Source organism: Lytechinus variegatus, chromosome 4, assembly GCF_018143015.1.
Source record: "Lytechinus variegatus isolate NC3 chromosome 4, Lvar_3.0, whole genome shotgun sequence".
Classification (NCBI taxonomy): Eukaryota; Metazoa; Echinodermata; class Echinoidea; order Temnopleuroida; family Toxopneustidae; genus Lytechinus; species Lytechinus variegatus.
In genome coordinates, this window is record NC_054743.1 from 23,904,821 (window position 1) to 23,976,909 (window position 72,089).

The 72,089-nt window shown below is 34.6% G+C and overlaps 1 protein-coding gene across 1 annotated transcript; it reads right to left on the bottom strand.

The window, feature by feature from the left end:
• Positions 1-4,629: 4,629 nt before the first annotated feature.
• LOC121413662 (beta-chimaerin-like) lies at positions 4,630-38,148 on the bottom strand. Its single transcript, XM_041606575.1, has 11 exons — positions 36,880-38,148; positions 31,169-31,256; positions 26,129-26,245; positions 15,595-15,880; positions 15,138-15,203; positions 14,024-14,108; positions 12,892-13,065; positions 12,330-12,407; positions 11,050-11,187; positions 10,034-10,148; positions 4,630-9,271 (listed from the first exon to the last, which is right to left on the bottom strand). Exons 1-11 carry the CDS (start codon positions 37,949-37,951, stop codon positions 9,091-9,093), a joined length of 2,400 nt encoding a protein of 799 aa, XP_041462509.1. The 5' UTR covers positions 37,952-38,148; the 3' UTR covers positions 4,630-9,090.
• Between the last annotated feature and the right edge of the window lie 33,941 nt (positions 38,149-72,089).

The following is a 72,089-nucleotide window of genomic DNA, read 5'->3' on the forward strand; positions in this document are numbered from 1 at the left end:
AAACTTTTTTTTTATACGCACTGTACAGATCCAGCTGGCACGAAAAACATGAAAAAGGGTAAAGGTTGTACTTATCGGGTGTTGATATTTCAATTTGGGTGGCAAAATTGTTACAAAATGCTTGAATGTATTCGTTTTATTTCAGTTGACTAAAAGGGCAAGGGAAATATATAAGAAATGTTTCGCAGGGTAAGTTTGATTTCGCCCTTTCCCCTTGACACAGCATGATAACGAGCATTTCTGCGCAAACAGATTTCTGCGAGCTTTACAAAAATGGACAGTGCTCCTCAAGTGTAACATTCTGTCAAAACTTTTACATCCATTGGATAGATGAGACCCAAACCCAAGAATATATGTGTAAAAAATTACCCACAAATATATTCTTAAAATCCAAGGTCTTTTTTAAAGTGTAAACTGTTTCGATACGCACTGTATATTTAATTTTTTAAGAAAAAATATATATAACATACATAAAGAAGCTCACAGCTTATTTTCAATAAAACCTAGCCCCAAAACTTAAATAGAAAAATATTTCCATCTTTAAGAGAAAATTCGATTTTTATGACTGATTCTGACATGATATCCAGAAACAATTATTTTCTATTGTACACTCTTCCATGTAACAGTGTAATGTTTTCTCTTTCTTCTTCTTCTTGAAGGGATGGGGTAGTTCCCAAAGCCCCCGTCATAAAAAATATATATAATGAGAGCAAATTGAATAAACTTTACTTGTGCAATTTAAATCATTATCTTTTCTCATCATGATAACAACTATTAAGTTCACAAACCTATGGCCTTATAATCCTTTCATATCTAAATGATTTCTCAAAATACTTTTATTAATTTATTGAAGAAACCTTGAGTGTGCGTGACTATTACTCAAATTATTCATTTTGTTTGCCAAGAAAATCAACTTCTTGATTATGGATGTCAACAGAAATAGTTCAGGGTACATGTATAATCATCTTGATGTATGTTGTTTAAAGACATGAAAAGTCATTTGCCCCCGTGCCCCTCCCTCCAAAAGTTTGAAAACTGAAAAAAAACGAGTCACTAAAATCAATTTTTCAGATCATTATATAAAATTCAAAATTTCGCTCGCGCTTCGCACTTGGAGTGGCTTTTGATTGAGATAAATAAATGACACGTTCAAATGGGGCTTGTGTTCAATATGCACAAATTTTTCTTCTCGTAAATGGATTTCTTTTAATTATTGTTTTAGCGAAACTGCGCATTCCACATTTCCACACAGTAATTACAAAAATGTGCTGAACATGGAAAAGAAAAATCAGCTCACGCTAGGCGCTTGAATCATTTGTTTATTAACCATCCTGTTTATGGTAACAAAAGGTGCTTACGTGCAGTTATCATATTTTCGGCTCGTGCTTCGCACTCGCATTATTTGGCAAGATATCATCTTTCCTAGTCACTACAAACAGCCCGTGTATCAGGTCCCTTTTCAAGTCAGTAAGGCAAATTATATTCAGATTTTGCTCGTACTTTTGTGAAACAGGCAAACAATTTGGGCCCGCCCCCATGTTCTTGTATTACTCACTTACCCCCAGGCTTAGTTTAAAATCTTGGTGAAGCCACTGGAAACTGTCTGTCTTCTTGCCTGTTTCGTTGAGCAAGGTAATTTTCATCTCAAATCAAGTTCACACCCTCGATTGAAAAGGTATCCAATTTTCCTCCATATAAGCCATCAGTCTAGTGTCTTGTTCTGCATTCCCATTTGCAATTTCATTGAAATATTTTGTCGACTTAGAATTGTAAATTATACCATTAATAATTAAGTAATCCTATCATTGTTAAACTATACAATAGTATTTTTAATTCTAATTCGTTCTGTTCTAAAGCAAATTTACCTTATTCATGGTCTCTCCAAGGGGGGGGGTTGAGATAGAAGAAGGGGGGGTCCTGATTGGAGGTTAAAATTTATATTATTATGGATTCATCGCTGAATGAATTTTTAATATGATGGCGCTCTTCAATCTTTCCAGATTAAAGTAGGACTTCGGCAAGTAACGTCAAATCATTTTTGGTGACGATTTTGTGAATACGGAAATACTGATAAGACACCCATCCACCTATTAGTAGTTAGGTCCTATACAGAATTTCATATCTTTGCCAAATAACAATTCAAAATACAGAACTGATTAAGTAAATAACGCGCGTGATACATCATTGTTCGTCGAAAGGGTAAGGTTGGTTCAATGGTTGGATGGTTCGTGTTTATCATACAAACTTTTTCATGTATATGATTATAATGTATATTTATAATTATGATCATTATTATTTTCATTATCATTATCAGTATTATTATTGTTACTATTATTATTATTATCATCATTATTATTTATTTCATTATTATTATAATTATTATTATTGTTGTTATTATTTATTCATTTATTTTCATCTTCCCTCTCTCTTTACTTTTTTCTCGTTCTTATTATTGCGTTTATTTTTTTTTCTTTATGATAAGAATTTTAACTCCTTTCATGTCCTGTGTTCTGATATTTTCCACGAAGGCCTACTGAGCTTAGCATGGTGAGGTTATTTTTGAGACAAAAACTCAATTGTTCCTCACTACTCTGGAATAGCTGGGTAACTGATGAAAGGTGCTTTCATTGGCCGTTTTTCTCAAGTCACCCACGACTAATCATCAGCCGAGGAGACTTTTTTCCAATCGTTCACAGAGCTGCCAACCTAAACAACTACATTTCAGTAATTTCAAAGCTGAAAATTGTATTGTATTTATTTAATCACGGTAAAACTTACATTCAGTCATAACAGACTGCTTTTCAGCAAGTCCATGAACATTAAAAAACATGTGAGACAGTACGAAAATATTACAGTAACACATAAAATAAAACATACATAACTGAAATGAAAAACAAAAAGTAAAACACCATAAAACCGCAGTGCGATGAGAAATCATAGAAATTCTCTAGCCCCTCCCCCCCCCGGCAGATGAGTTAGAAGTCGATGGAATTAACTGATTTCATAAATCATAAAGAGAACTGATCCGTATTTTGGCAAGGAAATCAGTATTTTCAAAGATATGCCATAGGACAAAACATAAAACTGAACTTCAGAAATCAGTATTTTGTATGAAACCATAAGTATTCTTCTAATTTTTTAGTACTAAATACTGAAAATCAGTACTACTTGGCAGCTATGCGTTGACCAATATTAAAATACTGGCCCCATTATCCAATTTAGTTATCTTGACCAATCGGGCAAATCTAGAGGGCGTCATTCATTAACCATGTTACTGTATATAAACTGTATAGATTTGTATAGAAACTAAAAATGTTTTGAGTGGAAAAGTACTTGTTTTCCTACTTGGTAGCATAATTATTGCAGTAGAAATGTAATGAATAGTGAATGAGTGTGATTATCATCCAAGTGGGCTTATATTGTAAAACTACTCAGCTTTGAATGTTGCATTATGGGTAGAAACCTGGCCTGATTTTAGTAGTTGAGGACTTTACGTTGTATCATTGATGTTGATGGTTTGTATCCATCTACTTTATCTGAAAGTAGACAAATACTCTTTTCATAGTAGTTCATAAATATGAAAGTCAATTGAATTATTTGGAAAGGCCACCTCAAAAAAAGTTGAAATCGAACGAAAGGAAAAAAGGGAATTTCATTTAAATCATAAAAAGAAAAAAAGTTATGACATCCTTAAATTTTGATTGATTTCACAAAAAAGTTATATGCTAATCCTGGTCGGTAAGTAATGAGGGGTCGATGACATCACCCACTGTTAATTTCTTTTGTATTTTATTATATGAAATATTCTAAGCTTCTCTTAATTTTCATGTGAAATGAACTTTTATTCCAAAAGGGTCCTTGTTGTGAAATCTGGAAATCAAAATGTTACCATTTAAGTTTATTTATTCATGTTTTATTCGACACAATCTGTAAACAGTGGAAACATTTTCAATAGCTGTCTCAGTATTGCAGGTGTAAAGTTTGTTGGCTGTTGCATGGCTTGTCTGACTAGAACTGGGCAAAATAGATTATAAAATGGAAAAAAATCTTATTCTGTAATTCCTCCAAAAGATTCAACTGTTTGGAAAATACAATATCTTTTTACACAATCAAGAATACAGGTAATTTTCCTTGTAAGACCATACTATATTGATTATGAGGTAATCACCTAATTTTCCTTAATGTCAAGAATAAATTTGAATCTTATACACAATCTAAGTACCTGATGATTGACCCAAATTACAATTTACCTAGCACATTTCAGGTACAGAGTGAATGCAAGTTTACTATGAGGGGAATTCACTCTTACTCATCTCACATACCATCCCACTTAGAACACATAAGAAAGAAACACATTTCAATCAAATACATTTTTTACATCACATTTATTTCATGCCATTTGACATGAGAATATTAATCATTTTTTTGTTGTCAAAGCCTACTCTTGATTTTCCCTAATATCACTCTAAATGTACAAACATACATACATCATCTTGTGTATGCCATGCGTGCATTGCAGTCATAAGAAAGCCATATAAAAAATGTGTGAAAACCGAAAATGCCACTGACAGTTAACATTAGATCTACAGATGTGCATATTCTGTATGGACGGTGTGCATAGTCATTCTGTTTAGAGAGATAGAGACAGAATAACTCAGTCCAATGCTTTTGTAAATTTACACCAATCATATACAGAAAAAAAGATAATACATCTTAAGATTGTTTATTTAAAGAATAATTCGTTGATTGTAATAGGGAAAAGAGCACTTTTTATCATTTCTTTGGAAGAAATTTCAGGATTAAATGTGAATGATTAGATAAAACAAGATTTTGGATGCAAGGTGTTAGGACAAACACAAAAAACCAACACCTGTGTAATAATGGTTAAGATTTACTGTTGATGCCATATTAGCGTGCAGCTAAACACATCTTAAAATTACCTGAAATCAATATGTATACACAGGAACAATTAGGTGGTACCCATGCCTAAAATGTTACATATATATTTTTTGCACTGTCTTGGAAAATGTTAAGAAATAGCACTTATCTGGTACATATATGTATGTACACAAAGAACACAACTTGTTCTGAAATCTAAAAATGAAAAAGAAAAATGAGGTAAAATCTTACATGCTTCAATTCATAATAAGAAATCCTAATCAAACACAGCCAAAAATACAAGTAATTGTTGTAGGAGGAAGGCAATAACACATTAACACTTAACACATAATCACATAATAGGAAAGACATGAAAATTAAGTAGTTAATAGGATAAGTCTAATTATCTTTTTTTTTAATCAATGGTCTTCAGTCCATTTCTTACTTCAGAGGGTTTTTTTTCATGGATGATACTGAGAGAAATTTCACATGTGAAATCTACCCTGTCATTTCCAAAATAGCTAAATGGAAATATTTGTCAACTTTACCAGAAACCAGAGAAAAATGATTGATCAGTTTGTGAAATTATCACCGTTCTACATCGAGTTCTAAAACATGTATATAGTGGTCAAAGCGAACAACAATTCCCAAGTTACTCACATGTAGATTTTATGAACTCTTGTTCTTTCAACAAAACAAAGAAATCTCCAAAACATACTAGCTGACATGGAAACTTGCTATAAATACAGTGGCAAGACAATAAAGTGAAAAACAGAAAGGAAAAAACAACGTGTTAACATGACATTAGTCTAAAACATTATAATACATACATAGGTTGATAAATTCGTTCTGGCCATATTCTCAGAGTGCTGAGAAAAAATTATGCATATGCAGACAGATCAGTATATTACATAACAGCATACGAACGCGTTCTTCTCTTCGAAGACAAATCTTTGTAGCATTGCATTGAAGAACACCAATGTAAAAAAATTACCTTGCTCTTTTCATTATAATATACTGCAACATGATGTGCAGTCTTTTTCTAAATATATATATATTTCATTTTTATATTTATATATTATATACCAAAAATAACAATTATACATACACATTTATATATCATCAAGATTCTATCAACATTTGGCTCCATTTCTTTTATACAGAATGGATATTCAACACATCTTCAACTTTTGGAAGATTTTCTTTAGTGTCCATCGAAAGAAGAAATAAAGGAAAGGTATTGTGTGATCATAAAGCATAAATGGGTGCATCCCAAATAGAATTTTGAAATACAATCTAATGCATTGCATGGATTTAGGGGCAAAAGTGAGTAGTTCACAAGTCCTTCTGCAGAAATAATTATGTTATATCACAACTAAAAAATCAAGCAAAATTCCTGAACATGCTCTTTGATTGATGGAAAAACAAGTAAAGTTTGATTGCAATTCTTTCTGCAACGGCCTCCTGAACTCTCTGTTTATCCACCAAAATTCATAAAATGCTCAAGGCTAAGCATCTTAAACTTTTGTAGACAGGTACAGGTAGGCATGAGAAGGTATATTGTGGTGATGAGAAGACAGAGCGTTAAACACCAGTGTTACACAACATGAATCTTTGGTTGACACCTTCAACACTGTACAGTGTTAACCAACTTTGGTGTTCATACACTCGCTCGCATCTTCAACACCGATACCTCACACAATATCTATCACAGTAAGGTGTTATTAACTAAAAATGCTTGAACACTGAGTTATTACACCTTTAACATAGCAGGGTGTCAACAACGCACCTTCAACCAAAAGACACAAACTGTTCCTGGTTCAAAATGGACAGATGATTAATCTTATTTGATACTTATGTAGATAAAGACTTAGGAAACATTGACACATGACATCACACCAGACAGACAAGTTTAAAGATTGTATGCATGCTATTCCTGACTACGGTGAAGACATAAATCTATGATTGCATTGATTCTGAACCGAGATTATTTTTAATCTTGATTAAGAATCGATGTCTTTTGCACGATTTCCCGTAGGCATCACATTTACATGCAGGTAAATGAAGATTGCTAAGAAACACCAAAATAGATGCAATAACATCGGAGCAGAGATTTGTCAAAAATGTATAAATAAATAGAGGTACAAAGATGAATTGTCCAAATAAGCACCTAGGGAACAGTAAAAAAAAAGAAACACACTTGGTAAAAATTGCTGGAAAGGTAAAAACTACATTTGGAATGAGAATCTAAAAGCTCAAGAGCTATGAATTTAGTTCAGAAAACTGAGATCAACTAAATGGAAATCACTCAAATTTGTGCAACAAACATCTTTCCAAAATAAATAATGTCTGTAATTAGCTACAATGCCTTTATCATCTCACTATAACCTATGAGAAATCTGATGATATTCCTTTAAAATATATCACAGAAGTCAAATTCAATCAAAGAAGTAGAAATTGTCTGATGAAATAAAAATTGATTACATTTCTTTAGCATACCACATGGTACATAATCATATCTATTGGCTCATACCAAAAGAACTTTTTCTTTCAAATATTTTTTTTTCAAAGATGAATATGCATCGATGAAGGAAGCACAAGTTTCTGAGTTATGAGGCTGCAGCGTTTGCATAGGATAGACTTTTAAGATTAAACCTCAAAACCATTCACAAGTATCAACACCCTCTGCAGGCTTCAACTGTTCATTGGAGTTGATCTTACATGAGATGAAATATTAAAGGGATCAATTAACTTTGTCAAAAGTAGACAAATTTGTTTCTGACCAAATGAGATGCATAACCATATCTCTTCCTAATGTATAATCAACAATGGTTGATTTTTACAGTGCAGTGGCATGTGACACACAGAGACTATGTCTGCCAGAAGAGGTCATGATGGTTTCCTTGAAAAAAAATAAATGTCTTGGCTTATAAAGATATGGACATTCCTGTGTGACCTAAAGGACTGTAGATATGACTGGAATGGCAGTTTTTTCATAATGCCTATAATCAAAAAAAAATTGATGCATACCAGGAATATTTATTAGCATAAATGTAGGGTTTTGTTCAAAAATGTCTCAACACTCTCATCAAAATGTTGCTATTTTCCATCATACCATGCCAATTCCTAAAGTTTATCCATTGACTAATAATAGGATTAAAGGCTATATACTAGCCACAAGCAAGTATGTGGCATTCATGACGACACATCATTAAGTTTAAATTATTCAAAAGGTAAACGATTATCCCAAATCTATCAGTATAATAATCTTCCCCTTTTTCCATGAAAACTTGTTCTGTAAGAGCTGCAATATCTAATCAACTTTGAAGACATGATAACTATACATGTACTAGCACTAGGGCGTGCATTTCAGTGCGTCTAGTGTGACCTTAAATTTGTGACTAACATTTGTGACCTAAAGAAACTAAGTAGAGGGTTAAAAGCAGCATACAATTTTATTTCTCTAAAAGATTTGTATCAACCTTCATAATGGATGCACCATCGTGTGTGATATGGCATCTCTCCAAGAAGTATTTCAATATCCTAAAACATATAGGATGGTTTGGGAGAAGCCACCTTGCATCACCAGCAGAGACCACTTAGAGTTAATCTTCTGTTATATCAACATCTGGAGGCTGAGGACTGTATTCTGAACTCTGCTTAAAAAAACTAGAGGGAGGTATTAACCCCCCCCCCCTTGCATTGAATTTGGAAGTGCACTGCAACTGCCAGACAATGGCACCTGCCAAAATATTTAAACCATTTGGAAGTTTTCAATCTTCAGATTAGATTGCAAAATAAGACAGATTGATCAAAAAATTTTGATGTGATAGGTTTGTCAAATTTGACTAGCAATCTCTGAACATAACCAGACTTGAAGTTAACCAGAGTTCAAGACAACCAGAGCTCAGAAAACAGGCCTTGAACAGTTTTCTAGAACAGAAAGTAGAATCCCAGTCAGGATATAACAAATTAAGATCACTCTTTTCATGTATTTGCACTAAGTTGTCATCAGATTCATTGTTGTCAGTCATGACATCGAATAGATTTTTAACTTGAGCTGTAATTCTCTAATGACAAGGAACTTTGTGATTGTCCGATGAGAAGGAACATCTGCACCCTTCAGCATCAATATTGATATCTACTTCTGGAAGATGGTGTAAAACTCCTAAACCAATGTCTCAATGCACTTCTCGGCATCAAGATGGACATCTACTTTTGGAATAGGGTGTCGAACTCTTCAATCATGATCTCTACACTCTTCTTCTGGAAGTGAAGCATGTAGAGGTCATCGATGACGGGTTGGTTAGAGGGCGGTCTCATAAGGGTGGGTCCAAAGACGATACCAAGGTTCTCTATATTCATCTTATTCACTTCGTGTAACTGGGTCACTCTGAGAAAAAAATGAAAGAATAATGGATCCAAACATAATATTTTACATTCTAATTGTTATTTTCAGATTCTTTTCAGGAATATAAAAAAAATATGTGAAGAAATACCAAGGACAATTTTAAGTGAGATGTTTCCTTGCAACATATTCATGCACTGGGAATTCACAGTGCTTTTGCAGACTAGACATCAAATGCAACATTCCATCATATCTCATCTTCTAGATTAGGTGGAAGGGGGTCATAAAGAGATTTGTCAGTGATTTTCACCCAACAGGGGCCCATTTCATAAAGAGCTACAACTTTTGTAGCTTTGCCATTATGGCAACTACCATGGCAACAGGGCTTAGCAGCCAATCAGAATCAAGATTACCATGGTAGTTGACATAATGGCAAAGTTACAACAGTTGTTACTCTTTATGAAACTGGCACCAGATGTCATTTTAAGCAACTGCAAGTCCTTGTATCTGATTGGCTAAGAGAAGATCAGTCGGTGATAATCAGACAAAATTCTTCATGAAATGCTAGAGAAAATTACGGAGATGGGAAGGAAATTAATTCAATTCAATTTCAATTCACATTTATTTCATTTTTGGTTAGAAATATACATGTACATAATACAAAATATACAAAATTATTAACAAGCAAGAGTAAAAATGAAATGGAGAACTGAAAAAAAAAAGCCAATAGGTCTCGTACAATGTATGTGCAGTTCCCAAAACATTATGTACACTAAATTATACAGAAAGGAAAATTGAAATAGTTACCTGACTAAGTGAGCCATAAGAAGCTTTAGTGTGTGGTAGTGAGCAGGGAATGTTTGGTAGAGCTCATCTAAGGCATTACAGAATGAATCAACTTTATCATGGACATTTTGTTTTTCTGTGAAGAGAGAAGTGTAAAAAAAAATGTACATGTATTACACACAATCAAATAATTAGGAGGCAACACAAAGACATACATTGTAAATATCCAAGCGCTTGCAGATTTATTATGACATGGGTCATCATAAGAAAAAAACCATAGTTTAAACATGTCCAAAGTCTTCTGGTATTCATACCAATTAAATGTCACCCCAAATTTCTAGTTTATCCTTTAATTGTTTTGTTTTGAAATGGATCGAATTCCATATTTTTCTATCTTGCATATTATAAAGAAAAAAGCTCCAACGGAAAGAGTAATTCCTTAAAGTAGAGCTCATTATCCATTCCCTCTGGAGTTTTTTTTTAGTTGTGCTCAAATGAATACCAAAAAAAGGTTACTGATTGCTTTTATGAATACACAGTACATCATGAATAAAACCAATAAAACAAATACTGCTTTGAATTCTTTTGTGATATTTTGTATCAAAGAATAGAATAAGTTACCACAAAGCTTTAGATCCAGTCCAACACTGCCCATATTTAAAAATTCATGTCAAAAATATTTATTTGAAAGATTACAAAATATCTCAAATTGAATCTTGATAAACCATATGTGTGTTATGTATGTGTGTGTTTGTGTGTATTTTTGTAAGTATTTTTCTTATTTACTCTCTAGATTATCATTGTATATAATTTTCATCTCATTCTTGCTGTAATGTTCTGTATAACGGCCCCTCTCACAAGCTCTGCTTCTATGGGGTCCCAAACCTATCATGTATTCTCTTTCTTTTTGTTAAACTGTGCAATATGTCTCTTGTTTTGATTGGTTCAAATAAACTTGAACTTGAAAAAGAAAATAAATAAGTACATGACCTACTCCCTGAGGTAAAGCACATTATCCACTCCTTTGAACTACTTACTGGTTGCTTCCATGAATGCATGGTACATCTTGAACGGCACCAATGGAATAGGTAACTCCCTGAGGTAAAGCTTCATGGCCCCTGAGATAGCGTTGATATCAGGAAACTCTTTGGATCCGATGCGTGCCACCATACCATCTAAGAAAAATAAAGCAGAATCCTTTTTACCTGTTGATTACTGATTACTTCTGCAATTTTTTATAGGCGATATATACATATAAGGTTCAGTTCCGGACGCAAGATCTTCTGTTCCTCTATATCCAGCTCCTGGTGATAAACAGTGACGTCTGAAGAATTAGCGCAGTCCGGGGGAGGAACCTTACAATCAAATTTAAATTTTGCATTACGCCACCAAAAAATCAATTTTTTTTTTTAATTGTAAATTAGACTCTACTAAAAACTCAGAAAGACTATTCCATAAGTTGCAGATTCTCAATGTAAAAAGTTCTTACGTGTATTCTTATAGCTCTAACCTTGAAAAGCTTGTGTGCATGACCCATTGTACTAGTGACAGAACTAAGTTGCAGACTTGGGGTAACATCAGGGATCCCCCACTTCCAGTAAGCAGTGGGTTAATTTAACCCATTGAGGTTTGCAATGTCCTAATGTCTTATTGTCTAGTTTATATTCAAATGCCTAAAAATCATACACATCCGAGGTAAAATTGATTAATGCTTGTACCCAGATTAACAGGAGAAATCAAAGTAATGGGGTCCGTTGCAGAAAGAGTTGCGTTTAAGCGCAAATAAAAAAATCAATCGCAAGTCCAAAATACGCACTGTTGATTGGTTGAAAATCAAGTTGCTCATGATTTTTAGAGTTGCGTTTGATTGCAACTCTTTCTGCAACTGGCCCCTGGTGTGGTACAACTTGTTCTAGTTAGCCTGCCCTCAGGTCAGATTGCATAAAACCTGCCATTGTGGTGATATCACTTACCAAAGCAAGATTGTTTGGCAGCAATAGGATAATAAATCCATGTACAAAAAATTGAAGAAAAAAAAATTGAGCCCAGCTCAGAAAATCTTTTATTTTAGAAAATTTTAGAAATATAGCAATGGTAGCAACCTCATATTGTATGAAAACAGAATTCCTGTAGAGGATTCTCTCAAGGCAAAAGAAAGTTATCATTATATCATAAATTCATAATCAGGATTTTCTGTAACAGCTGTCCTAGTTTTTTTTTTTTTTTACATTTTGAGATACAATACTTGACAGCCCAGTGACAATAATTCAATGGGAGAAAATGAATAATTAGTTGAAAAGAAGGTAGTGGTTATTACCTTTATCAAATCTTTGTCTGATAAGCTCAACATCATCTTGCATGCCTGGTATCCTATATAAACCTTCCACCTCGAGACCTGATCAGCAAAGAAATGAGCAAATTATGATCAATCTATCTCACCAACTATCGAACAAATTTACTTATCTATATGGATATATAGATACATATCTATTTATGTAATGATTCTGCTATTGATCTATCTATGCATTCATCAGTCTGTCCACCTGTCTACCTATCCCTCAAGCTGACTATCTATTGATCCATAATTTGTTTTCTTAATATCTATTTATCTATATATCCCATATCAATCTGAATATTCATTTATCTATATCTATTTATCTTCATCTTCTGTCCATCCATCCATCCATCCACCCATCCATCACCCACCCACCCATCCATCCATCTCATTATTTTTTTCTGAAAAATTTTAAGTATATGTTATTTTTCTTGAATCATCTAAATGTGATATCTTTGCCAATTTATAACAAAATGAACTCTGCAAAAAACCCAAACAATAAACAATTATTGTACAGAGGATGCAATTCTAACTATATACTCACCTCTGCTTTCGATCTCCTCAACACATCGCTCTACTACAATTGATGTATTAACACCGTGTGCTCTGGCTAAGGTTGTTAGATCAACACTATAAATTCTCTTGATCAGTCTTAGGTCAGGTGTACAATCTCTCGGTACTCTCTTTGAACATTGCTTGTGTGTACTAAGACCACAATCTGAAAAAGGAAAACAAAAGGCATGATTAGATTATATGGATTCTTGTCTGCTAAGTCAAAATCTATGCCTCCACAATAGCACGACCAAGAATAAAAACCTAATTTCTAGATATGTTAGAATAATGACCAATGTATGAATAGGTGTACATGCATATGATCCTGATAAGTGTTCTTCAGTTATTCTGACAAGGACATTTCATCAGTAATTTGCCTTTGTCTCGCATGAAGCAGATAAAATAATGTACCCATCGCACAAAAGTAAGGATTGACATAAACTGAGTAATTGTAACTTCCAAAGAAACCTACATTTTGAATAGTTGAAATGTTACACAATGCTCAATGACGATAGGTGTGTACATCAGGGCCCAAGTTAGCCATACATTTTAAACCATTGGCTGCTGCAACCTCGCTATCTTTAAAGGGGAAGTTCACCCTGACAAAAACTTTATTGTAAAAATAGCAGAAAATATAATAAAAAAATATTGCTGAAGGTTTGAGAAAAATTCATCATGTAATTAAAATATTATTAGAATTTCAATTATTTGATTTGTGACATTCCTACATAGCAAATGGTAAAAAATCAAAGAAATGTCATTTTCTCAGAAAATTGATAACGGTTTTCGCTGTACCTTTTGTATATCAATAGACAAATCATTTCACACCCGACCATGAATAGAAAAGAAAATTAAGTCATCAGAAACCATGCAAAATTTGAAATTAATGCATTTTATGTTACATAACACATGGGGCAGCTGCTCGTTTATGACGTCACAAATTCAAAACTTTGAACTCTAATAACTTACTCTTTAACGGATTTTCCTCAAACTTTCACTAATATTTTTTACCATTTTTTCTGCTATTTTTGCAACAAAGTTTTCTTCAGGGTGAACTTCCCCTTTAAGTAAACCTAGTGAAAATGGAGATTTCATCAGTCAAACAGTTAACATATCAGACTTACCTGTACATTTAACTCCTTGACTCTTCAGACCCCATAGGAAGTTACCACAGAACATACACCAATTAAGACCTACAAATGTGTGCACCTAGAGGTTAGTAAAAAGGAAGAAACATACTGTATTAAAACAAAGAAAATATTCAATAATAAATTGACTTTCTACCTAGAAGTATTGATCAATTCGAACAGACCTTGGCAGGATGGTGTTTCACAAAGATTTAGGTCTGTCAAAACATTACAAATATTTCCCATTGTGTGTGGTATATAAGCATCATCGCATCAGTCAGATCACGCTCACGGTGTGCACTTTACCGAAATATGAATCAATGAGATTACGTGTTAAACATAAATATCATGTGCCTTTTTGCACTTGACTTTCTGCCATAGTTGACTCTTTGTAAAACATACAGTTGCTCACAGAATATCAATCATGTTTGCTTCAAGTGGATGTATTGATGAGGTTAGAGTATCCCATTAATGAATGAACTACAATATTTAGAATCCACTTGTAGGTATTTGCATCGTTGCTATGTCCTGCAAGCTTCTAGCAAACATCTGAGTTTATCTCATATAACTGATCAGACAAAGCAGATGTAGGCAAAGTGGCAACTTACCTCTAGTACTCCCTATCATAACTAGGATTAAACCATGCAGGAAGAGACCAAACGGGAAATAGACAGAGTGGGTGTAGACCAAGTGACAATATACCTCTAGAACTCCCTATTCTAAACATAGGTCCATGTTCTAGTCAACCCCCAGGGGGGTACTCAACCAAAAAAGTGGTAGGTATGTGCTACAGGCAAGACAAAAACGGGGGCTTTGGAGCGGGCTAATTGTAAAAAGGAGGGTCCTCGGAACGGGCTTTGGAACTACAAATGTGCGAAGGTTTGGAACGGATTTCTTTCTTCTGTTTTCTCAATAAGAAGACAATGCTATGCTTTGGAGTGGCTTTCTTTGTTCTTTTTCTCCATAGATAAAAATGCTATGCCTTGGAATGGAAATTTGAGTGTAAAAATGGGGGTCCCCTCCGCGGCACATACCCACCACATATACTGAGACCAAACAGAAAATAGACAAAGTGGGTGTAGACCAATAGGGGATCTACCGTGGTTCTTACCTTGAAGACATGATCCTTTTCTACAGTAATGGGACCTTGAGTTGGTTTTAAATTCCTACCATCAACCTGTACAAAAGAAATATAGAAAGTTAATACCTGTAAACCCTGAAACTTTAAGGTTTTTTCTCATCAAATTATGTGTGAACTCCACATCTGTTAAAGAGCATTTGAATAGATGGCACAGAACTATGAAATAACCTATATCAACTTGTCACATCTGACATTATATTAGACCTGACAAATTTCACAGGACTTAATTTCCCTTAAGTCTTTTATTGGTACACACTTAAATCTTAGCCATGAAACTCATATCTCATCACAATTTCAAACTTGCCATTCAAATATCATATTTAATAAATGAACGCTTTAATGTAGACAATGTAAAAATTAAAAGCTATGTGTGATTTAAAAAATCTTCCAGAGGGGGTGTAGCTCTACACTTCAAAAGCCTACTCACCATTTGGTGTCCAATGGGAGGGCCTGGTGGCGAATCAGGAGGCATGCTGAGCGGTGTACTGCCATTACTCCCCACCTGCGGCCTCATAAACGTAGCTTGTTTGGAGTATTTATCATAGATGGGTTCCTCGAACTCAATGCGCCCGATGTAGTCAGCCGCTTTCGTCTCCACGTACATGGTGATGAGGCCATCGGCCACCAAGTCGTGCACAGTGTCGAAGCGTTTGTCTGCGACATAATGTTGGCCATCGAAGTATAGCCTGAAGTTTTTCGTTGCACCAAGCAATCTAGAAGAGAAAAAATAAATAAAAAAGAATGATAAAAAAACGACATTAAATAAAGTGTGCACTGAAAACTCCAGGAGGGCCTAGATGATTACTAATGACAAAACTTAATTCCATATTAGGTGGTATTAATTGATCCATATGAAGGAAAAAATGGAAAATCTCTGTAAAAAGGGAAGAACATTTCTCCAGAAGAACGTTTTCTTCCGAAAGTTGAATCGATCATAATACATCCCATACTAACAACTCTGATGTATCTTAACATGGGAGGAACATATTCTTTTTTTACCACTGCATGCTTCTGAATGTCGGGTTACCTATAAACATTTAAACTTGTCGTACTAGAGTCTTATCTGTCTTTGCACCATTATCTGCCCCCACTACTCAAAGCCCAAAACATTCTGATGACTGACATACATACCTAACACTAATGCACCCTACTTCCCTTTTATCATCCAATCCCTCTCATGCAGCTACTCTAACCCCACTTTATCCCACGAGTTCCTCTCTCATCACCCTCAAAGCCACATCATCCAAGATGTCTTCTACCAAGCTATGTGATATCCTCAGCTTCCCTGAGAGTTCCTTCGTACCCCATTGACTACCGAAGACCCCAACTGGTATTACCAACCCACTCAATTTAGAGGTCTCGTATCAGGAGAGGAGTTAAGGACTTTCAATAAACCCACTGTTACAATCCTAAGTGCTGATGCCATTGACTAAGGCCTTGACTGGTATTACCCATCCACTCTGTGTTTATAGGGAGAGGGGTTAAGTTCTTTCAACAAACCCAATGCTACAGTTTAACACGTTTTTTCTATGGTTTCAAACTAACCCTGTGAATACCAGAAATCACCAAATGACTTCAAGAAATTAGCAAGTGTTCTCCTAACTTGTTTTTTTTCACGAGCCTTGACCGGAAGGGAAAAAGATTCCAGCAAACCCGGTGCCAAGGTGCTTTTCAACTTATTCATTTTACCAAAAGTTTAAGAAGTCCTCACCTAACTCAGTTGCCAAGTGTCTTGACATTGAGGACTAAAGGGTTTACAACAGACCCAGTACAAGAAGTCATCATGATTTCAACTTTGGCTATTAAACTGAGGTTCACATAGTGGTCAGCAAATGAGCTTCGACTATGAAAACTTTGACAGCAAAAGGGTTAAGGGCTTTCAGAAAACTAAAAACTCCAATTTCAAGAATTTTGAAATCAAATGTAAGGTCTTTCAGTACTTCTTCCTTGACAGTGCAACCTGACAAGGAGAGGGTTAAGGAAGTTTCAACCAACACAGCTTATGATCTCTTACCAAGCTTCATGTATCATCTCTGAAATCCTTTGTATTTTTGTATCATCCAGCCAGCTTCTTTCCCTCTCCACTTTCCTCCACAAAAACACCAGCAAATATTCCCCCAAAGACTAAAACCTACAGGATTTCTACATTATGGCATAGGAAGGGCTCAGAAATTAAACATATTCCGCTTCGTTTCCTAACCTCTTTCAGTCATCACTTCCTTTCCCTAATCAGTAGGCCCTCTTTCCTCTTTAGCACCAAACCTAAATCCTTCTGACAATTAAGCTATTTTAATCAAGAATATCAAGATATTTTTAACCCTTTCTCTCAATCAGCGATGCCGACTTGGTTTTGATGTATTTTAGTATAGATATTAGTCACTGAATTTTGCCATGTCATGCCATCAGATGCAAGCATTCCAGAAATTGATTATCACAAGTAAAATGGGATCCATCTCTCCGCAAGATAAACCACCTATAAATCTAGGAATCTTCAAGGAAACACTGTAATACCCAACTACCCACAGTGAGAAAATCCAGTCAGATGTTAAAAAATACAACTGAAAGACAATATACAAAAAGAGCGAAAAAAAAAGAATAACCTTCATAACCGAGATGACGGATAAGATCTTTATGTTGAAAATAGTGAATTGCATTGCATATTCCTTATGGCCGATAAAACAGTTCCATTCTAAAATCTATTGGCCTTTCACACCTTTATTGCAATTACGAAAAAAAAGAAAAAGCACCAACCTGAAACCTGCCTACATGAAAAACAAACTCTAGGGGAGACCGGGGTTAGTTGGAACATGTGGTAAGTTGAAACATTGTAATTTTCTTTAAAGCCTGTAAAATTAATTTATGCAATACTGCCCTCAATTTATTGCAACAATTATTCAACACTGTTGTATTACGAATAGCAATAAATTGAGGGCAGTATTGCATAAATTTATTTTACAGGCTTTAAAGAAAATTACAATGTTTCAACTTACCACATGTTCCAACTAACCCTGGTCTCCCCTACTAATTAAGACACATCTATGTAGTAATGTTGAATAAAATATTTGAAGTAATGTAGGTTATATTTAGTTCAAATTTAATCAATTAAATTGCTCTTGTAGAATGGGTAAGCTATAGTAATTGGTTACCAAACAGGAAGATTTTAATAGACTCTTTAAAAAAACATCCGTAGTTGAACTTGAGACTCGACAAATAACTCCTTGCTTAGAATTGCCAAACCTATGTGTCGTGAATTTCATCAATGACCAAATGTTTGCTTCATATCATAAATGTTTACAGTCAACTGAGTCAAGAGGGTGGAAACAAGAAAAATATAAACAAAAAAACTTCTCTCCTTTTTTGTTGGGGGAGGGGTGGTTGTCACAGAACACCTGGATATTGAATGCAATGAGTGTCCAATTAGGCCTCGGAAGGTGTTCAAACCATGCAGAACCGTGCCCAGGAAATGTCATATCGTCACACCTCAATAAAATTCTTTTCCTTGCTGCAGTAAAAAGATGCAAGGAAAAGAGCAATTTCGAACAATGAATTCGCAGCAATCATTTCTTTGTCTCACCTGGAATCTATTAAGTCACGATTGATTTGCAAATTCATTGTGTGATATTTTCTTCCGATAATCTACACTGTCTGATAAAGCTTTGAAAAGTCACTGCCAAATATTTCATTCACATTTGGACTTCTCTTCATTGATTGCTGCTACGATAAAATGACCAGAAATGAATCTGCATTTTTCAACGAGTCCCCTTTTCGAAGCAAGAAGGATATTCACTCATATTCTGTAATGCCTATCTGGCTCTCAACAGATGATCTACTTTTTTCACTAGTGCAGAGAAAACGTTTTTATTCCTAGATGTTCAGGTAAATTTTAAATAACATTAACTTGAAGATTAATCTCATTTCCTAATTTGAAATCATTAGCAAATGCATATCTTTTTAGTTTAAATTTATTGAATGAAAGCAAAAAGACAAATTGTTGATAACTATCCAATGTTCCTAGTCAGGTCAAGGCCTGCTTTCTTTGATTCAGCCAAATTCAAGAGGTGGCAGTACAAAAACAAAATAAAATACATGTATTTTTGAAAAAGAAGAAATGAAAATGATGGGAGTGTGAGAGGAGAAGTGCCAAAAGATAAGGTAAGGCACAATTTTATTTAAAAAAAATCAAGCCAATATTGGATATTGTAAGTACACAGACAGAAAGACTAAACTAAACTAACCCCCCCCCCATCCCCCCAACATTATTTTTTTATCATATTGTCTCAACCATTTCACAAAATTAACAAACCACAAATAAACTGGTATTTAGAATAATAGAACGTTGGAGGCAAAGGGATATTACTGGACAAGGGTAATATGACCATGACCAGTAATGGAAGGATGTTCAGAGAAATGATTCTGAAATAGACCCGAGAGTACATGGTTAAGCTAGGCTTAATGCACTTCCTTTGTTTTCATGAGTGCGACAGATGAGTAATGACTTTTCGCGAAAATCATTCTTATAAGTACCGTAGCTGTGTTTCAACAAAAAATGAACTGTTTCTACCAGTACCAAAAGACAACATGATGCACAATTGATTAAGAAATTCAGTTCTTAAGAAGGGAATTGAAGAAGCAAAATATTCCATTTCAGAGTATTTGGATGACCAATCCATGAGAACTCTTATGCTCACAACTTTTGTTTTGTTAAAGTGGCAGTAAGAATTGAAAGCAATCGATTTGTTATACTCATAATTATATGCTTGCAAGGTTGCCCAGATTACTGTTCTGTACTTGAGATTAAGTAAAAGAATGGTATAAATATAAACTTGATATGATATAAAAGATATAAGTTTTTATAAATATAAACTTCATGCATGTCTTTTGATACCACGTGGCATCATTGCTTCCAATCCATGATTTGCTGGATAAAAAACAAAAGTTTCTCAACATTAAACTATCACACATTTGTAAACAACTTGAAATGATAGACATAAAGATTAATCAATCAAATTAGTTTTGTCTACAAATAAGGAAACAAAATATCATGTGGATTCCCCAGACTGAGATTCACACTGGCAATAGTCCAAAGACATTGACTACATTAAGGATAGTAACTTCTCCGGGGGAAATTGAATTCATGAGAAAAGTGCCAGGAAAAGATACAGACAAATAATATTTGGTTACACTGACATTGGCCTACATGTCATTTTGGATAATTAGACAAAATGTAACAAGTTAAAGGTGAAGTCATTGTTCGATGTGTTCATGAGATGGTAATAGAAAACTTGATCAACATTACAATTCAACCAATTCAAAAGAAGATGTGGAAAGATAAATAAAAAGGTTTTGAATTATTATTTTTTGCAAATCTAACATAGTAAATATTGCGAACATTGTTTCTTTTCCTTTTTTGAAGTAATTCTGAAATATTATTTATCTGCAACAAAAAATGCAATTTGATAATGGAAATTTTGGCTTGTGAGAAATAACTGACTGAATGAGTCTAAAGTAGTTTAACCATGGAGCTAACATGGTTTAACAATGTAGGATGTATGCCTATATATAATTCTAAGAAGCCATTCAAAATCTGCATGTACATGTATTACCCCTCTCCCCTTGTTTCCTCTTTTGATATAAGTAACCTCCATATTCTGTTCATTTTAGAGAGGAAAACAATTTCAAAAATCTTATTTCCTGTTTACATCCTGAAAGTTAACACATTCTGCATTTTTGGACAGTATTTCCATTCATAAGCATACACATGAATAAAACTTCAACTTGTTTACCAAAATAGTAAAAGGAAATCTAATAAAACTTGCACACTATTTAATAAATCAAATCATTTTTACGTGCTTGAAGTGAACTTGTGATTGAACGAAAACAACATTTTGAAAAAAATCTTTTTGATCCTGCCAGCTCATACAAAAGTATAAAATGAAGAAAAAAAAGCATATCTGGAGATAGCCTTTCAAAATATTTTGAACCTATTTTTTTAAATCATTTCTTGGCAATGACAAATAATGTAACCTGCTCATGCTATCAAAAAATATATTTGAAAATCTGAAGGTATTCTTCAAAAATATTTTGAACATCATTTTTATTATGTCAATTATGCAAAATTTTGTTTTTCTATATTTCACTTCACGAACATGTTAACAATTTTAACTCAAATTCAATTTAAGACCATGTTTTAAATCTGTACTATGGTAGGCCGAATGTAACAAGAACAGTAACAAGAGCTGTTCCAACTCAAACTTGGAAACTAAAATAAATTTGATGAACTCATTAAAATTTCAGAAATATTGAAGTACTATGAAAGCATGTAGGTACATGATACAATTATATCAAAAATCAATTTAAAATGAAATCATATTCTAAAAAACATGATTAGTCTACTGCTTCTGAAATCTTGAATGTAGCTCAAATCATCCAACAAGTCCAGAATGTGTAAATTAAAGAATGCTCTTTAAACAATCATTTAATTTGGAATATTTGAGTAACCCATCATTAAGCATTTAAAGTTGCAACATTCAAATTAAACTTTTGTTTAGGATGAGTTTATGAATAAATTATGCAATGATGTTTTGACTCTTGAATAATGACATATTTTGCTTATCAATTTAGATACCTCGAACCATCTACTGTATGTCATCAGGTGGTTGAACAAAGAATAACTTCTTAAAATTACCCTGGCCCTTTTGAAACATCTGCCCAATCCCATCATGCTCGGCTAGCAACTGCATTGATACACCACCCCCACATAATGCTTATTACCCGGATCCAAACTTAGCTGTTACCCCTACGTCGATGCACCAATCCACTCCCCCTAAAACTGAGCCTACAGGTTTTCACACGAGATAATCAAGAAGAATTTATCTACTGAGGGTGACGCGATCAAGCGAAGGTTGGGTATTTACTCTGATTAATCAATGCAGCTGCTTCTGGCAGTGTGTTGAATTCTGCGACCATCAAGTTCAGGTTAATTAGTGAATCTTTCGACAGGATTATATCTCTGGGACATGAGCGTGGCAGGTTAATGTCATGAATTTATGATGTTGTGAGCAAGTTGCCTCAGAATGTATTTAGCATGTTGCTATTGCATATTTGCATTAAATGCTTATCACTCAGACTGATTATCAAATGTTAGCAAGAAAAAATATTTCAGAGGGACTTACATTTTTCATCCCAAAATGTTTCAAAATTTTTAATTGAATACTGTTTCTGTTTCTGGCTGTCAGAGTAGGAACAATCATTTCAAATACTTTTCACAAGTTCAAATATTGCCAATTTTTTAATTATATATTAATTTGTTTCATTTTTTATTAAAAAAAAACTATATTGCATTATTCCACAAACATTAATCAAGTATGCATGGAGTCAGCATTATCGATTATGTTGTAACAGGAAAAGTAAAATATTGTAAGAATTAAGATAGTCCCGCTACTGTTTTACACTGCAAAAAATCAGCATTCACCAACTTAATCTTACATTTGAGATTAAAAAAAATGTCCCACTATTCATGCTATCATCTCAGGACACCTTTAACGGTACTATCTCTCAACTCTAGACTCGTTTGAAGCTTGCTACATTGTATATTAAGGTCAACAGCATGTAATATTCACTTAACTTGCAAAATCATTTAGGGAACGCATTCAGGAACAGCTGCCCAAGTTACGTCTTCGGCGAGAGGAATATTAACGATAATCTCCCTCCTGATAGGGTCATCCGAGATTGGGTGAACAGTTAAGATATATTATTAATATTAGGAAAGGAAAGCAGATAAGAGGCATCTTTCAGGCCTGATTGGTGATCTCATGTTCCAATCAAAAGAGATCTGTTACTCTCTTCAACAATGAGGGCAGCCAGCTGCCTCCAAATTGGCCCCATTCACATTAGTGAGTTGTCAAATGTGAAAATAGCTCCATTCACGTTATTGAGTTTGCAAACGCAATATGAGCTACAAGCACACTTCCGAGTTATCAAACGTGATATAAGTGAATCGTGTTCAATATAAAAAAGGAAAAGACATATTTGGAATGACTTTTAGAGTTAAAGCTTTTTATAAATCTCAGCAGATATATAGTGGGGGCATCATGGTCTAGTGGTTAAGACTCTTGTCTTTCAATCTGAAGGACGTGGGTTCAATTCCAAGCCATGGCGCGTTTTCCTTCAGCAAGAAATTTACCCACATTGTGCTGCACTCAACCCAGGTGAGGTAAATGGGTACCACCAGGAAGATACCTCAAAAAGCTGTGCGCACCGAATTCGGTAGACTAGCTTAGCTGGGGTAATATAGGAGCGCCTTGAGAACCTAGCAAGGTGGATATGTTCACTATACAAATCCTATATCATTATAAGAAAAGTAGTTGGCCAAGTCCAATATTCTTATCCATTTCCACTCAAGCAAGCTGTTTTTCTTTATATGGAATGATTATCTGATAGAATTAGATAGCAAATGGAAGCTTACCGATGAAGGCAGTTTGCTAAACCCAACATTCTTTGATATACCATTATACCACCACTAGGCCGACCAAAGAACTCTTTTAACCCTTTGCTTGCTGATGTTGCAATCTTGCACATTCGCACAATTAAATTCAACAATCTTAATAATTACTTTTCTCCCTATGTACCTTCAAATTAGATAAGCTAATAAAAGGCAATAGTTTTTGGATAACATCTATATAATAAGTATCAATGGTGCAATATGGAAATCTTGAATTAAAGAAAATAACATGAAAACGATTGTCATTATTTCCCCCCCAAAAAAATCATTCAGCATGCAAGGAATTAATGAGTTGGAAAGCAACCATCCCAAACTATCTACTCATCAAATTCTTATCTGTCAATGATTTCTCCATCTCAGCTCCTGTTTCAGCTGCTACCGTTAATTCCATGTTCGCATGTTCCCTCCTAATGTGATTCATTATACCATTAAACTAACAAGCCCTCCTCTGTGATACCAGTAGGATGCACACGTATCCCACAGTGCATCGCAACGGCTACTCAACGTCTTGGTACGACAAACATGTTTTCACCTCAAATTCACCCCTCGCCCCTCTTTAACCCTTTTTTTCATATCACGATTTTGCGTAGTAATCAGAAGTTATCGTTGCGTGGGCATCATATTACTTGTCCTGGCTCCTTTTAAAGTTCCTTTCTATTCAGATTCATATTCATGAATAAGTAAAGAATTTGAAAATAAAAAGCAATCAAAGAATAATTGAATATGTTTACATATCTGACAACATGGTCATTTAGCACATTATGTTAATTGTTACATGGCCCATGGGGTGCTGCAAGTATAGGCAGCACCCCCAGGTATTCTGGAAGATGTGAAAATTTGAAAAATATAACCAAAATGACTTTCATATTGTAGTAAAACCCATTTTTTGTTGGGGGGGGGGGGCTTTTAAAATTGATATCAGCACCCCCAGTAGAAAAAATATTCCCAGGGCCATGAATTATTATGCCAATTAAATACCAAGTATCAAGCAGAAAACCAATGATTTTTAAGACATCTTTTAGGGAACTGGTAAGGATTAATACCTTACCTTTATTTTACATTACCACATAAAGCTGGACACAAGCGCCCGACCCCCATGCAAAATGAGAAAAGAACTAAAGATACTTGCACAACTTAATTTTTAGCATATCAGAAATGGGACTTGCAACTGATTTTTTAGTGGCATTCTGCAGCAGGCCCAAAAGCACCCATCGTTTTACCAGCTAAGGTTTCGCACCTCTTCAGGTTTACTGGCAAAACATGATGCAGAACATCATCCTCACACCTTCATCATTTAATTTTGTTTCATGATATCACTGCTCTCCTGTCTCTTCTTAACAGAGGGTGTCGATTATGAAACTGTCCTTCACACCTAGCACATCTAATCTTTTCTTTTTGCTTTGGATTGTCTGGAAAACACCTGATGCATCAGCATGTTGTTGTCTAGACTTTACTTTGAACTTGATACAAGGATGAAAAGTGCACAGTTTGCATGCAGGTGAGAACATTTTTCATTCAACCACCACCCCAAAAATAATTTTTTTTAAGAATAGTAGACACTTTCTGTTTATGCCAATCAGCATCACAGAATAAAAAAAGAATGGGAGAACTGCTGAACCAAAATTATTTTACAAAGTAAGATGAAAAATTCAATTTGAGTCTCTCATGCAAGAATTTGATGAGATTTATACCAGATTGATTCCAATAAACTGTGATGATGGTGCACAAATGAGTTGATTTGGAAAATTCTAGACAGAGCTGACGGTATATAAATATTACAAGCAATCAATCACAGAAATGTCTGAAGCTCTGAAGCAGATGTGCTAGAATTTGAACTTTACAAAGAGTTCAAGCACTTTTAGTGCTAAGTAGGATACTATTAATTAGTTGACTGTCGTAAAATACATATGTACAGAGTTATTTCTTAACAGGTTATTAAGTGGGGACATAGCAAATGCCCACATCGTGTCTTAGGACAAATCCTCAGGGGGTAATACTGTCTGCATCAACACCTACAACTGCTCAATGATGAGCTGGACCAACAGGAGCCTTGTGCATCAAGTTGTATTAAAAGACTAAAGACAGATGCCAAACGAGGCATGAGAAGCGACGATAAAGCCCCCGGTTCCTGCTGAAAATCAACTCCTTGAACAAATTGGAGGCTGTCCCCTGATGACCATTTCTTGGCCAATTTATGAATGGAGTCGCTCCCCCTTGTAGCGAAGGGAAGAGCAACATTAGTACCGATTAGGAAGGCTAAATGTATAATGGTCGAAGCTTGTGTCAGGGTAATTCTTGTATAATGAACTTGGCACCTTGCCGCTGGGGACGGATGATGTTTTTGGTGAGCAACTGTAGAGCTATTGTTTGTCTAGCTTCTTCCGTTTAAGCCAGACGATGATAAGATGACAATTAAGAAAGGACAAATTTAGGAAGGAAGAAGGAGTGGCTTTAGGGTTACCTTAGACCGAGGGTGTAGCTTCCTCTAGCTCTCTGACTCTCCCGGACCAAGTAGCTGCCTTCTCCTCCATTTGTAAGCAACCTATCCGCCTCTTCTCGGGAGATCGCTCCATGGAATCTGCAAGAAGAAGAAGAGATTATGAAGGCGAAAAGGCAAGCTGACACGTAGGCTAGGATTTCATCTGAGGAAGTAATAGATTTTAAGGATGGTCAGCCTCCTGAGGCCTCTGGGATTGGAGGCAACTTGTTTGTAGATGGACTGATTAATGATCCCAGTGGGATTTCAACCTAATCCCTCATCAATTTAGACATTCATTAACATTCAGCATGTTTACTTGCCCATACTTATCTTCATATCATATCATACAGCAGCAGCAAATTCATGATTTCTCATTTGTTTTGGCAGGATGTGACTGATTTGCATAATAATTACTCAATTTGCAGTATGCAGCCATGTCACTTTTTGTCCATAACTTTGAGTTTTTGCTTTACAATCCTTGAAATTATATGGAATCAAAAGAGAAAATACAAAAAATATTTTGAAACAAACTGCATTTACAAATTCTGACTGGAAGGTGATACTGACAAAAATTTGCCTAACTAAATAAAATAAACCACAAAACTACATTAAAACATGAGTATGCAGGATTTTAACAAATCATCAGAAGGCCTCTAAACAAGGAATAAAATCTTTCCTTCCTGGGGACCATCTTTGGAGTGTCAGGGTTATAGTTACGTGAAGGTTCTTTCAATTAAAATGATACTCCTTAATCTTAATGGACACATTAGTCACTTTCATTTGTCTAATTTAAATTGGACACCCCTATGTCCATCAGCAAACCATGAACAAGGTGATTGGCTAATTACATCATGTAAAGCTTCCTCTATGAGTCCATTCTTCTGTTTTCAACTAACTATACTATTTATTATACTAATTATATGTAAGCTTGGTTTCATGGGCCCCTGATTAAAGAATAGTTGAGGTAGAGTATAAAGGAAGGATACTTAAGGCCCCACAACCCATAAAACAAAATGAACCTAAAATTGATATACTGTTACGGCAAACCTAAAACAGTCCCTCTATCACTTTTCTATCAAATCTCTTTTTTACTTCACTGTGTTTCTATGCATCTGAGTGTATTTTCAATTGCAATTCCTAGGTTTGCTCGGTTGTCATAGTTTTTAAATGTGTAAGCGACTTTGAATTCAACCGTCATATTTGCTTTATGAATGTGATTCATCTAGTTCAGTTACATGTATGAGATTGGCTACATCAACCCAAACATTCCATTAATTTTCTTTATCATTTTTAATTCAAGCATAAAAGTTGGGATGCCATCTTTCCTAAAATAACCTCAAAATTAATTTATTTAAGCTCCTGAAAATTATCCTGAAAACTAAACAGGTGCAGAAGTAGAGCCACCTGCAAGTGCACCTTTATTTCTTCCAACTATGACTCTGCAGGTGTTAGAGCAAGTAAAAGAGTCATTATTATTTGAAATGATTGGGCAATCTTCGTTGATATCGTGAAGCGGCAGAATACTCTCGAATCCTGAGCAAAGTGTTCTGAAGTTTTGAAAAGTTAATCAATCTTTTCCTTCCTTTATGAACCTGACACTCAGGGTGCGAGAGGGAGATAAAGAAAGACAGCAAGAAAAAAGGGAAGAAAGACACTGAGAGAGAAAGGAACAGAGATGGGAAGAGGAGAAAGAAGGTGAGAAATAAAAAAGACTGCAAAAGACAAGTGATGCAAGTCCAGATAACACCACTAAGTGCCCCAACCCTAATTGTGATCAAAAGTTGTGATAACTACACGTTATCAATAATTGCAGAATCTATATGTTTTTCCTTTCTTATATTCTACATCCATGATATTATCTATTAATTTTCAGGAGTATTATCAAGTCATTTCCCCAATCACAGTCCCCCGTTATCGTTCCCTCTGGAGCTAAGATTATGTAGTCCTTCTTTATAGTTGATGATGTCATCCTTTCATACTCAACCCAATTACCAATGGAGAGACGGTGTGGTATTTTTTTTTGGGGGGGTATTGCTTTATTTTCAGATTTGTAACAAATGAAAATGACAACATCCATGCCGTACAACTTTATTGATTCTAGTTTTAGTGTTATGAAATAACCCAATGACGATTGAAAATCTGCAATTCCCACAGGATTTCGAAAGTGACAACTCAGACATCGGGGAAGGAAGACAGAGCACTATTAAACAGACAAAGCCTACTAGTCAAATATAGATGATCTTTTTTCTTACATAGTGATGGGGAATGAATAGATACATGTACATGTATCTATTAAAGCACCATATATAAGCAATCCCATAATGGTTTAAATATCTTGTCTACATACTTCATTACTTCATTACAATGGAGCGTTGTGACCCAATGAATAAGTCTTCTGACTTTGAAACAGGGGGTCGTGGGTTCGAATCCCAGCCATGGCGAAATTTCCTTCAGCAAGAAATTTATCCACATTGTGCTGCACTCGATCCAGGTTAGGTGAACGAGTCCCCGGCAGGTCCCATGAATGCATGAGCGCTCCAAGGCAGCTCAAGCCAAATTCGGGGTAATAATAATAGTAACAACGCGCCTCGGAATAGAATATTTCTAGATAGATGGCACTATATAAATGCCTTTTATTATTATCACTTGGTAAAATAATATATATATAATCATTAGAAGGAATAGTTTGTTTAAAAAGTCGACATTCTGAATGAGCTATAGTAAAGAGCCAAAGGTGGGGCCGCTTTTTGACGTATTTTACCAAAACAAGTTCTATTAAATTGCCCCCCTCGATGCTGGATATTACTCTTGTTTGCTGGAAATTACACAAGGAAATACCCAACTGTGCGATGGTACAGCCCTTCTATATGGAACCTAATAGGATCAGTTCAAGCATGTTAGACCCTCTTGTGCCATTAAAATAAACCTTTTAAAAGTGCACTGAAACCTTGGCATGTATATTTACTAATATACATGTAATGGAAGCTATAGCTTCATTCATTTTTAAAATTGTCTTTAATTTCTAATGGCTGTATTCTTTAAGATGAATGATTATGATATGTATAATTTATGATGAGTCTTTTGATATATTGCTTTTTATAGTCTTTACTTGTAAAATATATGTAAAATAGAGTTAAATTCAAATTCATATTGGATTTCAAATACAAATCTTATCCCTTTAAAATATATATATATTCAGTGGCGTACCGTGGGTCACGGCATTGGGGGGGCACCAGCAAAAATTTCGGGTCACTTAGGGAGCGCGCAAAGCGCGCTCAGTTGTCAGGTGAACTGACCTAATAGAGATATTTTAAGGACATGCAGTGCCATCAAACGAATATGTATCTCACTGATTAAATAATGCGAGCGCGAAGCGCGAGCTGAAAATTTTTTATATTAAGGACTAAAAATTGCATTATAAGCAAATTGTTTTGTAATCATACTGTACTGTCTCACTAAACAAACAATGCGAGCGCGTAGCGCGAGCTAAAATTTTTGTATATACTGACCCTAAACAAGGAAATTTTAAGGATTATATTTTAGAATCCATTAAGAGTATAAATATCTCACCATAGTCATCTAATGCTATTGCCACCCTTTGCTGATTTTGTTAGAATTACATCTAAACACAGTCATGAAGCACCTTTTATAGTCATGTAATCATGATGATCATACGCATCTTACTAATCAAATACTGCAAGCGCAAAAGCGCGAGCTGAAAATTTAGAAAATATAGACCTGAAGGGCATTCTAAGGGTTGTTTGTAGGAATACTCTAAGACCCTACGTATTTGACTAACCAAATGATGCGAGCGCGAAGCGCGAGCTGAAATTTTTGTATATATTGACCACAAACATGGATATTTTAAGGATTATAGTTACGAATCCATTAAGTCAGAGTATACATATCTCACCATAGTCATCTAATGCGAGTGCCAAGCGCTTGCTGATTTTGTTAGAATTACATTTAAACACATGGAGCACTTTTTGAAGTCATTGTTATAATGATTATTATATGCATCTCACTAATGAAATACTGCGAGCGCGAGCTGAAAATATAGGAAATTCAGACATGAAGAGGGGCATTCCAAGGCTTATTTGTAGGAATTCACTAAGACCCCATGTATTTCACTAACCAAATGATGCGAGCGGGAAGCGCGAGCTAAATTTTTTTTATATTCAGATCAGAAAAATTGACATTTTAAGGACTGATTTTAGGAGTTCATGAAGAGCAGAAATCTCACCAATCCACTTATGCGAACGTTAGCACGGACAGGCAGGAAATGTTTTATATTAAGACCTTAAAATAGGGCAATAACTTTCAGTTGTCATGAAAAAGAAGAATATATCACTTCTTATAACAATAATAACTCTAATTGCGAGGAAATATATTATTTTGTGGTATATTGATTTGAAAACGGGAGGCTTTAGTACAGCAGGTATCTCGTTAAAAAGTCTATGCGAGCGCCAGGAACAATGAAGACACAATTAAGCAAATAATGTTTCATAAAGTTGTGAAAAAATGCTTATATAACATAATATAATATAACAATATGATCAACAACAATTTCTTTTTTCCCCCACTACGTTTCTCTTTCTTTTTTCCCTCTTTTTCTCCTTTTCCCCGTTTTTTTTTTTTTTTTTGGCCAGCCGATTGGGGGGGCACGTGCCCCCCCATGCCCCCCCGGAGTTACGCCACTGTATATATATATATATATAAACAATGACAAAGTAATAGATTAATATGAATTTGCACTTCCCATGATTGGACTATGGGGGGAGGAAAAAATCAGAATAAATTGGTATCAAAAGGATGAGGGTTACAAACAAAATAATGACAAATACGAATAAAGTAAAAATGTTTCTCAGTTAATTATTAAAACTCTGTGCCTTGAGCATTGAAAAAAACTTAGAATTAGCACTTTACAATAACACATACTAAAGTAGTATTGCTATTATCAATTTTTACAGAGAGCTTTGGATACTGAATTGAATATTGGTTGATTTCAATATAAATACTTACTCATCTCCATAATGTGGTGGTCCATAGACCCCTATTGATTGACATGGAATTAATCTAGGCTTGGGTGCTTCTAGCTGAAGATGGTATACTGAAAGACACAAACAAAAGAGAAAAAATAATGGGTAAATTGACATGAATATGATATACATTTACAGTGTAATGAAAATACAAAGAAAATAGTAGAGGTAGTTTGCTTTTTATGAATAAATCTCACCATAGCATCAATGGTATTCTGGTAACCATATCGTATGAATGAAAATAAGGAGAAAGTTAACATTTTAATAATTATAATCAAAGAATGCTAAACATATTTTAAAGATACTTTAATACATTATTTGTGAAAGAAGAACATTTTATTTTCATTCCATAAGAAATAAGAAAACTTATTACTGCACAACACAATAATTTATTTTTTGATTCTCATTTTTTTTTAACAATTTTGAAATTTGTTTTAATCTGAAAGATAAATTGACTTAATAATAATTATGTTTGAATGGATATAATTCTCATAATCATTTTGTTAGATGCCATGATGAGTTCTCACATTTTTTTTACATTTCAGTGCATTTTTCATATTTGCTTTTTGTTTGTGCTGTAATACAGATATGTGCTATACAGAAAAGAGGTCTTATCATTGAAATTTAAGGACTGGGACATGTATTAAATATAGTGCTGTAACAGGTGGATAAATTGCATACAGCATTTACCAAACTAAATTTGTTCCACGGATGAGAGAAAGTACACTCACAGACACATGAAAAAAAATGGGGAACATGGATTAATTGACCTCAGAAACTTGTCTGAATAATTCAGTATTTTGCCCTATTTTTAAAGCAAAAAGACTTCTGAAAAACTGTTTTGCTCGAGTTATCCAAGTCGAAGAAGAGCTTATCTCCTTCCCTGCACACACCCATGATAAATCCACTCTTGTCGCTTCGTAGAACAATTTGATTAACACATGACTTTCCTGACTTTGCCTTGCTTACTCTCTCACAGCAACAAATCCTTGTGAAATTCAACTCTCTCTCATGAAATCATGTTTTTCATATTCAATGCTCATGTCCATAAATATACCACAACTAAAGTGAAAAGAGATAGATATTTCAATTGACGTACATCCTTGGACATTCCATTTTTCTTTCTCAACAAAAAAGCCGTCATAAATAGAATGACCAGACCTGAGAAATCTGGGGAAATCATATTGAAGTAAAAGACTATCAAGAAAAGAGAGAAAATAGTGATTTTGATTCGACCTTGATCTGACAATGACAGCAAAGTGTTAAACAGTTAGTTTAAATAAATATTCAATGGTAAAATTTTAAGTTTTTAAGAAAAAAGATAAAAGCCCATATCACTCTGGAGGATCATTAAAAGGATGAATCAACAAATGATCGGTGGAATCACGGGATTAGCTGGGAGTAATAACACATCCTTCCAAGGCGGGATCAGGAGGTTACACCTTTTACATCATCTCTAACCAACTACCTGGCAGAATCTAAGATCAAGTTCAAGAAACTAAACCGGCTCTTGATGTTTATTACAAACAATTCACAGTTACCACAGCCCCCGAGGGAAAAATTAACTTATCGCTTACGACAAAATGCCTCTGCAAGAAACCCGACACATTAATCTATCACTACCACAAGTTGAACGGCCACGCTTTCGTTACGACCGAGCGGAGAAGAAAAATAGCGGGGAGGATGCATGGTAATTGGGAGGGCTGTTCGGAACGGCAGCATAGGAACGGCGTCAAAACATAAAGGCTAATGAAAGAAAACAGATATTTTCCAATAAATGCCCCCTGAATATTATTTCTTTTGATTTATGGCATGCATGGAAGAAATGAAGTGATGACAGGATATCAATAAGTAGTATAAACCAGAAATAAGTCATTTCAACACTTGCCGTTTTATATATCGAGAGTAAAAAATAATACTTTTCACATCAATATTCTCTCAATGCAGAATTGTTTATGGTGGTAAATATTTCGTGCACAACCATTGCACACAAGCTGTTTTTTTTCTTTGCCCTAGGCCCCGTTGCATAAACGTTACCATTATGGTAACTTTGCCATCCAATGGTAACTACCATGGTAATGGTGATCAACAGCCAATCAAAATCAAGGATTCCATGCAAATTACCATTGCATGGCAAAGTTACCATAATGGTAAATTTTATGCAACGGGCTCCTGGTATGATAGAAGAAAATTTATCATTACAATTGTTTAACCCAATAGTTTGTCAAGATTAAGCATGGATCCATGGGAGATGTAGCCCTTTGTGCCGATTGGGAAGCCCAATTTATTATTTACCATAATGGTAACTTTTATGCAACAGGTACTAGTGTGATAGAAGAAAATTTATCATTACACTTGTTAAACCCAATAGTTTGTCAAGATCAAGTATGGATCCATGGGAGGGGTAGCCCTTTGCGCCAATTTGGCATTGGCTAACAATCAAGTCCCCTTTTCAGACCGAGACCCTACCTCCAATTTATTTTTTCTTATTTTCAGAAATTCACCCATTATTTAGACAATTCTTTGGTATAACAATTGACCCTTTGTAAAACAGATGACAGAAGTTGGGAATAAAGTTTTTTAAAGAGGTATTTTGATTGAAATAAAACAAATACATTGCTGTTATACCATCATCCAAAAGCTCGAAACTGTGTACCCATATGAGGCATCCATTTACTAATGGATATAGAGTGGCAAATGCAGATAAATGCACTTTTTATAGGTATTAAAGTGCTGATTAATGTTAAATACCCCCTCTAAAAACATGGTCACTATAATGGGCCTACAGAGGGGAAAATACATATTCTCTAATGAATCATTCATATTTTCACACAGAATCAACATTATGACCTTTTAAAGATACATATATTATTTGATACTTCAAGGCAATTCACACAATTGATTCTTTTCCAAAGCTTAAACATGTTTTAAATCTATTACTAAACTTAATGATTGTTATACATATAAATTTCTTTAAAAATGATACTGAAAAGGAACTATTCTTTTCATTACCACTGCTCTCTCAATCGAGAATTTCATTAATAAAATAGTAACATAAACCTTTATCTAACACAAATAATTTGGGTGATTTTTTCTATGAATGGGAATCATGACACATTTGAAGAAACAGTATATTTATGAATGAATGCAAAAGTTGGTCTGTATTGAAATTAAGAACAGTAGTACATTAGAAGGGCAAATTCTAAGCTTTATGGATACATAAAAAGAGGGAAACGTTTATTTTTTCTTAAATCATTCAATACCCTCAGGGTCATTATTAAGAAATTGAAAATTATACTTCAACTTGATTCTGTATAATAAAGAGTAACATATCCATGTTGAAGATTCTCTAATTAATATTGGAGTGGGCAGAGCAAAGACAACTCAAATACCCGTCCTAATCTATCTGGAGCCTAACGTTCAGAGCTGACAGCCAATCACTCGCCGAGACTTCCCCGATACCCCTAACCTCAAGCCCGGGAATTAAACAGAGAAATGAGCTACCCAGATTAGAACTGTCCATATCTGAGTCGAACATGCAGATCTCTCGCTGAACTCTCCCTACCCTTTCGATGACATCACCTAGTTGAGGAAATTTGCTGAACTTGCTCCGAGAAAATTGAATTTCCAAACCGACTTTGCAAAGAGGGATTTGTATATGTCAATGCCTTGATTAGTAAATCTAATAATATATTCAGAAAACAAATCAGTTATTTAACTTAAAGGGGATATTCTAAGCCTTTGGATTATTAATATCAGTGTTACACAAAGAGATCCAATCACGTTTTTAGAAATTCAGGCTATCTATTTCACTTTTCATGACAAAAGAAGTGTAGAATAATTGGATGATATTTTCGTTAATGCAAGACTTATGGAATAGACATGAATAATAAAAACAAATCTGATGCTGTTTGAGGGGTTTACATCCACATAATTCCCAGTGGTTTCAATTTATCCTATTTTGATAAACCAATGTATCGTGCCTTGCCGATACTGTCTGCACTGAAGTTTAAAGGAAACTAAAGCCGATCATATGCATTTTGATAATAATTGATATGTTCAATAAATTCAAAATTATAGCAGAGTAAATTCATGGAAGCCCAGACAAGACTGTCTAAATGATGCACATTTCTATGTTCTACTAGGAATAACATTAAAGCCCATCTTTAGTTTTAGTGAATCTCCCAATATCAATATTCCATTTCATTACCAGGTTATATCAAAGCATGTACCCCAAAACGGTTATGGTGTGAAGGATGTAAACTAAAAACGTGTTCTTTAGATAAATTTTCCAATTTAAAATCAGCTTTTAATTTAATCAGGAGCCCAATCAAAATAGAAAATCTGTATATTTTTTGTCTTGTTTGTATGAAACACCATATTACATATGGAATGGGCTGAAAATTTCAGGATATAATCTTTGCCAGTAGCTTTGTAATATCCAATTACTAAATATGCAAAATAAGAGCCAAAATGGCTAATTTAAATAAAAAATAAGCTTATCGAGAAGAGAGGTCACTAGATTTAAATCCCTACTGCCTGATAAATGTCATATTTAAATTCTAATTGGTCAAAAGAGCATTCAATGACCATTACGCTTTTGTAATATTGTAATATTCAATGATACTTTACTGACCCTTTACCGAAGTGGAAGAATTCTTTAAATATGGTTTCAGAGTAATAATTAAAAACTTCAAAAAACTATTCTTAGATGACTAGTAACTTGATTTCTGCAATGCTGCAAATTTGTATCACATACAGGTTTTTATTACCAATTTACTCTTTTACAAATTGCTTAATATCACAGAATAACAAAAACAATGAAAAAAGCTTAATGGATTTTCTTCCGAACCGTTGATAATGCATGATGAAAATATAGCGTGTTTTGTTTTAAGGAGCCTTTAAATCCAGCTCTGTGGGAATCAAACCTAACCATTTATTAAAAAACTTTTAAAGAGAAATATTGAAATCATATTTGTATGAAAACATAATCAAGCTAGTGTTTATATCATGTTTCATATTTAGCAGAGTATAACAGACAATGGTTAAAATGAAGCTTTGCCAGCAGAATAAATACTAGTAAAATTATCTATAGATTCTTGAACATTATGAAACGAATCAAACTTTTATGAATAGAATACAGAAAAAGGAACAAGAACAGTTCTCTCCACAGAAAAAAAAATGATGAGGCACTCCATCAAACATCAATCTGTAACTAATGAACAAACTACAGCATCAGAACAGGCTGTTGTTGACATGTTGGGCAAACTTCACACGAATCCCGCTTTTTATCACAAAAGATACATGCAATCATCATTGGAGATTTCTACTTCATTCATTGTATTTCTTTTTTTAATCTAATAATACAAAAGCAGCTAAGCCTATAATAGAAAGTTTAAAAGTGACAGTAGTGACTAATTATTTCATTTCCCACACTTGAAAATCCACAAGTCTACAATGAAAGTTTTCTAAAAATTTGCTGGTTGAAAATAAGAAGTTATTTGTGTTTAAACGATTTTTGTTGTCTTTTTTTTTCCTTAATCATATTATTCATCTGATCAAATTAAAGTTTGTTAAATGTTTTTTTCAAATATCTGATTTTTTCCCCTCTAACTTGTATTGTTCCAACAAAAAATTCACGTCACACTAATTTAAAATGTCTACAATACTTAGGATCACATGCATCAATCTTACATTTCTGTTTGACTTGATTCCTTTTCTTGGTCATGGTCAGGTAGTCTTTCACCTCATGAAGATAGGTGAGTGTGTTGCTACGGAAACGATTCTCATCAAACTCCAGAGGGGGCGGTGGGTTGGTGTACTCCGGGCTGGGCGGTTGGTAGAATGGTGGTGGACTGGATGGAGGGCTGTAGGAGGGTGGGTCAATCATGGGTTGTCTGGGATGGGTGCTGACCATACCCCACAGGGGCGGTGGTGGTATGAAGGGCACCTGAGGGGTGTAGCTGTTGAGACTCTCAAAGAGTTTAGCCTTCTCCGAATCCAGTGGGATGATGAGAGGCCCATCTTTGTTATCATCAAATGGAAGCTTCTCCTTCTCTGGTTTCTTCTCCGGAATGATGTACGGTGAGTTATCAAGGAATGACGTCTCAATCATGATGGGCTTGGTCCTGCTGGTGTATTGTGGCGAGTTTTGACCTTCGACCGGTCCCCGATTCTTGTCAGGAGATTCCGTAGGCTTTGTTCTGTTCTGGTAACGTTGGATTCTTCTTGACTTTGTTATATCCAGAAGGTCTGTGAATTTGAAAGGAGGAGGGGTAACTCCGGTCGTATTGGTGTCAATTGTTTTCAGTTCAACTGTCTTTACCTCCTCTTCACTCTCTTTTCCCAAATTCTTTTCAGCATCTCTGTTGTCAATGTTAGTCACTCTGGTGCATGGTGAGTTGACCTTTGTCTCAATGTTTTCCTCACAGACTTTCTCCTTATCCTCCTTTCTTTTCTTCTGCCTCTCTAGTGGCACTGGCTTTGTCTTTTTGGGAATAATCTCAATGTCCTTTGTCCCAGTCTTTGACAGTTCTGGCAGGTAGGACTGCCTGGAAAGAAAAGCAATGATATCACCAAAGTCCGCAACCTTTGGGAAGTACTTAAGTTGGGCATTGCCAGTGGGCTTAATTGCCTGGTCATGCCTGGACAATAACTTAATACTTGGACAACTAGATAATGAATTTGTAACATCCTTCATATTAGCGGTGTCACCAGTCCGCTGTGACCGCAGGGTCGCCATGGACACACACGTTGGATGGACCATCTTGGGTTTGTCTCTCTCACCCGGCCGGCTGATCAAGAACCAAGTCTCTGACAATTTGCGGCTGCTGCTCTCAACGAAACAAGATTTGAGAATGTGAATGACACACCAGGGTGTCTGCTGGGCTCTCTATGGTCTGAGTGATAGATGAGAAGTCGAGTAGCAGTCATGAGGTTTACAAGCAGTTGTACCAGATCATGTGGCTAATTTAGAGCGCCGCATTCGCATTCGCACTACTGCCTGTCCATGCTAGTCTCAAAACCAGCCTTGGTGACCTCTTTCTAGCTTCTGACCAGTATCCACAGTAATAGGAAAAAATAAACGCAACTTCATGGAAAGCTCCTTTATCTTAACAGACTTTTAACCGATCCCGATAATTGATAAATCCAATATCGACCGGTAGCCTGTTCTTGCTCAAACAACTTTCAGGAAAATTTACCCACTTATTACCCCCCTAAGTTTCAAATCCTCTTTATATACTCATGTCACAGTCTCATCAACGAGACTAATTCACGACTTGGTGAAGGGGAATGCTCTTTCCTTCATCCAGGGTGTAATATTCAGGGATGGGCTCAAAATCTCATCCCCCATATAACACGCTGCTGCTGCTGCTGCACCCCTCATAATCCCAGGTCTACCTCTGATTATCTACCCCAAACACTCCCCGTAGACTGATTGCCTTCAATCACTGTGGGGATAATCACTCTCGACCTTCTTCAGATGCAATATCTTATTCTTTCTTTGCCATGATATACAGGTACATACTGTGAAACTGGTAGGGCCAAAGTTTATTGAAAGGTTAGAAAACAGGTAACACTGTTCACATTCTTTAATCATGACATCATGAGCTGAGTGATGGTATTAATATACAACTAGAATATACATGTAGTGAAGGATATTCAATCTAGATTGAAACTTTCACCATTACCAACTGCAACCAAAAAGAATAAATGATAAATGTACATCTTGTACAGTTGCTACATTTTTTTTTTACCTTTTCTGCATATTTTTTACTTTGGAATTCCTAATACCCCCCCCAAACAAAAGAGAGAAATGAACATTTGGAGAAATAATTCTCACTATGCTCAGTATACTGCTGAAATGAAGACATGACTAAGATTTCTTGACTTTTTCTTATTTGGACTTTGTGTTAATCATGGAATCAATTTGGGCAATTTCTTTTACTCATTATCTACTTTAAATTATAAAAATCTATGTTACTATCAAACTAAAATTGACAGAATTCTACTTTTGTAGATTTTTCCAAATCCTAGTTATATAATGACTTATATTAAATGAACAAAACCAAATCTGTAATCTTCCAATACATGATCTTGATTTGTCTATTTCTTAAAATTTTTATCATAATATATTCTAACAAATAAAAGACAAACACAAATTTGGTAAATCTGTTTGAATCTTTCTTTTTTCCAATTACTTGGTTGCCTTTCTTTGCAAAACAAACAATACTTGTAAAGATATTTTCTCTTTAAGAAGGTTAATTAATATACTCCTTCATATGTATCTTCTCATTGTTTATTTCATAATTCGCTTTGGATTATTTTGTTAATTCCCCGAAATACACGTAATAGACCCCAAAATAAACTATTACAAAATCATCTATATCAGCCTTCCTTTACCAAAAAATTCTGAGCTGATCCCTTCATCAAATAAAGTTGTGTGAGCTAAAGTTCTTCTCCTCTACACTGATTGGTGGAAAGCTTTCCCACTATCCACCAATCACAGAGCTCCCTGCTGTGGACTGCTCCACTCCCTTGAGGGAACAACAGGAAATGGCTGCCACTATTCTGGCAGGAAAGAACAATTTTGCGACTAACGTCACAAGCTACGACCAGCAACCTACGTTCACCCACTTCATCACATTTCCTCTCTCTTCTCTTACAAGAAAGCGCTCCTGGAAGCAATCTCACTGCTACATTAATACCGAGTTCTGGGGGTCGGTCCATATTTTTTCACGTGCCCTATAGTGATACGTCAATGTTTTGGAAGTCACACCCAAGCACCTCGCTGTGAAGATAATATTTAGTTTTCACTTACTTCTTCCTCTCATCACTCACGTAACTTTGAGGGGGGTCACTACTTGGATCGTCTTGCCAAACCCTAGGCATCTCCCATTCATTCTTGTGCGTTTCCCCTCCACATATCAATATTGAATAATATTCAAGTTATCATTGAAATTCATGAATGAGGGACTCATGACTAATAGCTCGATAACCGGCGGCCATTTTTTCCGATGCAGGACATTGATAACTTTGTCTGTTGCGCATGAGGTAATCCCTCAGGAATATCCACATCAAAACCAGAAACTAAACACATCCCATACATTTCAAATGATTTTTTTACAATTGCACTGATATCATATTCTCAATCAATATCAAGATCAAACAAACGACCCAGGTACTCAAATATCTGTCATGACATTTGTTTTTTGCTGTCGGAACACCATGATCCACAAGACTTTGAAACACCCTGAGGAAAAGTTGAAGACAAGATCAAATTTATTGTCCAGGGTACTCATGAAACAATACAAAAACAACGAAAAAGGCAGAAAACATGTAGACAATTTAGCAATATCTGTAGTTTCTTAATGATCATTTATGGAAGAGTTTCAGTAAAGGACTACCTCAAGAAATAATACTGAATAAAAAGTTTCTAGAAATGACGTGATCCTGAACGCTGACTTTTGTTCAGATTTTTAATGCCAGGTTATTTAAGAATAAAATTTGAATATGGAAAATAAAAATTAGAATAAAAAAGTAATGGCCAGATATCTTAAAGCACTGGTAACCTGTACTTTGATCAATTAATAACTATAATTAGTAAATATTATAAATAAACAGCTTCTATATTTGTAAAAATACAAATTTCAACCTCAGAACAAGGAATAATCCTTTACTTTTTATCCTTTTACCCCAAATATACCCTCCTGTTTTATAATGTAAATTAGTTAAATTTAAAATGAACACTTTTCTTATATATTCTACAAAACTATGTCAGAATCAATTATTCATTATTTAACTGGTACATTCTCTATTCTTCAGATTGCAACACTCACAGAAAAATAAAATTTTGTATTGGTAGTTTGTTATTGAATTTTAACAATGCAATGGTAACGAATCTATTGGTCAACAGCCATATAGAAATATGCACCAGAAATCCCAGAATACCAGTTATTTAAAATTAAAGTTTCTCTATACATATACCCTTGCCTCTTGGTATATTCTGTTCCTTTCAATGACAGAACGGCAGCGAAAATAATTTGATATTGGTAATTTGGTATTGAATTACTCTTACAATGCATGAACTTCTTAGTTTACAATCATAAAAAAAAAATATGAACTTGAGACATTACGCAGACCCATCAATCAGCACACGCTACCTCACAACCCACGTAAGCTAACCGGCTGGTAAGGAAAGAAAACGGGTCAGTTGAGGTCTTTCAACTCAAATCATTCCTCTCCCAGGACCAAACCAAGATTAGCTAATGGAAATTAATTTGTGCACACCAGATACACAATTAGTCTGAGAGCCAGAAATACAGTTAGTTTTCATTCAAGACATTCTGCAATAAAATGATGTTAAAATACCATACAGGTAAACTTTGCCAAAAGCAAATCTCTTTGAACGACAGATATCATTTTAACTTTCATTTTACCTAACAGAGGTATGAAAATATAACACACATTTTACATAAATTTGGTCTTGAAAATTGCTTTGACTTTGTACACTGTAGGTGGATATTCAAATGGAAGTCTGTCTTATGCAAAGTTCATCAGCAGTAGCATTTTGTAGTAAATACACGATGAGATACACTTTTTGGGGCTTTGGCTAGGCTTTTCTATCTCATAATTCAATATCAAATTCTGCTAGCATTAAAACACATAAATGCGATTTTATGCCATCTTTAAAAAATAAGAAAGTAATATGGCCTCCGCTTGAGAGTCTTCTTCTCCATCCCCATCTTAATCATTCTGAGAAGGTGTCTAACTTTTACTGCACTTTATTTTTTAAAAAATCACTGACTCATGTCTGGGAAGATAAAACAGGAGAAAAAATTCAAATCCACCATATTTCCTCCTACACACTTTTATAATTCATTTGAAAGAACTTCTTCCTGGATGGGTACTAGAAAAAGCCTTCCAAAATGTCTTCCAAGTCTCCTATCTTAAATTCCTCTATGAAACATGACAAATCAAAACACTGCCAACAATATCTCAATTTCATGGATTTACACTCATCCACCATTGTGTAAATTTAGCTATAGGATGTGTCTACTGATTGGATTAAGTTGCCATGGTAATAAAGTAGCAACCAAATAAGAGTCGATCTAGATGGGAATCCCTAGGAGGAAGGCGGGTATAGTCTCTTTAAGTCAGAAAATCCACTTTTGAAATTGGGCCATGCTTTATAGACTGCAGCACGCAAGTTCCACTACTTAATATTTGTAAAGTGTACTGAAGTCATTTTAAAAGTTTGCAAATACATCCTAGGTATTAACATAGCAAACTGGATTTGGTGTTTGACCCCTCGAGTAGTGTGTTGGGTGTTAAAACTGACACTAGTTGGTGTATTTAGAAGACCACAGCAAAGGTGTTAGAATTACACCCTAGAGATTGAACATAACACAAAAGAGCGTTAAGTAGCCCTCAAGTGTGTTCAAATACTGAAAGTGTAATTTAACGCCACAATGAAATGACTGGTGTATGGTCATCTATGTACACTAGTCTACACCAAAGTTTATGCTGAGTACATATTTTTTTTATGGACGAAACCCGTTGGGGGGGCATTTGAATAATATTTTGATTAGGGTGTGTCTCATGAAATCCGGAGATGGGGGTCTAAGGAATCAATGCCAAAGGTAAATTACGGGGTCTTGGGAACAAAAAATTCAACGGGCGGAGTGAAAAAAGGGTCTACATAATGGGATATCGGTATTGTACTACTAGGTATACAGTGGTGCACGCTAGCGCTTGTGTTAGTGCTGTGCATGAAACTGAACAAGGGGGTCATCAAAGCAGCATGTACCCATACCACCAATGAATGTGAGTAACCCCCCCCCCCAGGGGAGGAACCATCAAAATAATTTCTCAAATGCATAAGTGAATTTATCAAACGGCTTGGAATAAATAAAAAAGAATATCAATTATGAATGGGGTACAGCTATGAAACGAAAAAAATAATTACTCCTTTTTTTACATATGATATTGTCACATTTTGCTAAAAGAAATACAAGTGTGTATTACAGTAGGTACACATTTATATAAAAAAAAGATCAGTTGAATTTGCTCTAATGAGATAATTACCTAGTCATTCTAATTGTATAAACAAGGTTTTACAATAATGCCAGGTTACTATTTTACAGCACTAATTAAGAGACTTTAATACATTTGCATAGAATGTTCAAATTCTATTTTTAAAAGCTTGAAATTTGTAAACAAAATCTGTTGTACAGGTTCCTGTGTATAGGGATTAACAAGTGACAATTAAAAGGTCATTTGTGCAATTACCACACAAACAATTTTATTAATTTCATTTGGATGAGATTTCCTTGAGTATAATACTGCCATACACAAATTAATCTCAAAACCCTTGACTTTTAATCTCTGTGAATATCAGGCAATGGGACTACTGAGGCCCATATACAAATAGTATTATCATGAATATGTGGGAGTAACAGAACTCAGAACTAATAGAAGAACATATTTGTGAGCACTATTAAGAACTACTGCTTATTAATTCATTCTCACCTTTTTAAAAGTAAAATACACACTAATAACAAAATTGAGATGTGGCATCCACACACAAAAAAATACATTGCTTTATCACTTTCTGAATTATGAGGTGGAAAAATTTCACAGATTAAATTACTAAGCATAAAAAGCCAAATGTGAGGAATCTTTCAGAAGGAATGGACGACAGGAGCCCTTATAGCTGCCCCCGACTTCCTTCAGTGATAATGATCAATTAATTACTTTGCTACTAAATATCACCCATTGCACAGCTGTGTTTATGTGTGTAGGAGTATGCACTTAGGGGGACATTGCTTCATTATACCTCATTACCGTCATTGAGATTTAGCTTCAAGTTAAATGTGGTCAGAAAAATATGATCGGAAGCACAGAATTTCAGCTGCCCTATCGATCTCTTTTACAATGGACCCTGTTTTACTAAGTAATTCAAAAGCAAGTACAGCTCATTAATACAAACTTGAACATTTACTTACAAGTGCCAATGAATGAATGAATAAATAAATAGATAAATCAATAATACAAACAAATAAATGAATAAAAAACAAACAAATTTATAAATACACAAACAAACAAATAAATAATCAATAAACAAATTAATCAATGACATAACTAAAAAATAAAATAAACAAAATGAACAAAATAATAAAACACATTAAAACTATCTGACCTTTTATCTGTGGTTTGATTTTTACCATTCCTTCTTGTTGGAGAAATTTTCTATGTACAAATTATACTGAGGCAACAAGATAACAAATTAATGCAATACTAATAATTATTGTTTCTATAAAATGCTAATAGGATTCATAATATATGTGGGTAACTTTTTTCTCCTACAAAACTGAAAGCAAAGCACATTTGCATAAAACCATGGACCTAGTGTCAGAGATGGTAGGTCCATTGATTTTAAAATGAACAGGTAGAATCTGATCATGTATCATTTGGCATCATGGCAAATTTCAAATCATTCAGTGTAGAATGCCAAAATCTGAATTTCTTGAACAAGGATACAGTACATTCAAAATATCAAGAACTATATATATTTTATAGTGCTGCTCAAGCAATGTTAAATGAAAGCACAAAATTGGTGCTTGCCAAAGGTTAACAGATTGTATCTCGTGGAACATTCATGCTTTTCTTTTATCATGCACATCCTCTTTATGGTCAAACCGGGGAATTGTTAGCGATGGTCAAACCGAAAACCGAGAAAAAACATCCCATTGATAAGAACCCTACTAACATATCCAATTTAAATGCCATATCCATCAATTAAAAAGCTATCTAAACTACTTCCATTACATCAATTCTTAATCTTTTGCTTTGCAGAATTTTATTGCTTTTGCCATTAAATCATAAATCTTCTAATCACCTCTGATCATTGACAATTTCAAGAAAGAGTGTTTTGTGATTAGGTGCATAGTTGTTAACGACAGACATAAAGAGAACAGTATCAGCAAATGCAATTCATTTCGTTGTATCTAATGGAGTTATCCTAAAATCACAAAGAAAAAATACATTTAAAAGACCTGTATTTAATACTAAATTATCTTTCAAGGAAAATATACATTAGATTCAGTAAAAATCAGAAAATCTGTAAACACTTGTCCTCTTAATGAAATGAAGAATAACATCCATGTGTTCATCTTATTGTTTATTGCATATGTTTGTTATTATGATTTCTCAAATTTTCTTTAATCATTATTTTTTTCTATTTATCAATTTACATTTCTTTTAGGGGGCAGATTTTGTAATCACATCCACAGTTCAGACTATGACATATATTCAAATGTAATATTGAATAATAGTACCAAGTGCTGTGGCACCTACTGTACAGCATAATATTCAAAACTATTAAAAAATAAGTTTTTATAAGTTACTCCAGTAGAGAGATATGTTCTAAATTGTATTTTCAAAGCATGTATGCCAGTAACTCTGAACGGGTATTTTCTTACTTCCTATTTCAAAAGGATGTTTTCAATAAAAAACATCACATTGAAACATTTGGATTATCAATATGTACCAAATTAAGTTAAAAATCATATGATTTAGATCAGCAGTATGTCTTAATAGGCAGACATTCAACCAGCCAGCATCAACACTTAAATCACAGGATGGACATGACCAGAAAGGCAGAAACCAATGCTAAATGGTTTAAAAACAGCTATTTTTATGTCCAGGGAAATAATGTAGGCAAACCAAATAAAAGTGCAGACATAACTCTATGCCAAACCTAAAATCCCTACATACTTGATCCTGAACTTCCATGGAGGAAAACACAGTCTGAGTGACGCTGCAAAATTAAAGATGCATAGCTGTAGAGATTTCCTATTCATGCTCTAAATATTTTGCTTATGACTTCTGTCTCATAATTCTTTACCCCCCCCCCCCCCCTCACCATGACTCTTTACCCCTCTCTATCTTGCTTTAACCCTTAACTGGCCAGGGTTACCAACTGAGATGAAAGAAATGAAAATCAATTCCATAGACTTATAGAGCTCTATTTCCTCTTTGACATTTTAAAGTTAGTAAGTCAATCCCGGATTCAAAATCTCTTAAGCTAATTCAAGTCACAAGAACATGCAACGATACCATTCCAAATGTTTCCAGTACGCATACATATTCAGTAGTCCTTTTGCCTGAAAGGTATTGTTGATTACACAGGGAAGAAGCAGATTTTTCTCTTTTCACCAAAGTATTAATTGTATAAACTTTCTGAATCATTGAGATCAATGACCCATAATAATCCCACTGTTTTTTCTTTCTCTGCATTATACAAGTTCACACATTATTGTCAATCTTGTATAATTAATTACAGTGATACATGTAAGTATAATTATGTCTAATTTCCTTTAGTCCTAATTTACTGTATGGTTTGTCTCACCGGCATTAGATAGTCTTTCATAGAAACTTCAATTTTCTGCCCTTTACACATCAACAAATATATTCTCAGATCTCGTCAGGACACATTGCATAAAAGTCACTGGTATCACAATTAGCCATCCAATGGCAACTCTCACAGAATCCTTGATTTTGATTGGTTGTAGCACATTGTGTCCATGGTACATGTAGTTATGATTGGATGGTGCAGTTGGTACAGTAACTTTCATTCAACAGACCCTTGACTATAACCATCCATCTATAACTGAGAATAATTATTATTGTTCATTCCTCGACTATAATCTACATGGTCCTCACCCCCACCCCCATGCCAACCCCAAGACTTCCCAACTTTTTACCACGAAAGAACAAATCTTGCCTTGTTTTCATCGTTTCTTCACCAACTGGAAACTGATATTTCAGAGTTGAGATCTCATATTTCAAGCACAAGGAGAAATGATATTAGTTCAGGTATCCTGCATACAGTGAGTTTATGTCTGATTGAATTTCCCTTCTACGTCTCCTTAGATAGTCCTATCCCACCTCTCCCAAAGACCGCTCAATCTCATGGCATGACCGAGTCTGGAGGTGAATCTGCACTGTCACAAGACTTGCTAACATCTGAATCTTGGGACTCAGGAGAAAAGATGCTTCCTGGGATATCTACAGGTGCTTCTTCATGTGATTGGGATTTAAAGAGCTGGATTGTAGTAAACTCAAATGGCACTATGCAGGGGCCGCATACATTTGTTATTCTGAAGCTTCGTTACTCCGAAGGTTCGGATATTCCGAAGGTTCAAGATTCCGAAGGTTCGTATTTCCGAATGTTCGTTAGTCCGAAAACAAAATGAGGTTCGTAATTCCAAAGTTCGTTAGTCCGAAAACTAAATGATTAACAAACCTTATTTCGTTTTCGGTCTAACAAACCTTCGGAACAACAAACTTTATTTCGTTTTTGGATTAACGAACCTTTGGAACATCGAACCTTATTTCGTTTTCGGAATATCGAAACTTCGGAATAACGCCACAAATTTACTTGTTTCGGAATTACGAACCTTCGGAATTACGAAGTGTAACCGCAGGGGCAGATCCAGGATTTTCCATAAGTGGGGCACATTTTCCCAAGGAAAAAATTGACAAGCAAAAAAAAAAAGAAAAGGTTTCAACCCGAAAGTAAGGATATTTCATCCCAGAAAAAATTTGACAAGCAAAAAAATTGGATCCGCCAGTGGCACTATGCACGTTCATGAAATCAAGTTTGATTAGGAGGGTCTCAAGTCTTTGCCAAAACTCATATGAGGCATATATTTCTATTTATCTGTAGCTTTAAGAATTAGTAGCTGGATTAAGTTAAGTCAGATGTTTGCTCACTTTAATGTGTTCGCTAGTATTCCCTAGTACCAATAACATTGGAAATTTTAAGAAGGTGCATTTTTTGCAAAGCGAGCAGGATTTTTAATGATATCAAGTGTGGGGGATGGGCTTTAATTTGAAATGGATATAGCCCACAAATTCAGAGAATTGCTATATCTCTGACTTTATTCTTGGTATCTGATTCAGAACATGGCAAAGGTTTCTTTTGGATTAGGTCAATAAAAGACGCACCTAATGGCCTCGGATGGACTGTCTTTCCCTTCAGTATCAGTCGTAACTCACAAGATTTATTAGCCAAGCTCAGACAATGAAGATGGTTCTAATCAACTGTTAAACCTCAAACAAGAAGCTTGTCACTCACTCAGGGATGGCCATGCAGGTGTTTGGGAAACTTGAACTCTTTTATGAAGCTGTATGATCTAAGATGTAATTGAATCCAGAGTAAAATTGGAATGATACAGCCTCATAAATTTTCCTTATTAAAATGTAGACAAGGGGCCAAGTTCTAACAAGTTTTAGCTTCAAATTGGTACTTACCGTTCTTAGTCATTCATACCACGTAATATATTTGTATTCAATTTGTACTTATTGACATTGACTAAATAAAATAAACTTGAACTTGATTTAGGATATGAGAAGACTTATGTGATTGTAAGTCCAAAATTTGAATTTCATTTTCCTTATAACCCTTTCAAGAACAATGGACTTCAAAATTGACTAAATAGATTTAGTTTAGTTTGCTGCTAACAAAGAATTTACTCTGATGATGGTTTCTCATAAAATGAACATAAAATGGATGACAAAATTAATAATCAGATCTACACATGAGTAGGCAAGTACATAATGATCCAACTATGTTTAATTTTTATCGGGATCTGATGAGGAACAATTTGACAACCTAGCAAAGTAAAATTCATAAGTGATTAATAATGCAAAATATTATTAAAAAAAATATTTAGTTTTGTTGTCTTGATATTTTTACTTCTATTCCAAGTCCACCTGATAACTATTTGGGTCATTATTGTTGGAAGGAGCCACATATTATTATCATGTTTTATAAAACAATTAATGAGGTAACACATCTAATTGTGGTATTAAATGGATCATATAAAAGTCTCCATTATTATTCTCGGGAGAATCATGTGATATGACCCTTGGGATAGTTTCTTAGTATTCTTTTTCTTTATAATTCATTTGCTTCATGTTTGCACGGAAGATGAATTATAACTATTCCTAACATACAGTATCTCCAAAACAATTTTTAAAGATTACTTGCCTAATATTCATTTCCTTTGTCATTCTGCTTAATTACAAAAACTGTGGGGGAGTAGAATGTGTCTCAGAGTTTGTTTTTATTAATGGTCATGTGTGTTTTATTCTCCTACATGAAAAAGCAAAAACAATAATGGAATAATAAACCTCTGTTTCTGCTGCTTGCCTCAAGACAAACATATTCATTTTTTTTATTGAACAAGACATTAAGCTCTAATAACTTGAAACCTTTGCTGATGTAATAAAGTATGGAATGTAATGGATGTGTGGAGCATTGTGGCCCAGTGGATTAGTCTTCTGACTTTGAAACAGAGGGTCGTGGGTTCGAATCCCACCTATGGAGTAATTTATTATTATCATTATTATTATGAAGGACGGTGTACACAATCTTAAGGTGATAGTAGCAGTGACAAGATATGATATAATGAAGGATTATCTAGGAATTTCTTTGAAACAAAGGTTCTGGAGTTCAAAAGCAACAGACAGCAGTTTAATATCGCAAATATTTCATGAATATTAAATCAATAAAGATTTCGGTCTACGTTTTAAATAGGAAGGACTAAATGCTAATTTCAATATTCTTTTCATTTCTTAATTATTCAATAACCTAGCCCTATGTGAATGTAATCATGAATCAAAGTTGATCATCCTTTGTGCTCCTGGCTAGTATCATCTTTGACACATCAATAACCTCTCTCTTACACAATCTTCACCACAAGAGCAGCCCCAGGCTATGGATATTGTTGTTTGCTATTCCCTAACGAGGTCTCTATTCTCAAGAAAGATGTGTGACATGCCACGTTGAAAGATAATAATTAGCCACTTACCTGTGATTCTCTCCCATGCTATTAATTAGTATATCAATCAACTCAAATACAGGTTTTGCTGCCGACTCCCATCTTGTTTTCGGAATAATTTTCATAAAGATAATGTTAGTACAGGGATCTCCCTGGTGAGAATTAAGACAAGAGGATCAGTAACAAGAGTTATTTTTATTCTAATGGGAAATCCAACCTGATCCTCAGGTTTGAACTAACCTACATTACAATAGGCCTGTGCGTATATTATAACTTGTTCAAAGCTTAAGGATTGGGTAAAAAATGAACTTCATTGCAGTGTAGTGGATGAATTAAGGTTAATAAAGTTCTATCAGAGTTCTTCTCTCAAAGAAATGTGCACTGCTAGATATTGCAGCAGAAATATGATATCATTTTTAATTGAATTGGAGCGTTGTGGCCCAGTGGATTAGTCTTCAGACTTTGAAACAGAGGGTCGTGGGTTCGAATCTCAGCCATGGCGTAATTTCCTTCAGCCTGAAACTGATCCACAATGTGCTGCACTCAACCCAGGTGAGGTAAATGGGTACCGGTAGGAAGTAATTCCTTAAGAAGCTGTGTGCACTATGAACGCCTAGCTTAGCCGGGTAATATAGGAGCGCCTTGAGCACCTAACAAGGTGGATATGTGCGCAATATAAATATCCTATATTATTATTATCATAACAAATATAACTAAGGACATTATTTCTGTGCTACTCTCAGAAACTCTAGAATACTAGTATATTAGATAACCATTATTGTACAAAAAATTTGAAATAAGAATATATATTATAAATACATAGGGTGATTAGGGTCCTATCATTGTTTTAAATATTCAAATTATTAATTTTTAACTTTGTGATTCTCAAAACAAATTTCTGAATTAAAAGGCCTGTGGCCGCTTGGAGAATATGTAATTGTGATTCATACATACACATTTCACATTTCTAAACAAAGGAATGAACAGCCAAAAGGACTAGCCAGAAGGTCTAGTAAGCATATGGAACGGGTTGTACAACACCAGAAGTCAATGACTGGAGGTTACAGCTTTGCCTTCGCCCATCAACCCTAATCGCCTAAGGGGTAGGGAAAGACTACTCAGGCTCCTAGCCTCCGGACAAACCACGCATCGTAGAACATCTAATGGCCCAAATCCTGGCAAACTTCAAGCTTTCTCCCCTCCAACCCCCCACATCCTCTCTTCCTTTAAACATTATCATTGCAAAAGATGGACCTAAATCGTATAATGAGTGAGAAGAAACTTTTGGATAATATATTTGTGTGTCATCGCTTTGGATTACAGCAGATTAGGTAAGATTTGTAAGAAAAGTAAGACAGGAATTGTGGTGAATCTGAAGGTAAACTTTGGTGATTCTGATTATTAACTTGCTTGTCACCAGAATGATGAGGCCAAAATTTTCACTGCAAATGAAAATAAAATAATAAATTAAAACATATTCTGAATGCTTGTCTGAGAAAAGAGCTACTCAACAACCAGGACTTGAAATAACTTCCCACATAAAACAAAATACATGCTCTTTGTTGTAGGTAAAGCATTTTCAATTTCTTTCAAAATTCAAACAATTTATTCATACCATTTATTTGAGTATCTGTATAGATGAAAGTAATATATAAAAAAAAATGAAATTCAAGGTTGAGCACAGGCCAACTCTTTTGGAATATTACTGAAGGTGAAATTTCTACTCAACATTGAATATCTTTTAAAATTTAGTTACACCATGATTACACCAGTACTCTGAACTATCTGATTACACATAGGCTTTGCACATACATTTACCTCACCTTTTTTGGAGGGATGAGCAGGGAAAGTCTTGAAAATTCTCAAATTCAACATTCAATTCCAAGAAACTGACTAATCTGAGTGACCTCAATATAAAAGATGTGCCACTACTTTGGACCATCCCACTTAGATCAGTTTCGGTGGTCAATTAACTGGACATGACTTGGAGTCATTAAAACAAACATGACATTGAGAACAGCTGTAGAAAGAGGGCAGTTTCCCACCTGCTTAGTTGTTTTGGATTCCAGACCTGATCAATACAAGCAGGTAATACCTCTGACAAACCCCTCTTGGCTATGACTGTCTTCCTCTTTGGCATGGAACCTGATGCATCTGTGACAACTGCTCCTCATCAGTTTGTATTAATTATTAAAATAATTGTTCAAGCTCCCATACACCAAAGGATCAATACATCACCAATATCCCAATACTAACTTTAAATTTGTTCTTTTCAAACTAAAAGCTATGAAACGAAACCTAAATTCTTCAAAGGTGTCTTCCAGTTCCAGTCAAGGGCTGTTGTTACAAGAGTAATGTGGATTTTTTTAACCTATATAATTTGAGCTTCCTCTTTATCTCCATATTTCTCGTTCCATACTTCCCTCCTCCCTTACTCTGTTTGAGTATGTATGATGAAATAGGAATATATTGTTTCTCTGGAAAGGTAAAAGAAAAAAAATAAGTATAAAAAATGTTTAAGATTCCATATAGAGTTGTAAACAAAGCTGGGATCATTATCATAATCAATTGACCACTTAATGGAAGTATCATATTGACTTTACCTTAGGAATTGGCAATTTGCCACTTTTTTATTAATTAATCAATATTCTGACCTATCCTAACCCCTGCAGCTATGAACTTCTGTTTCAAACAATCTTTATGGTCAAGGAGAGCAATCCTGTTTCCCTTTTTTCAAGCAGTGTTGGATATTAAACAGTACTGGCAATTGGTTAATCCTTGTGTAGCATCACTGGAATAATTCCTAGAAATTGTCTCCCGTAATTAGTGATCAGTAAATTACTTCATCTACTTGCACATCATACTGAATCATATTGTTATCACCTAAACCTCACACACTGATTACAAAATGTTTCATTTAAAAACGAATATTGCCAAATCCAGGAATTCCTAAACTAAAGCACCATAAACACTTCTTTACCTGATAAAATATTGCTTGTAAACATCTATAGAAAAAAAGGGCTTCATAGTTGTAAGTCATATTGTACATGAATTGACCTTTAAGGCTAAAAGTCAATACATATTGGCAGGGGTTGTAAGATACAATAATTTACTGCAACATGCAGGGTTGGTGACAATGTGCGTACATACATGTACATGGAAAAGTGTATTAAATTTGTATAGATAGGGATATTGTAAGTAAAAAAGTAAATGCATATCAACTGTCACTATTTTATAATCATTGAGGTGTTCTAATAGTGACAAGTGAGTTACTCCATTTGGAAAGGGGTCAAATGGAAAACGTTATCATATCCATCACTACATTTTTTTTTCTAAATCAGAAGGAATTCAACAAATTTCAATAATTAGGTGAATCATTTCAAATTCTTTAGTCAACATCAATAATAAATGCAGGAACCTTAAGATAAAACCTTATACAGTTTGCAAAATGTCATCCATCAATAGAATCAGTGTCGCAAAATAATGTGTACTATAAGTCACTCCATTCCAGCAAGGGTCGATTTCTTTTCATCAAAACTACAGGGCCAGTATTCAATTTGATACTGAAGCCAGAAATTTAAATATTTTTACTCTGCATTTCCTGAAGAAAATTACTTAACCATCTTTGGTATTCAATTGCATTTTTTGGCTAAGTATTTTGCTTGAATTTAAGTCAGCCGCCTACCTGGCTTGAGTTTGGCTTGCGTGCAGTCTTTACAATTCTGTGCGCAAATAGATACATACATTGCGCATTATTTGGCTCAAACTTTATGACGCCACAATGGTTATTCATAAGTATTTTGCATAAATGATTAAGTAAAATCTTAGATGTGGTATGAATACAAATTTAAGCATCTTGATTAGTGAAGTAAAATGCTGAGTAAAATACAAAATCAATATTCCCAATCGAATACAAGCAAAGGCCTCCATTGACATATACAGACTAAAAGTCACTCCATATTGGCAAGGGTTGTAAAATGCATGGATCCTGCAACAATGCTGGGTTGGTGATTATGCCCCAAAAATGGTGCATTGTAGACCAATACTAAAAGTGTATCACATTTACATGACTTTAATTAAAAGTCAATGTGCATCACCTTTAATCATCTATAGTTTTGCTTATAAAATGTGATGTTGGCTTTTGTACAAGTCACTCCATTTGGGAAGGGGTTGTACGTTTCATTGACAAACATGGCAAATATCCATTACCAATGAATTTATAAATTAGGAACTTGAATAAAGGCCAGTAATTAGGCTAATCATTCTAAATTATTTAGTCACCACCAATATAGCATGCAAGAATAATAAATACCTTGTACTTGCAAAATGCCATTCATCAACAGAATCGATACCCTACCATAATTGTGTATTAAAAGTCACTACATTCCAGCAGACATGATAGAGGCAAACCCTGCCATTAATTTTTTTTTATTTGATAGGACAGATGTAGACCTGCCAACCTTCTCTGACAAAAAAAAGGATTCTTAGAAGGAAAAAAAGGATTTTTGACAAAAAAGAGTATTTTTAAAAATTTGTCTCAATGTAACGATCGCCAGCCTGTTGTAATAAGATCGGTGAAATAACATGTGAAATGACTCTACTTGAAAACTTAACAATTCACCCTTTTAAACATGTGCTCACAGGCAAGAATTTACTTGTTCTTTTCATGCAATAAATTACATACTCCATGATCAGAAATTTAAAAAAAACATTATTGGTGTATTCATAGCAAAAAAGAGTAACAAATACTCTAAAAGGGGAACAGTTGGCATGTCTGCAGATGACATAATACCACTGCCAAGATTTCATTGAGTTTAATCCAATCTCTAAATGAGTTAGAAATGAATTTCTGAATTGTAAGTTGCAGAGCTATTTCTATAAAGAAGGCCTTCTTATGCATATCTTAATGATTTAAAATATAATATATATATATATATATATATATATATATATATATATATATATATATATATATGATTGAGACTCTTGATTGAATGAGATGGTGATTTATTAAGAAGAGCAGATAGGATGGATCTATGCAATTAATGGATTAAATCATTCAGCTTAATTGATCCCTTTTTAGAAATGTCTTTGACAAATAATTAACAGAAATTATTGAATTATGAGTCTTTTCAGGTATATTTTGTTTTATAAATCTTGACCTACATTAATATGGAAATTGTGAAGTAAAAAATGTATGATAAAGACATTTGATTGAATGAGATATTGTATAATCTACTAAAGAGAAAGTAGATGTACTTTTGACAGAAAACGGTCTAATTAGTGTTGTTCAAGAATTGACCTGAACCGCACCCTCTCCACCCATGCGTCCTCCTGAGAATCACTTCCTCTTTGAAAACTACCCTCAAGAGATCCTTGAAAAATGAACAATAATTCCAAAATACCAAACCCCTCCGTTATTTTCAACCATGGACTCCAATTATTACTTGAGGAAATCTTGGTTAATTGTCTCAAGAACAAATCAATTAGTGTGGTAACTAGATCTTCTTCGCAATCTAGTTGAGGCATGATTTATTTATTTTGGTATTGTTCCACTTGGCCTTTGACCACAAGGTACTAATGGGATGTAATTGAAGTGGTTTTCTAAAGCCAATTATAGTCATGGGCTGCATTTCAAGAGAATAAATGGAATAATTTGCTTGTTTATCATGCGTATGGCTGGTTGTTTGGATGGGAAAATGTAAACAACTAATGAAACTAGCTGGAAATATCATGCAATCAAACCACATTGCCTGATATCTGGTTACAAAGAAATGGATTTAATTTGACTGAGAATGAGTAGATTTTATTTTTTAGATGATATAACCTCTCTTCTAAATTCCTATTACTAAATATATTCAAAATGATGATACACTTTATCAAAGTAAGAATTGCAAGAGATGAGTCTTATACTTAAAGCTAAATGTCTACTTTTTCTCTTCTTTCTAACAGTTTCAACTCTCAGAATCATAACGCCCACTTAGGTTCTCATCATAATAGCGTGATATTTGGCCACTTCATGTGATCACATGACTAATCACCTGTTTTGATAGGATGATTGCTCAATCACATGACACAAATCATCTTGTATCAGTTCTATTGGCCTCCCATAATCATACAAGAAAAACATTAAATGTAACACGTGACTCATATGAAACCGAATAAGAATCATTGCACTGCACATCCAGACCATGCATATATAATGAGATCTAATAGCATTATTTCAATTTGGAAAATCAGAGTTAATGGCACTTCACCTTTTATGTTAAAGGCACTATGCACATGTAGCAGTTGTGATGAAAAAAACATTTTTCATTGTTTCAAATGTTTCTAATTGATGGAAATTTTAATGTTTCGAAATCACTTTTAAATTTTTAAGATGAAACATTTTAAAACATTATTTTTTCATTGTGCCAACCCTACTATACACATGTAGCTTGTCATCTTCATAAAATTAGGCGATTATCTTTCTTTTTTTGTCTAATAGCAGAATATTATTTTTGCCATTATCCCTGACCCTGCATAATAATCATTTTTTTCATTATTTTAAGGTTATACATATGTTGCAGAAAAAACATGGCATTTTATTAGACACCTTTCCTATAATGTATGGTGCATTGTTTCAGCATATATTTGCAACATGGGGAATTACATTAAGGGATATGCGTTGAAACATTACCATGAACACATATTTCCAGGGTGTTTCATAGAGTAATTTGTCCATGATTCCCACTGGCAACTGTTAAAAGCTACCGAAATCCTTGCATCTGATTGGCTGTCAGAAACAAAATGTGCACAGGACAGTGACTTACAAATGCTTTATGAAAAACTCCCCAGAGTTCCCAGGTGATAAGAACTACAAGCATCTCCTTCCCGAATGATTTATCTTGGATGGCATCTCAATCGGATACAAGATAACAAGAGGCACCAAGCATTCCATCGACAGGACCGAAGAGGAAGTTTCATCATGGATGAGCTCCAAAGCAACTCCACTGTCATGACAACTAGGAGAATCCACTGACAACATATATATATTTCATGTTTGGCGAAGGGCATATCCCAATTGTGGAGAACAGATGTATTGGGTTATGGAACAGGAGAAGATTCCTGCCAGAGGAAACATGGGGTGAGAGACAAATGAGAAGAACCTCTCAAAAGGCATCAGGATATGTGGATTGTTATCTTCATCGTGGCTTCCCTAGACAAAATGTCATCCACGGTGGTCTGGGATTTTGGGAATATGGTCCTTATTACTGACTTGTCATTATTAAGATCTATAAGCTATATAACAAAAGAATGAAAGAAACAAAGCCATATGAAAATATCATGTGCTGTGCACCAGTATAATAAAATATTTGTGGATCAAGCGCGGTGAGCTCCCGATATAGAAGAAATCGAATCTCAATCAACTAGTAATATATTGAAAATTAAGCAATAGAAATGTGTGAAGCATGATCCTAACTACTAAATTGGGCTTTAATATTTGCAGTAATGCAAGTTATATTCCAAGAAATTAACTTTGAATCTGTAGAATTGGGAGATGGCATCATCAAAGAACTGGACCGGTTGGGTGTTTCATAAAGCTGTTCGTAAGATAATAACGACTGGTGATCCTTTCTTTTGGTAAATGGCATACACCATAGGCGAAGGTTTAGTGCGAACGTTAGGATCACCAGTCGTTCTTAAAGTCGCTCTTAACTTACAAACAGCTTTATGAAATGGCCTCCTGACATAGCAACAGGAAGCTTAGGAAAAGAGGAATATAGAAAATGAATGCAGTGGCTTCTTTCAGTAACTTAAACTGGAGTTAACTGACTGACTAGTACCATGACTTTTATTCAAAATTTCATTCTCATTTAAAATCAATTAAAATTAACATTCTTTGTAAAAAAAATAAAAATATGGGCCCTATTTACATGGAGCAATTGAACATGTCTTTGATAAGCCATATTTAAATCAAGATCGGGGGGATACTTGTATACCCAGGCATGTAAAAACATTTTTAAAAAGCTTAAAATCTATCACTGGGCTTCATGTTACTATTGATATTATTGTTCACTGTTGGCAATCAATCACACCAATAGGTTTAAGGCACTGGAAAATTAATATCTGTGACCCCATTACATGTATATCTGGACCAACATCAATTTTTAATAACCAGCAATTCTTTTGCATGCAGTCTTCAAACATGGCGAAGAATCTTTCAGTCTGTCTCTAGCCATTTCCTACTCCACTCACTCAATATCTGATTAGTAATGAGTCCCTAAAGATTTATGAATTTCTTGAATCTCCTGTACATGTAAGTAGTAAGCGAGTGGCATAAAGGTTTTATGGGCAGAAAAAAAACTTTCTCTGATACTCCATCTTGTCTAATGTATACAAATAAATAAGATTTTGAAGACCCATTTCAAAAAACCTTTTTCATATCCCCTTTTACATAAAGATCACTTGGGCCTGACTAAATCTTGACAATGAAGTTTCTCATAATCCTACTAAGCTATCCTGGCTTGAGAGTATTATGTTCATGATGTTGTGGATACATTTGTTGCAAAAAATTCAAATAGGTCTTCTTTTATGTATCAGATCAGGGGTAGCGCCAGGATATTTTCATGGAGGGGGTAAGATATCATTTTTTCCTTCAATTGAATAATAATTAGGGGAACATGATGAAAGCCTCTCATTTTTAAAGTTTTCTTACCTTTTCGATTTTTTTCTATTACACTTATTTATGAAAGGTAGTTTGGTGGCACCCTACCCCCTAAAGCACTGCCCATGAATTTCACTGTAAAAAGAAAAGTAAGCTCATCAATACCACTCTATACATGGGCTCTAAGTATAACATAATGCTTACGAATTTATCATGGAGTTGATTGTTATGATCGATCATACACAATTATCAATGCAATCAATCGCGTGAATCAGCCCAACAATCAATTACTAAGTTTCATGCTACAGGGTCCCTAGATGATGAACTGAAACTCCTGATGATGAACCAAGAATGAGACCTGTCTGAGGTTTCGCCCCCAAGACTAGAAAGCACTCATTATCAGAGAGCTGCAACTTTCCTATGAAGGGAAAGAGGGTTTCCCTCACTGATCACATGTCAACAGTAGATGTGTTTTTGTTTGAATCCAAGCGTAGTCACAGGCTGGCTTTGATTTCACCCCTAGAGGGCACTAGACTAGACTACGTCAGGTACTGGGTATCCAGTACTACTTTGAATTCAAGCAGAAGCAGAAGAAAGTGAACCTATGGCAGATGTCCATGGTCATACTCCTGCATCATATTCATATTTTCCTGACAGTGAGGTGCCTACCTGCATTATACATGTACAAGGATTGTTTTCGCATATATATTCATGATTTTAATCCTTGGAAGTCAATTCCACCCACAGAAAAAGTTGATTTGCGCCAGAGTTTAACAATAAAACAGGTAATACTGGGTGAGATCCCACCGCTGCCACCACGCCAGAGTTTAACAATAAAACAGATAAAGCCAGGCGAGTATTAGGAACGAGTTGTGTGTTTAATAACCCACTACAGCCAAGAGACCGATAGCTAATCAACAGGAATGTCGATAACAGGCATAATCAATAACAGCATTTACAACAACAAAACCAAAATTATAAACATTATGGCTTTGAACAGAGAAAATCAAACAAGCATAAATGCTGAAGATTTTCTCGAAAGGAGATGTAATACAAGAAAGTTATGAAATCTCAAACTAACAGTTATGCTTAATATCACAAAACTTCCATGCATGTGCACATCAAGGAGGAAATGCAAATCAGAGAATTATGGATATCGTCCACTATTTCCTTTGAATTTTATATGAGATATGTAAAAATATCTTAACTTTCTCTATTATATAAATGGAAAAAAGTTTGACTATTTCCTAAACATGTGTAATTGCAATTTGAGGAAGAGCCTCTTTGTTGTCAGATCAGCAAAAAAATAAATAAATGAATATTGCACAATTAAAACATACAGAAAAAAAATAAGTGGCAATATGAAATCTGATTTGTACATCACTGAAAGCATATAACTGTGCGTTAATGAATAGGCAACTACTGCAGACAATCATTGCATTATAAATGCTATATTTACTGTTATGTGAAAAACAAGCAAAATAGGAATGAATATTCTGTATTTTATACATGTATACAATTTTGATAAGATTTTCAGCATGATGCTTGTTTGATATTCTCTTTTCATTCAAATAACCTTTCTATTGGGGTGGATTTGCCAGCAACTGATATGAAAAACATTCACTGTCCACTGACCTTTTTTTAGTGTGTGTAATAATTTATGTAAAATCTGGGTGAAGTTCGGTTGTACATGAATCTAAACTAGGCGTGTTCATAATGTCAAATGAATAAATCAATGTAATGTAATGAATGAAGGCAGACAATTGGAAAAGGAGAATAAAGGCCTGCATAGAAACCAAGTTCAAATGAACAAGAGCCTTTTATGAGATTAATTGACTCATTATGGTTATTATAAGATCAAAAGACCATTAACCAGGGACCCATCTTACAAAGAGTTGTGGTTGATCTGATCGACCGCAACTATGGAAAACCTGCAACATCAACATCTAAAATACATTTTTGTTTAAAATAATTACTAGAAATGCTGTATATCCATACATGATCTGTTTCTTGAAAAATCAATATTCATCTTTTTGTTTTCAAAGGACATCAAACAAATTTCCGAAAGAGAAAATTATGACATGGTTTGATTTCAATATACCTGAGATTGATTGGATCAATCGTAACTCTTTGTAAGACGGGACCCAGGACACAGTTGATGAATATGACTTTAATTACTCTCAAGAGTATTCACATATTGCATGTTCATGAATGGCATCTTTTAATAAAAGGAAAGCTCGAATTGTGGTTAGATAGACTTCAAGTTCTCTTCACGTCATATATGCCTGTTTAGATTCAGTCTATGCAGAATGATCATATAGAATAATCATAGCTTGCTAGTCAAAGGATCTCTTTTATGGGGCAGTATACATGTACACCAATCCTATGATTATCATACAGTTTTACAATCAATATATGGGTCTACAATATTGTCAAGCGCAGAGTTGTACAAATTTGTCAAAATCGTAGGATCAGAGCCCTTAAATTCAGTGTTTCAGTGATGAATGTTAATCGGGGAGTAGCCTAGATAGGCCTATTTGGTTTTTGGCTACTACTACTATATGTACCTCACATCCCATTCACTACCTATTTGGTTTTTGGCTACTACCTCACATTGCATTCATTATACCAAATACATGTACCTTAAATGTATTCTGTTATTTTTGTTATTTTGTCATAAGTTCACAATATTCATTATTTAGGTCACTTTAAGGGGAAGTTCACCCTGACGAAAAGTTTATTGTAAAAATAGCAGAAAAAATAATAAAAAATATTGCCGAAGGTTTGAGAAAAATTCATCAAATAATTAAAAAGTAATTAGAATTTCAATTATTTGATTTGTGACGTCATATGCGAGCAGCATTCCTACATAGCGAATAGTAAAAAATCAATGAAATGTCATTTTCTCAGAAAATTGAAAATGGTTTTCACGGTATCTTTTGTATATCAATAGACAAATTACTTCAGACTTGATCATGAATACTTGAATAGAAAACAAAATTAAGTCATCAGGAACCATAAAGAATTTGAAATTCATGCATTTTATATTACATAACACATTGGGTAGCTGCTCGTTTATGACGTCACAAATACAAAACTTTGAACTCTAATAACTTTCGTACTCTTTAACGGATTTTCCTCAAACCTTCATCAATATTTTTGAATATTTTTTCTGCTATTTTTACAACAAAGTTTTCTTCAGGGTGAACTTCCCCTTTAACTGCAGAATCAATTTGATTGATTTGATTTTGATGGATTGTATCTTGTATGTCTTTAGAGGTGTGAAATAAATAAATCTTAATTTTAATTTTGATGTATTGTAGGGACATCATACGGTCAGTGCAGGGTCATCGTAACATCATTGCATTAGCTTTGTACAATACACAGGCATCATACGATCATCTAAAAGGCAAGGTTGAGGGGAAGGAAATCCTATGATCAGCACATGGTTATTGTCTGATATAAGCATGGGCTAAATTTGCTGAAGGAAAACAAGACATGGCTGGGATTCGCAACCATGTCCCTCGGAATGGAAGATGAGAGTCGTAACCATTTCATAGACGTTATTAGAAATTTTGTTACTATAACAGGTTTATGGAACGGGGGGGGGGGGGGGCAGAACTATAGTTTGTCTTAAACATCTACTTAAATTATGTAAGAATAAGGAATAAGTAGGACTAAATGGTGATCGTATATAACCAAAATGTATGTATAAAGTTGTGAAATATTGTTTTGAGACTAGTGTGAGGAGACTGGAGGGAAATCCAAGTCTATCCTGATATACAGGAACATGATCACGTTTGTCTGATACTGAAGAAGAGGGAAGCGCAGGTGTTTTTCAAATGGCATACATGTACCGTGTAAATCTAATCTGAACGAAGCTGATCACATGTCTACATAAATCAATGGGAGAGCACATTGAATTCACCCTAAATTCATAAACAAAATATTCAATAATAATAATTAACAGCTTTTACATTATAACCTCTCCCACAATGCATGTCCATGCACTTCAATAAAAAAGTTGTTTTTGCTTTAATACTTAACTTTGTTGAATTCAGTTACATTTTGAATATGTCATAATTATTACTTGTCATAATCAATAATTACAATATGCTACTGGTTTCAAATGCCATATTAATGTAAATTAATAAAATAAAAAATTAACTCTGCAACTGTAGTAACAAACATGGATCTAGCACAATGCGATACAGGTGTACATTTATTATTAGATGCTTTTCTCCACTCTCAATGGACATGTACCTGCTTTTCAATATATCAAATCTAAATAAACCATGGTCATAATTTGTACTTGTACCTTCATTGCTTGAATTCATTTCTGAGCCATTCTTGCTTTTCTTTCAAACCAGGCTTTGGAGAAAATAAAAAAGAGCGATAAAAATCTTATCGCTTCCTTTGCTGGAGACACAGTCACTTTCAAATCAACAATTATCACAAATTAAAATCTCAAGAAAACTTCAAAAGGACCTATTATGAGTCAGCCTATATGATTCTCTGCAATACTAAAACCCTATTAACATTTCAAATCTACTCATTACAATGACAACATCTCAAATCTATGATTGTGTGAAAGATTATCTAATAAGTTTTTTTTTATTACCTAATAAGTTGGTTGATGATGGTCACCAATCCCATTATGTAACAAAATACAATCTGCCTATTTTTATAGACCATAGTCCTTTACAGTAGAAGATTGAGATCCCGGAATTTGTTTCATATTTGAAGTTTTATTCAAATCATTACAGATCTAAGCAATTTTGTGTTTTTAGAGGTCAAGAAAATTATTGATGTATTGTAATTCTGTTGTAAATATTATATCATTTGACTCTTGAAAAAAAGTTATTGCAAAGTAAATGTATACATGTGTATGTAAATATTATGAAACAATAAATCCTCAAGGAAGAGGCAAAGAGAAAAAAAATACAGTAGAAATTGTAATTTGCCATTTTCATATCAATGGGGGATGAAGGGGGACTTGTTTGACGCTAGACAGACATTTACAAGCTTTTGTCTGTAAAGATGGATTTCTACATTTGATAATTGATTCATTTATATAGAATATATTAATCTTTTCTCTTGGGTAGAGCAGCAAATTCATAAATTCTTACAACTTTAAATAAAGTTCATACTGAATCCCGCTCCCACCATCAATTAATATGAACAGGGTCTCCTCTCCTTAGCAACCTCCTCCCCTCCAAACCAACACAGAGAGGTAAGCTAGATGAGCAATCTCTACAAAGTTATGAGGCTTACTTCCACAGGTTCCCCCACAACTCCCAAGGAGTTTGCTGGCAAATTACTGGGCAGGGAATTCACCAACATCTCTAGCCTAAGAACTTGACTGCTCCCAGCGGGTTGTAAATCTTGAAGACCATTTTCCGACTGATTACCTATGAAAGGGGCAAAAACTCTTGTCATCTATATTGTACAGGACGGGGGGAGGGCAAGGATTCATGCAGATGTCACTGTGGCCCACCAAAGCATATGTAGTGAAGTACGAGGTAGTAAGAGTGAGATTTAGAAATACAACATCAGGAAGGCGAGCTACATGTAGTATGATACACATGCCAGTCGATTGTACCATACATTATCATATTAACATCAAGTCCAAATAAGAACATTACACTTATGTCATGGTTCTGACTCAGGTCTACATGTACCAAAACAGAGGGTCATGGGTTTGAATACAAGGCATGCTTTCTTCAGCAAGAAACTTATCCACATTGTGCTGCACTCAACCCAGGTGAGGTGAATGGGTACAAGGCAAGAAACTAATTCTTTGAATGCAATGAGCACTGATAAAGAGGTGGCAGCTTGGTTTAAAGCCTGGGTAATGATATTTGTATCCTCTGGAAAAAGGGCTAACATAAAAGTTTTATAGTCATCTGGCAGTATCAAACTCCTATAGATATGATGCAGTATTGGAATATACTGCATCGGTTACTGTATTGGAAGTGTAAGAAGCATTCAAACTTTGGAATGGAGACATGAATGCTGCCGATTTTTCTCTTTTTTAATTGAACTATTGAAGACAGTACTTTGAAGCAACGGCAAAAAGAGCATGTAACAAAAGAAACTGAGAGAAGTAGAGCAAAGACAGAGGAGAGGAAGAACCAAATGAAAACCTCAAATCCATGATAACTATCTAACTAAGATTTTAACATAGCACTCTCTCAAACCCAATTCCCACTCTGCCACCTACATAACAGTACAGAGGAGAATCCACTGGCAATCTGTCATTCAAATCTCCTAAGTCTGAACCAAATATATAAAAGAATATCTTATCGGGTCTTTATGACTCAACTGATATCTTCTGATTATCATGTAATTCATTTCCAATTTTGATTGGATACCCCGCAGACTCCTTTTGTACCTCTGCACCTGGGAGATTGGTGCAAATAATGATGAAGTCAGAAAGCTCAAAGAGGCAGGAAAGAGATAATTTCTGCTTGTTCTGTCCCAGTCATGGTAAGTAATAATATGCATTCATTTCTCTTTTTACATTGCATCAGCTTCGTAATTTGAAAATTACGTATTGAGATTTGAAGGTATAGTCATAATTACAGAGTTTCACGATTGGTACGATCTAAATTGCTTCCACCTAATGTACCTGTAATTCCTCATTAATAAAAACATTTACCACTCTACAAGAATGAACATGAATGGTGACTTAAAATAAGTCTTCAAACTCCATAAAAAAAAGATGACATTTTTCATTGGAAAGATATTGGTTGATAATTGTTTCATTAAAGAGTAGGGGCCTGCCTCTAAAATTTCCTCTCATAGATAAGCTTGTTCAACAAAAAGAATTATTTTTCAAACTTGACTACATCCATGCTAAAAAAGCAAAATCATTATCAATTTCTCCTTATTTGGGAGAGAGAAAGAGAGAGCGACAAAAAAAAGACAGAGTGGGAGATAAGATGGAGAGGTTTAGGGTAGAGAACATGATAAGCAAGGGAGGATGGTGCATGGTTTTACTTCTTTTCACATTCTAGAAATGATGAAGCAGTTTAGGGGAGGAATAAAAGACTTCATATTTCCTCTATTTCTTTTTAGAATATGAGAGATTGAGACTGTTGAGTTAATGATGATAACTCTGGTAATTAATGTTGGAGCATGATGATGAACCAGGTTGTGATGATGGTGGTATAATACTTTGGTGGAAGTGGTGGTTGATATTGATAATGTATTTTTAATAAGAAAGAGAAAAGATGATGCAGCAATCACATTGCTTCAAAAAAAAACACTGCTGGGCCTATAATAATTTCATGTTGCAAAATATGTCTAAACATGGTTCAGATGGTTTTTAAAGTAGAAATCTTTTATCATACGATTAAAAGATTGTTAAATTTATTAATAAAGAATATTATCCAATTGCTCTCAAAGTGGATACAATAGTGGATGCTTCAATTTCAAATAATCAAAACCAAAACCTTTGATCCACTTTAAAAACTTTCCCCTCACATCAAAAGCTTTCCCTCAAATCAGACAAATGGGAAATATTCAATATATACATTTATCTATCATTATCATGAAGTATTTTTATAAGTGATTCATATGTTATATCATGATAAGTAGGGGAAAGCCCTAATACATTTCAAAATAAATGCAAGCCAGAGAGTGTAGACACAACTCGCAAGACCCCAGAGACCCTCGACAATCCAGAAATTGTCTAAAACACTTAATGGGAATCATTTGTTTCCCTCCTATTTTACAATGAATAAAGATAATGTCATATGGCATTTGATAAGACCACATAATCTACCATGACACATACACATACACTTCCCAAAATATTCAAATATATTCTAAAGAACCTTATTCTTTCAAATTTTTGCTTTCCTTCCACGCGCCGCAATCTCGCCATCGAGTCGGGATGTGCACTCACTTTCATGAGCTTCGCGGGTCACAGGAGATTCGGAATCCAGAAGTTTCAGTCAAAATCACTCACAAAAACACTTGTTTACAATACAGACGACTGCAGGGGGCACCGGGTCGTCGTGGGATTTGGACAAATTTGTTAAAGAGATCTTGATCGCTCCTGCAGCGCAGGTTTTAATCACTTTTCCCTGCGGAATCAGACTAGTCAAGACAGAGTCGGAAAAAGCAAGTCATTTAGGGAAGGAGGTACACTAGGTGTTTAGATGAAGAAAATGTAAAGAAAGAATCAATTTCTCTTTCTGAAAGGTATACCAGGAGGTGAATCATACCTTGTGTCTTTTTAAGTAAGTATTCATTACTAACAAGCATGTGATAATTGGCTGAACTTTCAAGAACAATCAGTCATGATTATCGTTGATCTCAATTGTTTCTTATTCCTTTGAGTGTTTCATGCAAAGGACTGGTATTCAAATAATAAAATTATCACTTTTCTTTTAACTTTAAAACATGTTCCACTCTCCCTCGGAATAAAAAGAAAAGAAAACAAAACATATGGCAAAAGTGTTAGATTTTGCGTAAGCTAAAGAGTTCAGGAAGAAAGACTTTTTTATTTTACCTCTGCACAGAAAATAAATAATTTTATCTTTATGTAAAAGTTACTATTAAAAATTGCACTTTGTAAAATCCTGTTGATCATAAATTGACCTGTTGACAACTAAATTAAGTAATTCTCATGGACTTTGTACACTACCCGGTTCAAGTAGGCAACTGGTTAATATACTATTTGTGCTATATGCATAATAGAACTTAAATCAAGCAATTTGTTCTACATGTACATACATACATACATGTAGATACAAGTTTGTTAAATCATAGACTGGATAAACTATATATTAAGGGCGATTGAAATGAATACATCATTTCAGAATCACAAACAATCATGCAAGCGCAAAAGGAATCACTGCAAGTGAACATCCAATCAAGCCCATCCACTACGCAGTTGACCCAAGAAGTAAATTTTATCATGGAGTGTATGCCATACATGCATTCAAAATCAATATCTTCTTACTGCAGCATCGCCTTTTAAAAACATTTTTTTTAAGCATTTCACATTTGCATTTCTCAAATACACATATTCTTATTTTCACAACTGTAAAAGAATTTTTATGGTTTGCTTCGAAAGATGTATTTATGAGGTAAAAAAAGAGTGTTACTTGAATGCAGCTTTGATCGATATATATCGACTGATTCTACAAGACATTATGATGAATTATTTATCTAATCAATAGTCTGGAGCGCATGAGGTGTCACAATCATAATAAAGGAAACATTATGTCAAAAGATGGGATACATATTCATGAATATCATCAAATTGGAATGTACATACATGTACATGTATCACGATTTACAAGCCCCAAATTTTGAAAATAAATTATCATATTGACTTTGATTGTTACAAGACTTGGAGGCATGCAGTGCCCAAATTGCACAAGGGTACAAGTACATGTAATTTGCCCCAAAATGCTCAGAATTTAATTACATGTACATCAGTTTGCCCACAGGAGTGATTTAAAAATTCAAAGTTATGGAATACAACATTGGTATAGAGGAAAATAATAACAATAATAAGTATTTCTAATGTGCACTTTCTAATTAATCATTACTGGTACGCAAGGCGCTACATATTAAATAAACAAAACATTGGAAATATTCACAATTAAAATCATCAAACAACATTCATATGAGGAAAAGACATGGAATTCACTAATATGATTGTGAAAATAGGTAATATTTGAAATTTGACTGGAATGTCTTAAGAGTGTTCATATTCCTGATAGTACTTGTCAGTCTATTCCAAACTGGGACAACATGGCTAAAAGCCCGATCTCCATAAATAATCAAGAAAGCCATGTTCTGTATATTACGGTGCACTATTTCTAACAATTTTGAGTAAAAATTGGCAGGCATAAAAAAAATATTCAAAGGAATTTTGCTAAAAATAAAATGATTTCATAAAAAGGGTCCATTATAATTATGTGGCAGTTTTATGATGATGAATGAGCTACACAGTGGCGTACCGTGGGTCATGGCATTGGGGGGGCACCAGCAAAATTTTTGAGTCACTAAGTGAGCGCGCGAAGCTCGCCCAGTTGCTGGGTATACTGACCTATTAGAGACATTTTAAGGACAGTGCCATCAAACGGAAATGTCTCTCACTGGTCAAATAATGCGGGGGCGAAGCGCGAGCTTAAAATTTTTTATATTCAGACCCAAAAAAGGACATTGTAATCAATCTTTTGTAATCATGATACGTACTTGTCTCGCTAAATAATGCGAGCGCGAAGCGCGAGCTGAATTTTTTGTAAATATTGACCCCAAATAGGAAGATTTAAAGGACTATTTTTTAGGAATCCAATAAGATTATCCACATCTCACCGTAGTAATCTAATGCGAGTGCCAATAAGCGCTTGATTATTTTGCTAGGATTGCATCTAAACATGCACATAAAGCACTTGTAATCATGATTAACATACCCATCTCACTAATCAAATCTTGCGAGCGCGAAGCGCGAGCTGAAAATTTAGGAAATTCAGAACTGAAGAGGGGCATTTTAAGGCTTGTTTGTAGGAATCCACGAAGACCACACATAGTTTACTAACCAAATGATGCAAGCGCGAAGCGCAAGCTGAAAATTTTTGATATTCAGATTAGAAAAAGGGACATTTTAAGGACTGATTCTAGGAATTCATATTACACCAATCCACTACTGCGAACATGAGCACGGACTGGAATTTTTTTTATATTAAGACCTTAAAATGGGGCAATCACTATAAGTAGTCATGAAAAAGAAGCATACTATTGTACATAAAACAATAATATTAAACTCGAAGTGCGAGGAAATATATTTGGCAGTTTGGTGTATGTTGACTTGCAAACGGGAGGTTTTAGTATAGCATGATTATATTTCTTGGTAAACAGACAATGCAAGCACCAGGAACAATGAAGATATAGGCCCTGAGCAAATTATGTCTCATAAAGTTATGAAAAAAATGTTTCTTATGTAATATAACATAACATAATCATGATATAATATAACATTATAATGAACAATAATGTCTTCTTTCCCACTACGTTTCTCTTCCTTTCTCCCTCTTTTTTTTCTCCTTTTCCCCGTTTTTTTTTTTTGGTCAGCCGATTGGGGGGGCACGTGCCCCCCATGCCCCCCCGTAGTTACGCCACTGGAGCTACATGTATTATAAGTTGCATATTGAAACAAAATGGAAAGTCATAGAATAATAGCAAGCAGTTACATACAGTATAGCTAGGAGAAAGCACAACCAATAATTAACTTGAATTTCTTGTTTAAATATATTTGTCTATGACCCGAAATCAAAAGTGAAGATACTCATCACCTTTTACTGTCACTCTGCTCAGTGGATGAGAAGTGAAGCACCTATACAATTTCAACAATATATTCGTTATTTTTTATTAAAAGATCTCATTGTCTCATGGCATGAATCCAACCCCGTAAATAAAAGAGAAAGAATATCTTATCTCAATTTCTAGGACTTCCATATTAAAAGCTTCAATTATTTTTGGTTTAGCCACCTTATCCTCGGTTTTCATCTGCAAATGTCGGCTCTGATTACATCTCGTTATCATCGCTTTTCTTGAAAGCCTTATGTGTTTGTTGATATCGTTCTGATGTAGTTGGGCGAATATCAGTTTCACAATTACTCACCTCAGTCCCTCTCTTTCTCAAGATGAAAATGAGAATTAATGTTACACTAATCTGGGTTTGATGTGACAGTGAAATTCAGAGCAGATGATTGAAAGTGAACATACAGCGAATAAAAACATTTATCATCTGGTTTGAGTCCGATTTCATCATATTCAATTAAACTGGACTTGTGGGTCTTTTGCTGACACTAAGGGGAGGGAGGGAATCGCATTTTGTGATTTTCAAGAAAAATACCCAAGATATTCAGGCACATCTTAAATAAATATTTATTTAAGTTAGTGTGGAGCCTTGCTGATGTAGTAATATGTGCCCATCTGTCTGGAGAAGTTAAAGTAATTGGTTAACATTGGTTTGACTTTAAAAAAATCTGAGCTAGAAGGTCACACTTGTCACCTGTGTATGAGATATGTTGAAAAAATGAAGTCTAGAAAAAATTGCATTCGAAAATAATTATTTAGTGCTTCAAAAATTGAAATATAAAATGACCGGAAACAACATCTTAATTTTATCTCATACACTTATGTGTACTATTTAGGCATCTATAAGACGCCTATTTACAAAATCGAGGTTTGCCTTGTAGTTTTAGCTTTTCATTCTCAATAATTTTTGTTTTCAGGGTTTAATAGTTCTAATACATGCACTTGTACACATGTTTTATCTTGGTTTGAGAATTTTTTAAATCGGCTGCTCCCAAAGTTAAACGATGCCGTTAACAGACTCCTCCACCTTTCTTCCCCTCCCTCCCTCCACCCCCTCCCCGGCCTGTACCCCAGCTTCACTCATTTTACCCTCCCTGCTTTTTACTCCACCCCTTCTCCTAATTCATCTTCCCTCTCCTTCAACAACCCCCCCCCCCCCCACTGCCTCCTTTATTTTCATGCCACAATATCTTCCCCATTCATTACAATCACAAAATATCCTTCAAATTCTATTTCAAACTCAGTTTCATTAATTAAAGCATGTACTATAACATTTTTTTTTGCTTTTTGGGGTATTAAAAAATCAAATGACTTCCATAAGAACATTGTTTTTTAGTAGCTTTATCTCCAATAAGAAAGAAACTCAAAATTAAAGAAACTTGAAATAAAAGAATTAAGAAAAAACAAACATTACAAAATGAACCTAGAGATGTAATTGAAAGCAAGCCTGTTTTAGGTCATTCAAAAAAGATTGCAGCAGTTCCTCTATCTTAAATATGTATAGTTATTTTTTTCCTTGTAGATTGACACCTTTTTATGTTGTTTTTCTGTTTGTGTTTTTGTTTGTTGTTTATATATCATGTTTAATTCTTTATCTTATTGTTTCTCTAAACCATGTCATGTTATCAATGTTTTGGGAACTGCACTTACACAAGGCCACTTGGCATTTATGCAGTTCCCCATTTCATTTTCATTTTTTACTCTTGCTTGAAAATATATTGTTCCTCATACCTTGCTTTATAATTGTTTTTATCAAGAATGAAAAAAATGACAGTACCTTCACACCTAATTCATGAGTGATTCTGCAAATTTATATCCTGTTATAGAGCTTAATTTCACTCTCCCGCCACTTGATTTGAATTAATCTCCTTCCTTCCAATTATTGTGAAGTGCATTGTAACTCTGATCAAATTTTATCAATCCTGAAAATCAACTTAACCTTGGTAAAATGAATTTCGCTACAGGCAACCTGTTCACTTTTAATTTGGAATCTGCCATAGTATTGAAGCGTGCTGCATGACAGCATGCCGTCATGTCCGCAAGATAACTTGATAAGACGT

Bases quoted from the DNA above. Each gene is read 5' to 3' on its own strand.
- LOC121413662 (XM_041606575.1), bottom strand. From the start codon at position 37,951: ATGGTCCATCCAACGTGTGTGTCCATGGCGACCCTGCGGTCACAGCGG. The intron at 13,066-14,023 runs GTAAGTCTGATA...TTCCTTTTTCAG, and splicing joins TCAAGGAGTTAAATGTACAG to ATTGTGGTCTTAGTACACAC. The intron at 12,408-12,891 runs GTGAGTATATAG...TTTGCTGATCAG, and splicing joins TGAGGAGATCGAAAGCAGAG to GTCTCGAGGTGGAAGGTTTA.